Raw genomic sequence first — 72089 nt, forward strand, 5'->3', positions numbered from 1 at the left:
CCTAAGATTAGAAAAAAGGCAAGGATGGCCACTCTTGACACTTGGATTGAATATCATAATAAAAGTTTAATCCTGTGCAATAAAACATGAATAATAAATACAAGGCATACAGATTGTAAAGAAAGAAAGAAAACAGACCCCATTTGCAGATTGCATTGTGCATGCTTGGCTGAAGGAGAACAGAGTGATGGTACAACAGGAACTAAAGGGAACTGTAGGAAGATTTGAGTTTGGAAGAGTACATGGGAGCCTCATCATACAGTAACCTGTGAACCGCAGGGAAATCTTCACGTTTTACGGAGTGAGGTAAATAGTGGAAAATTTGCCATCAAGACTTGTGTTATTAGACTTACAGTTTTATAAACTCATTCTAAATAATTTGTGCAGAATAGACTATGGCGATGAGGAAATAGGCCAAGAGCCTATCACAATAATCAGGTGAGATATAAAAATGGCTTGGTTTGGGTTGGCAGCTATCTTTAAGATAGGTATATCTTTACCTTAAAAGTAAGTTGTAGGGTTTTGCTATGTTACCCAAGTTGGCCTTAAACTCCTGGCCTCAAAAGGTAGAGAATATCTGGACATAGTCTAAACTTATCTAGATGCATTGAATAGGTAATATGAAATGAAAATCAACTAGTAAGATGTATCTGATAATGATAATACTGAGGGAGAAACGTGTGAAGTAAAAGAGTAGGTTTTCAGCTTGAGTCATGTTAACTGTAAAGTGCCTATTAAATATCACTGTAGGGATGTCAGTGTTGGAAACAAATTCTTGTTCCTCGGTGCCAAAAGGAAGAACCAGCACTCAGACAAAGAACTTTTCTCATCAAAATGATTTTACTTTCTGCAAAAAGGATGCTTCTCAGAAGTCTGATTACTTCAAGAACATATTGAACAAAGAAAAGCAGAAGCTTTTATTCCTGATGTGTTGGGCCCTTACTGCTATGTTCTCCCTCCATTGGCTGGAGTTGGACCGCACAATCTAGACTGGTCCTGATTGGCTAAAAACTTAAAACTTTCCTAAACAGATAAACATGCATGGAAAACAAAGAAAGAAAGGGGTTGTTTACAGGAAATTAGGAGAGTAATCACATTTCCAAATGAGGAAGAGGCATAGGCTGTAAGCCAGAAATGCCTGGGCCTGTTTGGATATGTCTGAGCAGGCTATAGGTCAGAACAAATAACTTGGTTAAAGTATAAGGACACAGAATGTACTTATTACCTCACTATATTTAACAGCTACGTAGGGCTTACCAAAGCGTTATTGGCAAAAAGCAAGGAAGCTTGAAGGAAGCTAGTTTTTAAAAGAAACTATTGTTTCTAACATTTATTTTTTATTCTTTAACAAAAAGGGAAACTTTAAAGAGGAACTTTTTACTTTTTACACCAGGAATCTAGTCAGATACTTTAGACTGGAAGTAAGGGAAGAAAGAGGCCAGGTCTAGGGAAATAAATGTGACCATTAGAAGCCCATAGGTGAGACCAGAAGACATTGCATAGGAAATAAGCACAGATAAGAGGTCCAAGGACTGGGGCACTCCCAACTTAGGGCATGGGAAAACGAAAAGGAACCATAAAAAACACCTGAGAAGAATCAATGAAAAAAAAAAAAGAAGAATCTAGGGGAGAAAGGGGCTTTTTTAAAATAAAGAATTTCAAGGAGGAAGTGATTAAGTATGTGAAGTTCTACTCATAGTTGAATATGGTGAAAACTAAGATGTGACTTTTTAAAAATAACTTACTCTACGAAACCAGGCAACAGAAATTTTTTCAAAGAAGTTTAATAAAATGAAGTGGAAAAGCTCGAAGCAGTTAACTACACAATAGGCTTGTTTGACCAGTGCTTTTAGATTCAGTAGCCAATGCAATTCTGAAGGTAGAAACAGAAAGCCAACCTTCTCTAGAACCCAGAATAAGTATAGGCCAGAAAATTACCCATTGTTTCTCTTAACAGTTCTGGCTTGAATGTGAAATTGGAAAAGTTCCCTTATCCCCTGGCAGAGTGTGTGATGGGGGTGTGGCCCATTTCTTAAGTGCCCCACTGTTCAAACCTCTAAGGAAGCATACAGACCCGCAGGCTGTGGGACTCCAATCCCACAGCACTATCTCAAGTGAATGTTTACAGCTGAAGCCCCAGTGGGCATGTGTTACAATGTACTCTTTTAGTTTAGCCATTTATAGGCAGCTTGTGTAAGTCTTCTCAATTAGACCATTGCCTTATCACAAGGACAGAGGGCTTTTTGTATCCTGAGGTTCTTGCCTTGGTATACCAGAAGAATTGGATCACATGTGGGCTTGGAGAATGAGTTCATGGTTTTATGTAGTGGAAATACCTCCCAGCAGATGGAAGAGCCAGAAGGGATATGGTTTTCCCCTGGAGTCAGACTGCTCAGAGGTCTAGTCTCTCCTCCAGCTGCCCCAGACAAACTCTGCATTGTTCTGTTGGTCAGTGGCCTACCAGCATGCCAGTATCTGTTTCTCTCAATGTCCAGCCTCCTATGCATTCCTTTGCCTATGTGTTCCTCCACTGATGATGTCCTTTTAATGTCCAGCTGCTGCTGTGTCTGCCTTGCTAGGGTCTCAGGTTTTTATAGGCACAGGACGGAGGTGTGGCAGGCAAGGGTGGTCTTGGGAAATGCAACATTTGGGCAGGAAATGCCTGTCCTCACCTAGGTCCATAGGGGTGGAGCCCTAGCCAGGGAACACACTCTCCTCTATCCAGCACTTCCTTTTGCCCCTTCCATATCATTTAAAGGGACCACGCTCTTCCCTTCTTAGCACTACCATATTATTTCCCCCCTCTGAAGAGGTACATCTAACTGCCATTAGAAAATGGACAATGACTGGTCTTAGCTGCTTTCTGCTGACAGGGGCATTGTTTTGGGGTAAACGGCAATCAGACTCTTCCCGAAGGTCTATCTAAGGGTTCCTAGAAAAGGGGATCCATTGTTTGAGGCTCTGGTTGCCTGAACATGTAGAGTCTGATGGCTTCTAGGCACCAGAGAACAACAAGTTTCATAAGGTTAAGAGTGCATGGGTTAAACATGTGCATTATAAGAAGAAAGAATTTAGTGCCAAAGATTAAAGTGATAAGAAGTGAAATACACTAACAACAACTTGTACCTTGAGCTGTTTCACCCTGTTGGAAGAAAGAAAATCGTGTTCAGAAGCAAATAAACTTTAGAAGAGAGATAATGGTTCTTGCCATATCTTCAGCAATTAACTGGTGTACCCTGGAAATCCTGGGGTTTGTCAGCTTGCATGGTGGCCATTAAAGCTTTTACTGTGATATTGTGCTGGTCTAGAGCCAGAAGTGGAGCAAAACTATTTTATAAAATGCAAAACTGTTTTTAGATAAGTTGAAATGGCTGCCCCATTCTCCTTACAATAACTACTGTCCTTGGTCTCTGTAAATAGAACTGCTAGTTTGTTCTTCAAAACTATGTAAAGCTGCTTACCTTTTCTTTTCTTATCAGTAACTGCCAGAATTGCTAGCCTTTGCTTACCAGCAATTGCCAGACTAAGCAGCCCAAGCTAGTTCCATCCTGGCTCCTGTGGCTTGTAATAAGTAACTAAGGTCTGTGTTCCACCTTAACCAGATAATGTGTAAAGAAATGTTTATCTTGACTTCTGTAAACCACTTAAGTATCAAACGGAATGACAAAAGTCCCCTGGCCCTTGGAACGTCCGGAGACCCCCACCCTCATCTCTGCGCAGGAGGTTATTTACAGAATCCACTAGCCCTCGGAATGTCTGAAGCCTTTTCATCCCCATCCCTGCCCCTCACCCCCACTCCCAAGGTGGTTTTTCGGGTATAAAAAATCGTGGCACCCTCCTGTTGCCACCACAGGTTGGAGAGACGTGAGTCCTCTGTGGTCGCCGGCATAATAAATGACCCTGCAATCTGGCATACTTTTGTCTTGTGATAACTTTCTACGCTCCGGTCAAATACAACATTACCACTCTTGTGTATTTCCTCTCCTCTTCCTGGGCCTCCCTGCCTCTATTATAAAAGACTGAGATAGCCACTTTCAGGAGGTCCTCTAATGTACTATCTGGTCCCAGGGCCCATTTCTGCAACTCCCTCCTGATATCAGGAGCTGCCTGAGTAATAAATTTATACCAGCCTTCCATTGTGCACACCTGAAAGTGTGTCCTCCTCCAGTCTCCCATCTCATCATTGGAATGCCATTTAGGGTCATTCACTGCTACTGCTTCTCTTGCACTGGGATAATATTCGTCCCCTTCCCCTATGCTGTATGAGATACAAAGCTCATTTCTAAATCTCCCTGCTGCTTGCAGAGTGGCCTGCTTCTCAGTGTCCATCAGAGTCTGGTTCAAAAGTAACATAACGTCTCTTCGGGGGAGCTCAAATATTTGGGTGAAATTCTAGAAAGCCTGTATGTATCTATAAGGGTCATCTGAAAACTTGCCAAGATCCCCCTTAATTTGCTTTAAGTTTTGTAGGGAGAAGGAGACATGGACCTTACTGAGCCCAAATTCACTGGGTGTCTGTTGGAAGGGCAGGAGTGAGGCTGGGGCTTGTTTAGGGTGAGGATTTCTAGGAGAGGGCAAGTGAGAGACTGAAGCTGGATAGGGAGGTTGGGATGGACCTGGAGGAGCAGGACTTGAGGTAACTGGCTCTGGGAGTCATATCTTTAATTCCCTGGGCTTGCTCCTTGCAGCCTTCCCTGAGATGGCAAACAGAAGGGCTGGATCTATCCTACATTGTTAGCAAAGGTCTGGATTGCCTTGAAAGGTATAGAAAGCCTGCATATATGTGGCCTAGCAGTCCCAATGGTTCAGAATACACTCCAGAGGCTATAAGCGGGAGGTGGTGAAGAGACCTGGTTGTTCATTCTGAAAGAGGGAATAAAGGTGTCCTTCATTCTCTTCCTTCTTTCAGTGAATACTCAGTGTGTGATGGAGAGAGAAAGTGAGTGTCCTCCTTCACTTTCCACCTCTTGTCCCCGAGCTCGAGGGACCTTGGCAGGTGCCAGATGTAAGTACCAATACAATCAATACCCATGAAGCAGGAAAACCTGGAAAATAGGAATTAACTGCCCTCACCTACTCTTCCTCTTCTCCCTGCTGTTTGCAAACTTTGAGTTCCCTGGGCTTGTTTATGTCACGAAGCATGGTCTCCTTCCCTGTGGTGGGGGCTTCAGTCAGCAGAAATTGGTTCTGCCCATTTACATTGTGCCTGTCGCCTGGCTTTGGATCCCTCAGACCTGGTTTTCCTCTTTAGGGCCTCAGCCTGAAGCTTGGAATTAAGTTTAGGACTGAAAAGGCATTTTAGAGGCTATGTGTGTCCATTTAGAGTATCTCAAATGTGCCCTGCCAAATTGGCAGCCAGCAGGGGTCATTCCACCTGTAACTTCTCTATCAGAAAGAGTTGGAAGGGGGAGCCCTCTGTCTTAAAAAGGGAAAAAGCGAAAAATAGTTTTAAGGGGCAAAAATGGGAGATGTTCTGAGGTAAGAACATCTGTCTTAGTGCAAGTGGGCCTGCCTAATCCTTGTAAGCTTCCCATTCTTACCCCAGTTCAGACCAGGTTGAATTCCTTGGCCGGGAGAGGAAATGTTCCATTGGCACAGCAGGTCAGAAGCACACTGGTTACTGCCTCAGCTTCCTACCACCCCCTTGGTGGCTGTTGAACTTGGCCTTTGCCTGCTGTGTGCACACCCAGGCACCCGAGCTGGAAGGGAAAAGGGTAACAGGAGGTGCCCTGAGCCATGTGGGCCTGTGGCTGTCGACGTGGAGGCATACATGGCACCTCTAGGAAAAATTGATCTGACTTGAACCTTTATTGGCTGAGCCAAAAGCTCATTTTACTTAATAACATGGCTGCAGCCTGTGGCAAAACTCCTAACAATATAAAGAGAGATAAGAGCCATTTCAAACCATGTGAGAGAGAAAAGAGACAAAGAGAAAACAGAAAAAGAAGTGGCAGGATTTTGGAAGAAAGGCAGACCCAACAGTCTTGCATTTGCTCGCACTCACCTTCTGAGATCCTGGAAAAACCCCTAGTTGAAACGGGAAAAGTTCCCATGTCCCCTTACGGGACATGTGATGGGGGTGTGGCATTTTATCTTCAGTACCCCACTGCTCAAACCTCTAGGGGAGCATGCACAGATAGGCAGGCTGTGGGGCTCCAACATCACAGCAGTGTCTAGGAGTGAATGCTTACAGCTGAAGCTGCAGTGGGCATGTGTTACACTGCATTCTTTTACTTTTGCTCTTTTTGTTTAGCCATCCGTAGGCAGCTTGTGTTAGCTCAATTAGACCCCTGCCTTATCACAAGTACAGAGGGCTTGGATCACGTGTGGGCTTGGAGAATGAGTGCAAGGTTTTATTAAGTGGAAGTAACTCAGCAGATTGGGGAGCGAGAAGGGCAATGGTTTTCCCTTGGAGTCAGGCTGCTCAGCGGCCGGGGCTCTCCTCCAGCTGCCACGGCAGCCCGCTGGTGTGCCTGGGCCTGTGGGTGTGTTCCTTTTGATGTCCAGCCACCTAGGTGTTCCTGCGCCTGTGTATTCCTCCACTAATGTGCTCCTCTCAATGTCCAATGACTTCTGTGTCTACCTTGCTGGGGTCTCAGGTCTTTATAGGCACAGAATGGGGGCATGGTAGGCCAGGGTCGTCTTGGGAAATGCAACATTTGCACAGAAAATGACTATCCTCACCTAGGTCCTTTGAGGTGGAGCCCTAGCCAGGGACCACACCCTAATCCACCTAGTCCTTTCTTTTCTCCCTTCCATATCATTTAAAGGGACCATATTCTTCCCTTCCCAGCACTCCCATATGAAATGTATGTGCATATGTTTAAGAAATCTTGTCTTTAAGACCAGGCATGATGGCTCATGCCTGTAATCCCAGCACTTTGGGAGGCCGAGGCGGGTAGATCATGAGGTCAGGCGATTGAGACCATCCTGGCTAACACAGTGAAACCCTGTCTCTATTAAAAATACAAAAATTTAGCTGGGTATTGTGGCATGTGCCTGTAGTCCCAGCAACTTAGGAGGCTGAGGCAGGAGAATCGCTTGAACCCGGGAGGCAGAGGTTACAGTAAGCTGAGATTGCACCACTGCACTTCAGCCTGAGTGATGGAGTGACACTCTGTCTCAAAAAAAAAAAAAAAATGTTGGCTTTAATTCTAATAAAATGATAAAATTACTATGTAATTTTAGATGCTAATACTTCCAATTTCATATAAGACTTTTATAATCCTTATCCTTCATAATTTTTAGGCTGGTGAGATTTACCAGAACTTTGAACTGGTATCTACGGCATACCTACATCAAAATTTTATTTCATCATTTTGCTAGAACTAAAGCTAAAATTTCTGATACTCCAAGTAATCCTTCAGTTTTTTCAAATGAGTATAAAATACACTTATGCAGATTAATTAGAAAAGCTAAAAGAAATGGATAAGTTTCTGGACAAATACACCTTCCCAAGAATAAATCAGGGAGGAAATGGAATCCCTGAAAGATCAATCATGAGTTATGAAACTGAGGCAGTAATAAATAGCCTCCCAGTACCCCTACCCCCCACCAAAAAAAAAAAGAAAGAAGCCCAGGAACAGATGGATTCACAGTGAATTCAACCAGAGGTACAAAGAGGAGCTGATACCATTCCTACTGAAACTATTCCAAAAACTTGAAAAGGAGTGACTTTTTCCTAACTCATTATATGAGCCAGTATCAACCTGACACCAAAACCTGGCAGAGATACAAAAGACAAGCAGAAAACTTCAGGCCAATATCCTTGATGAGCATACGCAAAAGTGCACAACAAAATTTTGACAAACGGAATCCAGGAACACATCAGCTTACTACAGTCAAGTTGGCTTTATCTTTGGGATGCAAGATTTGGTTCAATGTACACCAATCAATAAATGTGATTCATCACATAAACAAAACTTAAGACAAATACCACATGATTATCTCAGTAAATGAGGAAAAGTCTTTTAATAAAACTCAACATCCCTTCATGTTAAAAACTCTCAATACACTAGGTATTTAAGGAGCATACATCAAAATAATAAGACCTATATATGACAAACTTACAGTCAATATCATATTAAAGGGCAAAAGCGTAAAGCATTCTCCTTGAAGACTGACACAAAACAAGGATACCCTCTCTCACTACTCCTTTTCAACATAGCATTAGAATTTTTGGCCAGGGCAATCAGGCAAGAGAAAGAAATAAAGCATATTCAAATAAGAAGAGAGAAAGTCAAATTGTCTTTGTTTGCAGATGATATAATTTTATATTTAGAAAATCACATTATCTCAGCCCGAAAACTTCTTAAGCTGAGAAGCAACTTCAGCAAAGTCTCAGGTTACAAAATCAATGTGTAATAATCACTAGCATTCCTATACACCAGCAACAGGCAAGCTGAGAGCCAAATGACAATTGCTACAAAGAGAATAAAATACCTAGGAATACAGCTAACAAGAAAAGTGAAGGGCCTCTTCAAGGAGAACAACAAACCACTGCTCAAGGAAATCAGAGAGGACAAAACAAATGGAAAAGCATTCCATACTCATGGGTAAAAAGAATTAAGATTGTGAAATTGCCATACTGCCCAACATAACTTACAGATTCAATGCTAGTCCCATTAAACTACCATTGACATTCTTCACAAAATTAGAAAACCTGTTTTAAAATTTATATGAAATAATAAAAAAGCCTGAATAACCCAGATAATACTAAGCAAAAACAGCAAAGCCAGAGGTATCACACTACCCAATTTCAAACTATACTACAAGCCTACAGTAACAAAAACAGCATGGTACTGGTACAAAAACAGACACATAGACTGATGGAACAGAATAGAGAACTCAGAAATAAGATCACACACCTACAACTATCTGATCTTTAACAAACCTGACAAAAATGAGCAATGGAGAAAGGATTCCCCCACAAATAGTGGTGAAAGAACTGTCTAGCCGTATGGAGAAAATTGAAACTGGACCCCTTCCTTATATCATATACAAAAATCAACTCAAGATGGATTAAATACTTAAATGTAAAACCCAGAACTACAAAAACCCTAGAAGAAAACCTAGGCAATACCATTCAGGACATAGGCATAGGCAAAGATTTCATAACAAAGATGCCAAAAGCAATTGCAACCAAAGTAAAGACTGACAAATGGGATCTAATTAAACCGAAGAGATATGCACACCGAAAGAAACTATCATCAGAGTGATAGTAAAATCTTTGTAATTCATGCATCTGACAACGATCTAATATCTAGCACCTATAAGGAACTTAAACAAATTTATAAGAAAAAAAAAGAAAATCTCATTAAAAAGTGAGCAAAGCATGTGAAAAGACACTTCTCAAAAGAAGACATACATGTTGCCAACAATTACACACAAAAAAGCTCAATATCATTGATTATTAGATAAATGCAAATTAAAACAACAATAAGATACCATCCCACATCAGTCAGATGGCTATTATTAAAATAATAATATGTTGGCAAGGTTGTGTTGAAAATGGAATGCTTTTACATTGTTAGTGGGAGTGTATTTAGGTCAACCTTTGTGGAATACAATATAGCAATTCCTCAGAGATCTAGAGACAGCATTACTATTCGACCCAGCAGTTCCTTTACTGGATATATACCCGAAGAAATATAAATTGTTCTATAATAAAGACACATGCACACATATGTTCATTGCAGCACTATTCACAATAGCAAAGACACAATCAACCTAAATGCCCATCAATGATAGACTGGATAAGGAAAATGTGGCACATATATACCATGAAATACTATGCAGCCATAAAAAGGAACAAGATTATGTCCTTTGCAGGGGCATGGATGAAACTGAAGGCCATTTACCTTAGCAAACTATTGCAGGAATGAAAAACCAAATACCACGTGTTCTTACTTATAATTGATAGCTAAATGATGAGAACACATGGATACATAGAGGGGAATAACAAACACTGGGACCTATTGAATAGCAGAAGGTGAAAGGAGTGAGAAAATAAAAAAATAATAATGAATAGTAGGCTTAATACCTGGGTAATAAAATAATCTGTAAAAAAAATCTCCATGGTATGTGTTTACCTATGTAACAAACCTGCAAATTCTGCCCATATACCTCTGAACTTAAAATAAAAGTTTAAAAACAAAAACATAAATTAATCCCTACTCCTCTCTCTATAAAAATTTTTGAAATAACTGGCAATACAGCAACATTTTCACCAGAAACTGCTTAAGGCCTTGGCACATAGAATGTGTAATATTTGTGAAGAAAGTATCATAATTATATACAGAAAATATTTATTGGAAATTCTCTTTGTGCAATTCAAATTCCAAAGATGTAAAAATCAAGTATTTCATGTTAATAAAACACTAAAGTACAATAAACTTAACATTAATATGACTCTTATTTGGTAATACATAAAGAAAATGTAAGATACATCTTGTAAACTAAATGATTCATCATTGAAAATAAATGTTAACACATTGTTTAACATCACTAGCTTTTTAGCTCCTTCTTTCAGCCTAAAATAGGCTTTAACATAACTTATAAATGTCTCCAATTAAAGAGTAAAGAGGAAGTCAAGTTGTCTTTGTTTGCAGATGACATAATTAAAGCCTATTTTATGCAACATAGTCTATGTGTTGTGTTTCAGTAGCTAGGTGAACATATGGATATTTTTTACATTAGGGTAAAAAATACATATCATACATATGTTCACCTAGCTACTGAAACACAACACATAGACTATGTTGAGGTCTCCACTGTGGAATATGCAAGTCAATAAATCAGCAAATAGAATTCACAAAAGGTGATTATTTCTCATTGAAAAAAGGGAGTCATTTACACTTTGTCTTAAAGATTTAAAGCAGGATATTCCAGTTTTAAGAAAAAGAAATGGCAACAAAAATTAAACAAATATACTGGTGAGTGCACTTTTGACGTTAAAAGACCTAGGACAGGCTGACCTTGTTGGCTCACAACTGTAATCCAATCACTTTGACATATCAAGCCAGGTAGATTGTTTGACCCCAAAATTTCAAGACCAGCCTTGGCAGCATGGCAAGCTCTGTCTCTACAAAAAATACAAAAATTAGTCAGCCATAGTGGCACATGCCTATGGTCCCAGCTACTTGGGAGGCTGGTGTGAGAGGATCACTGGAGTTTGGGAAGCTGAGGCTGCAGTGAGCCATGATCATGCCATTGCACTCCAGCCTGAGCAACAGAGTGAGACCTTGTCTCAATAAATAAATAAATAACCTAGCATGAATTCTTTTAAGAATGTGTATGTGTATATATATAAACATTTTTTACAAATATATTCCAGTAATATGAAGTTAGCACAATGGAGGCACAGCATTTACAGCTGTCCTGTGCCTTAAGAGACATAAGTCTTGATTGTCTATTCATAGATATTATATTCATAGGAACAATAACTTTATTCTATTCAATTTAGTAGCAATTTCTCCAGAATGGGTTGCAGTCAGAAAACTGTCAGATCTCTTTTGGGAACTTTGGAATGTTAAAGAAGTCTATTTCTTAAAAATGAATGATGGTCAGGCAGTTGGATACGGCAATTAGGATTTCTGTTTATCATAAGTTTTCTGGGTTGTCTACTAGTTTAGTTATAGAATAGGTCTTGTCTTCCTCTTTGCTGAGTGGAACCTTGGCAGATATACCTTCACTGAGTTTACTGAAAGACTTTTCCACTAAAGTAAGAGTAAAAAGAGAAGAAACAGAATAGAAAAATTTCAATCTTCAGATTTAGTGCTACCAACTCATTAGAAGATCCAGTTTTCAGAATTACTGGAGGAGTAGAGATGTCTACAGATTCCTGACTAATGTCATCATTAGTTTTCTTTTATGATTACTCTGTGTAGGAAAGTTATTTTATATAAGAGAGAAAGGATTAGTTATTTTATATAAGAGAGAAACAGCCAGATGTCAGAGAGAAGCAGTTTGACCTTAGAAGGATGGCTTGATGGTGGGACCTCAGAAAAGAGTTTGGCTGGGGACAGCCAAACTCCAAGGGGAAGACCACCTTCCCACTCCACCCCTCTTCCAGCTCTCCATCCCACTGACAGCCATTTCCACCCCTCAATAAAATCCTCCACATTCACCGCCTTCAATTTGTTCACATGACCTGATTCTTCCTGGACACTAAACAAGAACTTGGGTACAAAGAGGGCAGGTCCAAAAGGCTGTCACCCTGACCTTCCGCTGAGCTATTAAACACTTAAGCCATCTGTGGATGAAAAACTAAAAGAGCTCACTGTAACAACCTCTGGGGCTTTGGGGGTCATGGGAGTACCCCAGATGCTGCCATGGGCCAGCACAGAGTTCTACTCCTGCTGGCACCCAGAAGCCCCTGTCCTGACTCCTACACCCACTCACCTTTGAGCTTCACCTCCTATAAGGGATTGAGAGCTGTGAGCTGAATAAACAAGCCAACCCCATTGTGACTCCTGCAAAGGGATAAGGAAACTATCCCCTTTCATTGCCACTTTTGGCAGGCGCCAATGTCCTTTTGTCTTTTCTGCTTTTGCAAGGAAAAAATGAAATTGATTTTTATGTAGATTTGAAAGCTTCAATCTAAGTTTTAACTCCAAAGTATTTTTCATGTCTCCAAATTTAACACAAATGGAGTTGTACCAGTCTCTCTCATTCATTCAGGAGTAGGTTTCAGAAGTTTAGTCAATGCACTTTCAGCCATCCTCAGTGCACTGTGTGCCTGATGCTTCCTTCCCAGGTGAGAGTTTGGTCCAGTTCTCAGTACTTACTTTCTTTTAATTTTATTTGAAAGTTTATGATTGAATTTGTAGTCATCTATAAAATGGATGATTCTTTATACAAGAAGTAGCTGCAATTTTATCAATCCCTTCTAAAGGAGTAAAAAGAGCATCATTATACTGTGACTTTTGCCTTTTTTTTTCTTTTCTAAGTTTGAGATGATTTAATTTGTGATTCAAAATTGATGAAACAATTAGAGTAATTTCCTTGGAACATCTTACTGATCAGTTTTACATGCCAGACACTTTGATCATCTGCCAGCTTCCATGACAACATCATTACATAGATCTCTGCTCTCCTCATCCCATTGTTCATATTATTTACTGTGTTAATTGGATAGATACTTATTAAATTTCATAAGTCTCTTTGTTTGGACCCAACAGCTTTGAGATTCTCGGAGTTTTGTGAAGAATCTCTGGTACCATTGCCAAGGACTGAGTCAGGATCTTTTTTTGGAGTGGGGGAGCATATTTATCCTTATCTTTTGGCTTTGCACCCAGTTCATTTTATCTACATCTCTTCGATGCTAGATTAAGTGTCTATTCCAAATTGCAGTGATGTTATAACTTCATTAGACATTTTTGGTCAATCGGAGATAGAGGTTTCACTTGCCAGCACGAGCCAGAGCACTGTTCATGATTTCAGCAACACTTTTGGAATTCGCTACGTAAGAAGCTGCTCCCCCTCAGATGTAGGCAAGTTCTTGTTGGGCGCTCTGGGACTAGAGGTTCAGAGGCAATGGATCTTTTGTCTTCTTAGATGAATCTGATGGCAAGAGTTTGAAATATGCAGCTTGAGCATTACACTGAACCTCATAAAAGTCAGATAAGGCTTTCTTGTTAGAAATGTTGCAGTAGCACTTGTGGTTTGCTCCTGCTTTTTCTTATTTGGAAAAAAGAAACCCTGAAAAACCCTTTATTTTCTTTCTCTTTCATAATGTCCAGGTTTTGTGATATTCATTCATCAGAACCCTTTGCTGACATCTATTGTCTGCCTTTTTTTTGGTTGTGGGTTGCTAACGAACTGTCAAGTAGAGGGCCTCCTGAGCTTGATAATCTATTAACCATAAGGTTTGTAACAGACACAATTCACATTTGGTACATATAACAGGAGCAGTTTCTGGAAGAGAACAGAATTAACAGATAGACTAACTCACTGTTGTCTCCTGAGTTTTCTTCTTTTTCATTTTCTTGGGTTTTTTGTTTGCAAGTAACTATATTGTTATGAAAAAATTTCTGAATTCGGAAACACGGGAGGACAGACAGTAAAAATCAGATACTTAAAAATATTTTATTCCAGTTTCCAAAAGAATCTACTAGATTGTTGATAGTTACAGATAGCCTAAGCGGAAAAAGAAAGAGCTTCATTATACATCCAGAAAATCAAACTCTAAAACATCATCAACAGTATTGCAAACAGTCATAATAAAATTTCTCTCATGAGTTCAACGGGTCCTTAGTAATTGATTCTTGTTCCACTGGGTTGTGGGTTAGCAGTCTCAGGAATTTTGTTTCTCAGCTAAAAAGAGTTCTGGAAATCCTGATTATGTCCACTAAAATGGTCTGAACATCACTTAAGCACAGTCACCAGAAGCCTGTCCCTACGAGTCTATAGAGCGTAGATGATTAGAGGCGCCCAGTGCACTCCTTTTCTATGTGGTCGCTGAGATGGTCCTTCTTCAATGAATTCACAAACTCTGACCTCTCTCTGACAAATGTCAAAGCAAAACAAAACTATGCATGTATGACAGCTACATTTTCGGCCCATTTTACAGAAAATAAAACTGAGGTACAAAAAAGTGGATTTGCTGGCCCAGGGTCCTAGAGAGAATAAGAGCCAATGGTTACCACCAGGTGACCAGTAATCCCATAATCCCTTGGCCTGTGTACTGGCTGCTCTTAGAAAAGTCACTTCCCTTCTGAGCAGTCAGAGGAGCCCTTCCAGTCCTAAGAGGCCAAGATTTCATAATTAACCACTTTTCTAACCCCACCTTACATTTTGTAAGCTCAGGGGGCCTGAGGATTTCTTCCCAGATATGGAGAGAATTTAACACTGAGATTATTCCCTATGAAGTGAACTCCAAAGGGCTGGAACAAGACCCCTACTAGCTCTGTGTGTGTGTGTGTGTGTGTGTGTGTGTGTGTGTGTGTGTGTGTTTGCTTTTTATATTTATTTATTTTTTAATCCAGAATAAATTGCAAAAAATAATCATCAAGGATATAGGTTCCACACACAATTGCAGGGCGAAGGTAGCTAGGAAGATATGCCTTAGGAAAGTTAAGGCCCCTAGCCTCATTACTACTTTAACAGCTGTATCTGACATAAATAGTTTTATTTTACCATTGTTTCAGATTCCTGTGCCCCATCTACACACATGGCATGGCTGGCTTGCCTTGCAAGGCCTCAGTTGAAGGAACCCATGTACACACAGGCCAGTACAGCAGTACTAGGCTAACTAAAAGGATCTCATCCCTGTGTATGGTCTCATTCCAAGTCTCTGGCAGACTCCTTCATTGTGTGTGTGGTGTCCTTCACATAGTATGAGGAAGCACCCCTCCAAGTGGTGGGGTACTTTTTATAATCATTTTACAACATTTCAAGTGGCCTTTTGGCTTAGGGTCAACTGTGCAGCTTGATGGATTTAATGATATTGTGCATACAGGAATAACATGAAGTCCATCCCAGGGTTTCTGCCATGAACATATTTGATAATATATTCAGTAGAACCACAGGAAGTTCAATTTCTTTATCATGTTTTACTTCCCATGATGAAAGTAGAGTAACGGAAAAAACAATGTTTTTTTTAAAATTTTAAATGGAGGAAGTGGTGCACTAGCTGTGGCTTTTGTATGTGTGTGTGTGTATGTGTGTTTTCTGCAGGGCAGAGGTGGGGTTGGAGGTGAGGGAGACATTCTGGGCTGGGGTGACTCAATAGTTCCCTGTCCTGTCTGTCTCTGCACACTCTCCCATGGCTTCTCCTCCTATACCTCCCTTGTGATCTCTGTGCTCCTGATTGTCAGCTCTCAGGCCAGGGCTTAAACAGGGAAGTAGCAGCTTCTCAGTGACTCAGCCCAGTGCCTCCCTGAGGCCAGCTGACCGGGTATTTTCCTGCCTGAAGCCCAGACCTTGTGACCACCCCCAACCCCCATACCATCCCAGAAGTGGCAGCCAAGCTGACTGCTTTCAGCGGGAAGCAACCAACCAGAGATGGGGCTAGGGGCGGGAGCCACCCCTCCCCTTGATTTCAATTAAGTGGAGGTCATAGTGACCTTGGAAGGAGCAATTTTGGTGAAGTGGTAAAAAGAGAAAAACAGACTTATCCCAGTGGGTTCAAGAGAGAATGGGAGGAGAATTAAGTGAGAGGGAGATTATAAAGAACTCTTTTGAAGAGGTGTGATGGAAAAGGAGCACAAAACCAGCTAATAATTGTGATCACTAACATGCAATCATGATGGAAGCCATGTCTCTTTTATCCAAACTATTCTAGACACTGCTTTGCATTGTTTAGAAAGGCCATTTAACTTTTTCCTGGCTTAATTTATTTATGAGTTAAATAAGTCAACTAGAAACCTTTCATTGGTTTATTCCTGCCAGGGGGCCAAGATTGTAGGGAACAGAACACAAGTGAGTTTGAGTGAAATGACTAATGACGAAGAGAAATCTGATATACGAGACATTGTGAAAAAGGCTGGGCCTGGTAGAGGACAACTAAGGCAAGTCTTGATTGAAACGTCCATTGCAAAATTAACACTAAAAAATTATTACAGTGAAAGTAATCTGACCTAACCAACTTCATCTTGCTTCTAACTTCCAAACTGTCTTTCTTCATTCCTGGGTGTAGGCTGAACTAACTTGGGAGAACCTTAGTTTGTAGTTTAACTTTGAAACTATATTAAATTATCCTTAAAAACTCCCATTCCTGAATTCTCAGAGACTGATTTAAGAAATCATAAAACTCTGATCTTCCACATAGCTGGCTCTGCATGAATTACTCTTTCTCTATTGCGATTCCACTGTCTTGATAAATCAGCTCTGTCTAGCCAGTGGGCAAGGTGAACCCAATGGGTGGTTACAATTCTACTGTCCTTCTGCACCTGTCTTCCCATGTCCTCCCCACTTCCTAGTGTCCACTTGGAAACCCTGGTGCTCCTGTAATTGCCTCCCCAAGTATTCAGGGATCAGAGTTTTTAGGATAAGTTAATGGCTAAGGGCCAGTGAGTCAGCAGTGCTGATTGGGTCAGAGATGAAATCCTAGGGAGTTGAAGTTTTCCTCTTATGCTGAGTCAGGTCCTAGGTGGGAGCCACAAGATCAGAGAAGCCAGTTTATGATCTAGGTGCTTTCAGTTTATCATGTGCAAGATCTGGAAAATGTCTCAAGCACTATCTTAAGTTTTAAAATACTGTGTTATTACCAAAAAGAAATAATAATTTGTATCCAAAAAGAAAGAGAGGAGGCTGGGCACTGTGGCTCACACCTGTAATCCCAACACTTTGGGAAGCCAAGTGGGTGGATCACGAGGTCAAGAGATCGAGACCATCCTGGCCAACATGGTGAAACCCTGTCTCTACTAAAAGTACAAAAAATTAGCCGGGAGTGGTGGCACGCACCTATAGTCCCAGCTACTCGGGAGGTTGAGGCAGGAGAATTGCTTGAAACCGGAAAACAGAAGTTGCAGTGAGCCGGGATCACGTCAGTACATTCCAGCCTGGCAATAGAGCAAGACTCTGTATCAAAAAAAAAAAAAAAAAAAAAAAAGGAAGTCAAACTGTCTTTGTTTTAAGTCTCAAGTTACAAAATCAATGTGCAAAAATCACTAGCATTCCTATACACCAACAACAGGCAAGCTGAGAGCCAAATCACAATTGCTACAAATAAAATAAAATACCTAGGAATACAGCTAACAAGAAAAGTGAAGGGCCTCCTCAAGGAGAACAAGAAATCACTGCTCAAGGAAATCAGAGAAGACACAAACAAATGGAAAAGCATTCCATACTCATGGATAGAAAGACTCAAGATCATGAAAATGGCCATATTGCCCAACACAACTTAGAGATTCAATGCTATTCCCATTAAACTACCATTGTCGTTCTTCACAAAATTAGAAAAACTATTTTAATATTTATGTGAAATCAAAAAAGAGCCTGAATAACCCAGGTAATAATAAGCAAAAACAGCAAAGCCAGAGGTATCACACTACCTAATTTCAAACTATACTACAAGCCTACAGTAACAAAAACAGCATGGTACTTGTACAAAAACAGACACAAAGACAAATGAAACAGAATAGAGAACTCAGAAATAAGACCACACACCTACAACTGTCTGAACTTTGATGAACCTGACAAAAATGAGCAATGGAGAAAGATTTCCCTTATAAATAGTGGCAGGAGAACTGTCTAGCCATACGCAGAAAATTGAAACTGGGCCCCTTCCATATATCATATACAAAAATCAACTCAAGATGGATTAAATACTTAAATGTAAAACCCAAAACTATAAAATTCCTAGAAGAAAACCTAGGCAATACCATTCAGGACATAGGCATAGGCAAAGATTTTATGAAGAAGATGCCAAAAGCAATTGCAACAAAAGCAAGGATTGACAAACGGAATCTAATTAAACTAAAGAGCTTTTGCACACCGAAAGAAACTATCATCAGAGTGATAGTAACTTACAACCTACAGAATGGGAGAACATTTTTGCAATCTTTTCATCTGACAAAGGTCTAATATCTAGCACTGCAAATAACTTAAACCAATTTACATTAAAAAAAACACTAAAAAGTGGGCAAAGGACATGAACAGTCACTTCTCAAAAGAAGACATACATGTAGCATGAGATGACCTCCCACCCGGCCGCAGCCGTCCTGGAGCTGCCCCTCGGGCCTCTGAGACCCTCCTGCGGCACCGTCCTCCTCCGCCGCCTGCCGCCATGGACGTGAATCCCCCGCACTCGGTCCCCTGGCGGCTCCAGCCGCGGGTCACTCTCCGTCAGCTGCAGTCGACTTCGGCAGGTTCAGAACATCCTGACCCAGAGCAGCAAGTCTCGGCCAGATGGAATTCTCTGCATCCTAGGAATCGATAACAGGTACAGTGAAGGCTGCAGAGATCTGGCAAATTATCTCCTATTTGGTTTGTACAATCCGAATACCAGTGATTTTGAGAAAACGGGATTTTTTGAAGTGCTAGATGATGTAATTATATTAATTAAATCAGATAGTGTCCATCTGTGCTGTAATCCTGTAAACGTTCGCAATCTCTTACCTTATGTGGCACATTGGAGAAATCTGCATTTCCACTGCATGACCGAAAATGAGTATGAAGATGAGGAAGCTGCAGGAGAATTTAAAATTGCCAGCTTTGTGGACATGGTTCGAGACTGTAGCAGAATTGGCATTCCTTACAGCTCCCAAGATCACTTGCAGATATTTGATATGTTTGTGGTGGAGAAACGGCCATTTGCACAGGCCTTTGAGGGCATTGGAGGGGATGGATATTTTACCATGAAATATGAGTTGCAGGATGAGAGTTTGAATCTATGGAAGGTCTACAACAAGATGGATCCTATGTCTCTGGAAAGTTTGCTTTCAGAAGATTTGGTGGCTTTTGAACATCAGTGGACTAGCTTCTTCGCTAATTTTGACACAGAAATTCCTTTCCTGCTGGAGCTTTCAGAATCTCAGGCAGGTGAGCCATTCAGAAGTTATTTCCGTCATGGCATGATCTCTAGCCGTATAACTGAAAACAGCCCTAATCGGCAGCCATTTGCTCTCTTTGGTAATCACTCCACACGAGAAAACCTAAATGCTGGCAACTTTAACGTCCCTTCTGAAGGACACCTGGTACGAAGCACTGGTCCTGGCGGGAGCTTTGCCAAGCACATGGTAGCCCAGTGCGTCTCACCAAAGGGGCCTCTTGCTTGCTCAAGAACATACTTTTTTGGAGCTACTCATGTTCCTTACTTGGATGGTGATAGCCAGCTGCCCAAGCAAACTGAACAAATGACTTTTCTAAGAATAAACCATCTTGAAATCCATCGGGAGAATCATGTGAAACCCCAGCTGGTCTGAAGAGTGTTTTTCTCTGGATTTGACATTTAAGCCTGTGGAACAGAGTCAAAGGGTGGGAACACCAGCTGTGCAACCTCAGAAAGGTCCTGCCTAGTGTTGACTTCTCTTCTTTCACATACAGCAAGAAGCCAAAGACAGAAAATAAACTCATTTGTGCTGAAACTAAAAAATAAAAAATTAAAAAAAAAATTCAGCCAGTATTCCAAAGGTTATAAGATATGCAACTTCCACAATTACTCCTGCAAATAACATCGCTATTGTATACCTGAGATGGCCTTTTGAGATTCCTTTTCATGTTTTTTGCGTGTCTGATACCATGGCTCCACCTGGACCTGCCAAGTACACTCCTGTGGCCCCACCTGGAAGTGATTCAGCCCACAGCAGGACAGCCCTGACTCCCTGTGATTTCACCTCTGCCCCAAGCAAGTGGCAGTAAGCACCTATTACCTCGTCACCCCCGCCCCTTCCCACAAACTGCCTTTGAAAAACCCCTAACCTACAAGCTTCGGACAAGATGATTTGCGTACAAACTCTATTTCCCCTGTGGCTTTGCTGGACTTGTGTCTATTACACTCCTTCCCTACTACAATGCCATGGTCTTGCTTTATGCAGCAGGCAGGAAGAACACCTCCAAAGGTTACATCATGAATTATTTCTGGAATATTCCATTTATTATTTTTGGACTACCCATTACTATATTTGACCATACGTAACAAATCCACAGATACAGCAAAACCACAGATAAAAATAAACTACCGTAATTAGAAAAGAAAGTTTCTTTGCAATTATATTTTTATGTTATTCCCTTTTGTGGCAATAGCAAAAAATAATAATGCATTGTAATAAGAGTACTTTGAATCATTCAGTGAGCATTTAAGTGCTTGGTACTGCTTTTCCTCCTGGGAAACAAAACAGACAGGTGTCTCCATTCAATGTGCTTAGCGTGGTGGCGCAGTATGAGTGGACCTGAGGGAGTAAAGCGTGAGATAAATTTGAAATGAGTGGGCATTCACTACAAAACAGAACTTGGGAGGGGCTTGAGGGTATAGAGAAAGTAGAGAAGGGACTTTCTGAAGCGTGGGAGCCGCTTCCATCTCGTCACTCACAGGCCGGGTCTGAGTTGCTTTTGAAAAGCTGTGGAAGAGTTTGGAAGTGGCTTTTCGGGGAGAAGGAAGTCAAGGAACTTCCAAATAATCTCCTTTTCCAAAAAACCTTATCCCAATTTCCTCTGATACAAAACTGCCTCCTTCGCTAAAACTATCTTGTTTCCTTTCTTTTGCTGGGAAATCCAATATAGCTCCAGTCTTTAACTCCATAGATTTATTAGATAGGGGCATACTAAAATCTTGTATTCTAAGTATTGCAGGGGGTCTGTGAAAGGAAAATGAATCTTGGGATCCCAAAATCATTAAGCCAATGTAAAACTCAAGGCAGGAACTACATCAGGCAAGCCTGCCTCCCATTTTAATTCTCAAATGAGATAGCTAAAAACAAAAGAGCTACATAAACTCCCTCACAATTTGCTCACAAGGAAATTTCTTATGGGCCTCAAGGTCTTTACCCCGAAACAGTTCTGTTGAGTTTCACCCTGGCAATGTAAATTCATAGCTTATCTTCCTGGTGTGGGACTGGAAGTTATCCCTCTGCTCACTCGAGACAAATACATATCTAATTGCTTCCTCTGCCCTATTGTGTATATAAAAATACAGATTCATTGAGCCAGACTAAATTGTGTAATCAGTGAAAGGCTGCTGAAGGATTCAAAACAATGAAATCTTTTGTGTCTTATCTACCTATATGACCTGGCAGCCTCCATTTCCAGCTGTCCCACTTTACCAGACTGAAGCAATGTATATCTTACACATATTGATTGATGGCTCATGTCTTCCTAAAATGTGTAAAAGCAAGCTGTACTCTGACCACCTTGGTCATATGTCATCAGGACCTCCTAGGTTGTGTAGCAGGCACATCCTTAACCTTGGCAAAATACACTTTCTAAATTGATGGAAACCTGACTCAGATATTTTTGGTTCAAAGGTCAAATAGCAGAGATATTAAACTGTTATGCTTTCAAAAAACTCAGGAAATTGCTCAAGTGTGTTATCAGAAACGCTGAGAATTTTACTTCTGTTTTTCTCAATTTAATGAACTTTTTGTTTCCATTTACAAAATGGGAAAATTCCCTTATCTCACTTACAAGGCATGGAAAACAAATATGTGGCTCATTTCTTCAGCTCCTCACTGCTCAAACCCCTACTGGAAGTATGCAGCCAGGCTGCTTGAGGGGCTCCAACCCCATGGCAGCATCTAAGGCTGACTGTTTACAGCTCCTGAAGCCCCACTGGGCATGTGTTACAGAATGCTCTTTAGACCCTCTGCCTTATCACAAGGACCAGACAAATCACATCACACTTGGGCTTGAAGGATGGGTGCAAGAGTTTTATTGAGTAAAGGTAGTTCTCAGTGAGGTGATGTGGGTTGGAGTGGGAAGGTGGTCTTACCCTGGAGTCAGGCTTCCCAGCCTCCAGGCTCTCTTCCAACCAAAATCCCCTTGGTGTCTGTGTTGTTCCACTGTTAATGGCCTGCGAGTGTCTGTTAGTGTGTTCTTCTGCTAGTGTGTTTCCCTCAGCCTCCAGCCTCTTGTGTCTGTGCCAGCCAGAATCTTGGGTTTTTCTGGGCACAAGATGAGGGGCATGATGGGCCAGAGTGGTCTTGGAAAATGCAACATTTGGGTGTGAAAACAGGAGTACCTGCCTTTACCTTGGTCTGTGGGCAGAGGCCTGAGGGTGGAGTCCTCACCAGGGACCCAGCCCTTCTCTACCCAGCACTTCCCTGCCCCCTCAGTGTGTCATTTATTAAAACAGGAAATAACTTGTTTTTCACACAGGGCTTTTATCTTTATCTCCTTGGTGTTATGATAAAATGTTGACTGCAACTTGGATCTTAGCTGCCTCTGCAAGCAGTTTTTACTTCCACCCTTATGATAGCCTTAAAGCAGAACTCAGCACCATTCCCAGTCACCCTAAATATCCAATCACTCCAAAGCGTGAACATCACATATGTGTGTCACAGGAGACGTATGGAGAAACTCAAAAGGCGAGGTTCACCGTGTACCGAATACAGCACTTCTGTCAAAATACCCACCCTATCGCATTTCTTATTTTGTATAGCAGAGCAGCTGTTTTCTTTCTCTGTCTTCTGCCCTCAGGATTTCAGCCTCTGAGATTCCTCTTTTCTCATTTCTGGATCTTCACCAGATTTTTCTAACCTCTTCCTGTTCTCATGAAGACAAAATTAGTTTTCTCAAAGGCTTTGTCTCAATCTTACCCAAAAAGGTACTGATGCCTTTAGATAATATTATACAGATATTCTTTACTTCGCTTGAGGTCAATGGATATTTGTGGATAAGGAAAACAATTGTTCTTGGTCAAGCAAGCTATTCATTTTTTTCTTTGAATTCTGATCATTTTTAGTTCAACAATTTAAAGACGTCATTTAGATTACAAGTCATGTATTTACTCAAGTGAGTTCATTAGCATTTTTCCTTTCACTGGAATTCTTTCTTTTGGTTATTTTTAGAGATTCAAACATATTAAATTCACGGAAGCATATGTTTGGATTGGACTTTCCACTTAATCAGTGAGGAAGGCCTGAAACTGGGAGAACAATGGCTCACATCCTTTACAGTTGCCAATATATTTTTTTAAGGTTTTAAGATCTTTAATAGGGGCACGTAGGATCTGTCAGCTATTTATGCATGCATTTATCAAACTTCTTAAAATTAACAATATATTACTTATGAAAGCAAGAATTGTCTTTTTCATTGCTGTGCTGCAGTGCTTAACACGTAATATGTGTTCCATAAGACATTTTTTGAGCGACTGAACTTCTTCTCTCTGAAACCCATTCTGCCAGCTAACTAGTGTCAGCATAGGTGGGGCCACTGGACAGTTGTATACTGATGATAACCGTGACTTCCTTTAGAGGAAACATGATTCACCACCATGTGGAATTGTCACCCAGAAGAGTTTTTTTTAATTGAGATCAAATCATTATAACATAAAATTATCTAGTTTGAAATGAAAATACAGTGGCATTTACTACATTCACAACATTGTGCAACTCTTCCTCTACCTAATTCCAAAACGTTTTCATCCCCCCTGGAGGAAACCCCATACTCATTAAGCAGTTACTCCTCATTCCCCACCTCCACCCCCAGCCCCTGTGAACCACCAACCTACATTTCTGTCTATGAATTAATTTATTCTGGGTATTTCATATACATGGATTCATGCAAATGTGACCTTTGGTTTGGCTTCTTTAACTTAGCATGATATTTTCAGAGGTTAACCAACAGGTATCAGTACTGCATGTTTTTAATGGCTGAATGATATTGCAACTCCAGAATAGTTTTTGCTTTTGTTTCTACTTGTTGCCACAGAGTCGTTGACCAATTTTTATGTTAATTTTATGCCTTGCTCAAGGTATAGCAAGAACAAAAAGAGAAGAAAAAAAAAGGTAGTTGGCGGAGAAATTTACATCAAATAGAAAGACCTCAAAACCATTTACAAGGAAAGTAAAACAATTAAGTAAATTAGGGACTTTTTCTAAAAATAAGAAAAAAAAAAAAAAAAACCAGAAGAATCAGAACCAGGAAGAGAAGTCCCTTCCTTCCACAATGTCCCTCACCTGTCCTCTGCTCACAAGCTTAACATCAACTCACTACAAAGGGAAAAGCTTAAATATTCTAGCCTATTAATCCAGAGCAGGTAATGAAAACATGGCTTAAAGCTGAGAAAAACTACACTGATACCTGGCTCAGGGTAAGATTGACTGCCCTACATCAGAAGGAAGACTTCTCTGAAGAGAAAACATTTTAATTATGAGCTGAACAATTAAGGACATCCAGTCTTTCATATTACCAGAGCACAGTGGTGACACAGATGCCCATACCATTTTATGCGATATTGAAAATCTAGCTTTAACATTTTTTTCATCATTTGGGTATACCTGTTGTACACAAATGGTAATGAGGCGTAATTTTCAGGTTGTCAGTGATTGCTCAAAAACTTTGTTATCTTGTCATTCAATCTTTTTCTGCCATTACAGTCAATCACAAAAACAAAACAAAATTGTAGACACTGAGAGAATCATAGGAGTTCTATCTTTTCTTGGCCACCACATTCCATAGGATGAAGATGAAGATTTTGCATTCTTCAATTTCTACATTAAAACCCTTACTGTCAACAGAAGCTATTATTTCATCATTTTTCCATTGGCATATAAAAGTAGCCTTCATAGCACCAACTAGGGCCAACATTAGATACATATTTTTTTAAATTTCTCCCTTATTTTTGCTTTTACCAAATAATCTCCTGAAGATCATAGTAAATATAATAATATATTCTCCATGTTTTTAGAGTGATGTCCTTGACACTCACCAAAGTAATCCATAGCTCAGGTTCAGTGGTTGTGTTATACCCACTTTGTAAGTTCTTCAGATAGTTACTTTTCTCTTTCTTTTTTTTTTCCTTATAATCTTCTAGCCCTCCTAGTAGATAAAATGTCTGTTCAGGCTGTTATTAAAAAAATTACCATAAACCAGGTGGCTTATAAACAACAAACATTTATTTCTCACAGTGCTGGGCATTGGGAAGTCCAAGATCAAGGTGCTGACAGATTCAGTGTTTGGCAAGGGCCCACTCCTCATAGATAGTGGCTAATCACTGTTCTCACATGGTGAAAGGGACAAGGCTGCTTTCTGTAGCCTTTTTTATAAGGGCACTAATCCCAATCATGATGGCTCAGCTCTTAGACCTAATCACCTTCTAAAGGCCTCACCTCTTAATATTGTGAATCAAAAATATCTGAGACGTGTTAATCCATTTAGAAAGTTTATTTTGCCCAAGTTAAGGATGTGTCCACAACACAACCTCAGGAGGTCCTAGTAACATGTGCCCAAGTTGGTTGAGGTAGTTTACTTTTATACATTTTAGAGAGACATAAGGAATTAGCTAATGTGTGTAAGATATACATTGGTTCAGTCCAGAAAGTCAGGATGACTCAAAGGGGAGCAGGGAATAACGGGATTCCAAATCAGGTGTAGATAAGAGACAAACGGTCGCATTCTTTTGAGTCTTTGATCATCCTTTTACTGATATACAACTTACACATGAGAGATAAGTAGAAGAATAGTCACTTATGGTTCAGTTTGGCTCAGTAAATCTGCAATTTTACATTAAAAATAGGGCAGAGGAAGCAACCAAATATGCATTTGTCACAGGTGAGCAGAGAGATGTCTTAGAGTTCTGTCCGTTGTCCCACACCTGTGAAGATAAGCTATAAATTTACATTGCCAGTGTGAAATTCAACAGAACTGATTTAGGATAAAAATATTGAGACCCACAAGGAATTTCCTAGTGGGTAAATTGTGAGGAAGGAATATAGATTTTTTAAATCTTTGTAGCTATCTTATTTAGAAATAAAATCAGAGACAAGTTTCCCTGATGCAATTCCCAACTTGACTTTTTCCTTTTGGTTCAGTGATTTGAAAGTCCTGAGCTTTATTTTCTGTTCATGATACTATTACAATGAGTATTAGATTTCAACATAGGAAATTTTGTGAGGACACAAACTCACTGTGTCCTCATTTTGTGAGGACACATCTCATTCAGATGAGAGAACAAATATTCGAGTTTTTCCATTAGTTATCCATAGCTCAATCTCTTTATATTTGTTAACTCTTTATCTCTCCATTTTACATTTTGAGTGGTATCTTAACCTACCCTGCTACTTCATTCTTCTATTTGTCAGTTGTGTGCACATTCAACAATAATTTTTGTTTTTGAGATTACAATCAGATTCTTTTTTATACTGTTTTTTGCCTGTGTAATACAATAGTCATTTTGTGGGAATTCGCTCAGGGTGGTGGCAAAAATATTAAGGAAAAAATCGTAGAGAAAGTTATAAAATATAGTCTCAAACCCTTTTGGAAGGCCTATGGTTTTTTTCATAGTTTCAGTGAAAGTTTCAGCTGAAGGCAGCCTAAATCCCCTTTACATATAGTTAATTAAAAATAAAAAAGACAATAGCTAGGTTATGCTGGGAAATTTTATCGAAATAACTTGTTTACTCATGTGTTCTTAAAACTAACCTTTAAGCCAGATGGCCTTCTCAGGAGGAGGCCAACCAGGGATATTACCCACTAATGGTGTTTGTTTTGGGCATCAAAACCTATGCTTTAATCTTTTAAACTCTAGTGATGTTAAATCAAGCCTTTGTCAATTACACTTTACTAAATAAATGTGAGTTTCACTGGCTAGTGAGAGCTGGCAGCTGCTATTTGTTTATAGTAGGCCTGAGTTTGTTCCCACTCTGAATGTCAGGGTCTTTATTAAGCTGCTCTGCTGAGAACAGGAATATGTAAGTCTAGGGAACCAAAGGCCATGGACCTCATAATAGGAACCAGCTGAGGTTTCAGATCACCAGTTGCTATGTCATCTGGAGTTACTTAATCCCAAGTCTTGACCTAGACATCTTAATATGGAAACACTGGATTGCAAACAATTACATTAGAAAAAGATTTAAAAGAGAAACTGAATGAACAGATTCTTGCATTTGAAAAGATAACATGAAACTTAATTTATATTCATTTTTTCCCTCAGAACAGAATGGGTGAGACTGCAAACATTCTAAAAGGTGTGAGGTGCTATCTAATTGTGGTTTAAATTTGCATTTCCCTAAATGATAAGTGATAGTGAGCATTTTTTCTTTTTCTATATCATTGGCCCATTTGTATTTCCTCTTTTGAGAAAGGTCTATTCAGGTGCTTTGCCTGTTTTTTAATCAGGTTATTTGTTTTCTTGCTTTTGAGTTGTTTGAGTTTCTTATATAGTTTGAATATTAACCCCTTGTTGAATGTGTAGTTGGGGTCCAAAGTAAAACTTCTTTCCCCCTCTGAAGTTTTGCTAAAAATCAACTGACAGAAGGCAGATTTATAGGACAAATGACATATAAATCTGTTACCGTGCATGGAGAGAATCACAGAGTGATCACCCCACCATGCAATCGATATAGACGGTTGTATACACTTGATCTTAAGGGAAAGGGAGATGGGAAAGTGTGGATAATTTTGGGGTGATAGTAAATAATTTGAGGAGAACTTAATGGGGTGAAGATCATACAAATGGCCTGGTATTGGGCTTGCAGAGGAGACAATGTTTTGTGACAAAAATCTATCCATGTGTGTTAAGAGACTTCAGTCTTTTTTCCTGCAATATGACTTTAGTTAATGAAAACACATGGAAGCACCAGAAGTAACTGTTTTCTTATTTGGTGAGTCTGAAATTAAGGCAGGTAAAGGAACTTCAGAAACCAACTTCCTTCTGTGCTTTGGGAAGGACAGAGGATTGAGAAACAGGGGTTGAGGAGGAGGTTAGAGAGACCTTGAGGCTTCATCAGCTCTGCCTGTCAAATCACTATATTTTAGGGTATCCATTTCTGAACCTGAAAAATAGTTAGGAAAATCTTCTCCCAAACTGCAGGTTTTCTCTTTACTCTGTTGTTTCCTTTGCTGTGAAGAAAATTTTTTTGTTTTTTGCAGTTTTATTTGTAAATTTTCACTGTTGTTGCATCTGCTTTAGAGGTCAAATCCAAGAAATTATTGCCCAGACCAAGTGTGGACCTTTTTCCCTGTGTTTTTTTTTAGGAGTTTTACAGTTTAAGTTTTTAATCAATTTTCAGTTGGTTTTTACATATGGTGTGAAATAAGTGTCCAATTTTATTCTTCTGCATATGGATATACAATTTTCCTAACACCATTCATTGAAAAGACTTTTCTCCCCATTGGGTATTCAACCACCAGGGACTAGGGGTGGGAAATATGGAGATTTTCCCCATATGTCACAGGGTAGCAGGATTCAGTTAGGAGGAATAAACTTCTGAGATCTATTGCACAGCATAGTGACTGTAGTTAAAAATAGCATATGATATCTTTCAAAATTGCCAAGAGAATAAATTTCAAATGTTCTTACCACAGAAAATGATAAATATGTGAGATGATTAAATGTTAATTAGCTCGATTTAATCATTCCATAGTGTACACATATATCAGAACATCACATTGTATTCCATTATTATATACAGTTATTTGTCAGTTAAAATCAAAAAATAAATTAAAAATGTCTTTTAAAAATGCAAATAGCAATTGTAGATAGCAATTTATCATGTATCTCCCAGTGTGCTTCTTTTTAATTGTACATATTTAATGTGCATAATGCGATGTTTTTATGTATGTATGTGTAGTGAAGTAATTACTACACTTAATCTAATTAACATAAGCTTCATCTCGCATACTTACCTTTCTTTCTGTTTGTGTGTGTGTGTGTGGTAAGAGCATCTAAAATTTACTGTCATCAAGTTTTCAGTACACAATGCAAGATGATATAGTCCTTATGCTGTACATTAGATATTTAGACATAGCCATCCTTTGCAATTGCAACTGTGTGTCTTTTGACCTGTGTCTCTCCATTTTTCTTATCTCTGGTAACCACCATTCCACTCTATTTCTATGTATTTGGGTTTTTTTTAAGTTTCACATATAAGTGAGATTATGGAACTTTTTTTTTCTGTGTCTGGCTTATTTCACTTAATATAATTCCCTATAGTTTTATTCATGTTGTTTCAAATAACAGGATTTCTTTTTACAAGGCCGAATAACATTCTATAATATATATAATATGTGTGTATCTTTATCCATTTATCTGTTGTCCCTTCAGTTAGTTCTATATCTTGGCTATTATGAATAACAGTGGGTTATAATAAACAGGAGTACAGATATCATTATGAGGTAGAGATTTCATTTCCTTTGGGTATATATCTGGAAAAGGGATTGCTGGTTGATATGGTAGTTCTCTTTTTAATTTCTTTAGGAACCTCCGTGTTGTTTTCTCTAATGGCTGCACCAAACTGTTCCCACCAACTGTGTACAAGCATTCCCCTTTCTTCACACTCTCGCCAATGCTTGTTATTTCTTGTCTTTTGATATAGCCATCTGATATGGGTTTCGTTGAGTCCCCACCAAAATTTCACCTTGAATTGCAGTAATTCCCACATGCCAAAGGCAGGGCCAGGAGGAGATAATTGCATCATGGGGGCTGTTTTCTCCATCTGTTCTTGTCTCGTGATATCTGATGGTTTCATAAATGGGAGTTCCTGTGCACAAGTCCTCCTGCCTGCCACCATATAAGACATAGCTTTGCTTTTCATTTGCCTTCTGCCATGATTGTAAGACCTCTTCAGCCATGTGAAACTGTGAGTCAAGTAAGCCTCTTTTCTTTATAAATTACCCAGTCTTGGGTATGTCATTAGCAGTGTGAGAACAGATAATATTAGCAGTGTGAAAACAGATAATATTTTCTTATGGTTTTGATTTGAATTTTCCTGGTTATTACTGACATCAAGCACATTTTCATATACCTGTTGGTATATAAAATACATTCTTTGCTCATTTTTAAATAGGGTTACCAGTCCCAATGTGCTTCTAAAGATTAGTTGGGGCTTTGCTATATCATCTGGACATATGTGTCTGGTTTGGAACAAATCCACTTCCTCTCTGTGTAGTACCTGGCACTACTGGCACCTTTGTCATTCAAATAGGCACACTCTCCTCCTCCCATGATAGGAAACCTGCAACAGAAGCAGAATCAGTTGGCCACTAAACATTTCTTCAAAAGCAGAGAGAACGAAGATAAGGGAATGAGAAAACTAACATTAATTCAGTCTCTAAAAGTAATATGCATTATACATATTATCTCTTTAATGTTCATAATTACCATTTAATAATTATCTTCTGTTATAGTCAAGGAAACTGAATTCCTCAAAGATGTATAGCAAGTAAAACCAAGATTTATACCAGGCTCATGAGACTGCTATGCCTAGTTCCATTTTCTTCCTTTTGGAAAGGGAGCAAGTAAAGAAAGGCTGCACTATTATAGACAATTTTGTTGTAATGGTGGTGGTGTGTTTAAGTCCTGATTTTTTCCTTGTGTATTGGTGATTAATTAGCTAATGGGCTTTGCTTAGCAGAAGATGTTATAAATCAACTATAGGAACAGTGCAAAGTCATGAATCAAACTTATATCATGTCTGTAAGCATATTATTTCCACTATATCCAAAGCTTCAGCTTCTTATGGGAGAAGGCTGACACTTTTTTTCTTTACAGTTTCCCAGTATTTTGCTTCCTTAAATAACTGAAGACTCAGCAGCTGTTTCTAAAAACCATGCTTGATTTTATTTCTCCTACTTCCCTGGTGGTTTTAGTACTAAAACTGCAGTGCTATTCAGCTGAATTAAGATGGCCTGGCACAGATATTTTAGATCAGAGTTTGCATTATAAATTTTTCCTCTTTGCTCATTGGAATCACTATGGTCTATGATATGATTTGCTAATTGTTAAAACATGCTAAACCTTAATCATATAATATTTTACATTTTTTTAAGTAACGATCAGTTTCCAACAACTGGTTAACAATATATTTGATCCTTAAAATATTTTGAGAGCCTGGGCATGGTGGCTCACATTTGTAATTCCAACATCTGGAAGGTCAAGGCGGGAGGATTACTTGAGCTCAGGAGTTTAAGATGAGCCAAGGCAATATAGTGAGATCCCATCTCTGCTAAATAAATAGCCAAGCATAGTGTCACATGCCTGTAATTCCAGTTACTCAGGAGGCTGAGCTGGAAGGAACACTTGAGCCCGGGAAGTCAAGGCTGCAGTGAGCCATGATGGTATCACTGCATTCCAGCCTGGGTAACAGAGTGAGACTCTATCTCTCAAAAACACAACAAACAAAAACACATTTCTAGAAATAGGTAGAGAAAATTTACTACTTCAGTATTGTAAAACAAGAAATAAAAGTTAATTCCAAATATTTATGAAGCAGTCACCCTGTGCTAGGCAGTGTAGATAAAACAGTGTATAAATGTACATGTTCTCTGATTTCTAAAACTTATCTTCCTATCCAAGGTCAAAAGTTAATGAGAAAAAACTCATTTCAAACCTGCCAATTTCCAGTCTGGGGCCTTTTTTTATTAAATACTCAGTTATATTTCCAATACTGATGAATGCATTATAATAAAGCAGCTTTTCAAAACTCATCTCTCAGACAAACATTGAGTCAAATTTTGGGAATCCAATTTTCACAGCATTATCTCAAATCTCTTTATTAATCTAAAGATTCTATGAATATACAATTGAGATTAAATTTTCTAGTGCCAAACTTTACCCATTTAAAAATTTTTAAACTATTGTCTTATTTTAAATAATAGATATAATCACTGCCACTCATAATCTTTCTCTGATACATCAAAATCTCTGTTCCTCACATCAACACTGTGAGATCAGGAGGACAAGTACAGATAAATTTTGTTGTGGAGGTAAGGAACAGACTTAAAGATATTGTATTGTGTGCTTTGAAATGAAAGTCTTCAAAAATGACATAGCTAAACCTGGAGCCAGGCTCACAGTCAGTCCACCTCACCACAACAGCTTCTGGGCTAATTTGAGGAACTTGTGAAACCTTTGCAACATACAAGTTGGCACCACCTTCTTTTATAGCTAATATTAAAATTAGAATTTTTAAAGCATGTAACTAGAGAACACTTTAGGTTTCATGCAAAGTAAATTCAAATACAAAAATCACTGCCATATTTTTCAGAACTTACAATCTTGTCCATTCAGTACCGTTTGTCCATTTCCATGGTTGGTCTTGTTCTCTGCTCAAACCAATCCAATGGTCAGATGGGCCCTTATATCTCAACAGAAAATTCTTTCAGAAAACACAGAGATGATATTCATTAATCTAACATAACCCATCCTCTCCTAGAAATGTTGCTGCTATGCTATATTCTTAACTACTCATAATTTTCTTCTTTTTTATTTTGTTTTGTTTAGTAATACATAAAGAATAGGTATGCTATATTATCATACATACCAAAAGAAGATAATTTAAAACTGAGAAAAATTGTTGATAATTTTGTTACTTTTGTTTCTGTATAGCACTCCTTTGTCTGACTGACCCCCAATTCATGTATTATACTATGGGTTGACACCAGGGTTTTACTGAGTTTGGAATGTATTCTACTATGACATTCTTGGCACCTGTCCTAGAATATAAATTTTAGGCTGCACGATATGTTTTTTGTCAATTTTAAGAAATGACACCTGGCCAGGCACAGTAGTTCACACCTGTAATCCCAGCATTTTGAGAGGCCAAGGCGGGCAGATCACCTGAGGCCAGGAGTTTGAGACCAGCCTTGACCAACATGGTAAAATCCCCTCTCTACTAAAAACATAACAAAAATTATCTGAGCATGATGGCACACACCTGTAATCCCAACTATTTGGAAGACTGAGGCACTAGAATCATTTGAACCTGGGAGACAGAAGTTGTAGTGAGCCAAGATCATGCCACTGCACTCCAGCCTGGGCAATAAAGTGAGATTCTATCAAAAAAATAGAAAGAAGGAGAGAGAGAGAGAGAGAGAGGGAGAAATGACACCAAACTAATGTAAGAAATGAAAGAAGGAAAAAAGAAATGACACCAAACTACCAAATTATCATCACACCAGCCTTGTGGGTGGGCTTTCTTTGCTACGTTTGCTTGTCAACACACACTATCCAGAAATTTCAAATGCACATTGGGAGTCATGAGCACTTCAACAGCTGGAACCAAGGCTACATCATTCACCATTACGCTGGGAAAGTATGGCCGATATCCATTTTAATGTCATCTGTTTTAAGCCTTTGGGTCTGTGATCTGTTTTCTCAAGAAGCAAATGATATGCCTTTCTGTACTAGTCATTCAACAAATAGGACTTATCAACTATCGAGAAAGGCAAAACAAAAGACTGTATATACTAATGCATTTTTTTTTAATGTACATGCTTTTTACATTGTAGAGGAGGGTACTACTTTTTTTTACTGCATATAAATGAACATAGGTATAAGCCAGCAAGAATGAACTAACATACATCTAATGAAAAGAAGCAGAATTTCTAAAACGCATTAAATACCTACATCCTACTTCTGGGAACCAAATGCCAACTACATATATATATAACAAGCCAAATGCTGTTACATCAGAGTACCAAAAACACTTTCTTTAGGAATTGTAAATAAGTATCACCCAGCACCTGGATGCTAAATAAAAGTGCTGGAGGACTAAATAAACAGGAAAGTCACTCGACCCACTTTCCTGTTTCCATCTTTTAAGAATTAAAGTTTTTTTCAAAATTTTGATATAAATATCCTGTATCTATGATCTCTTCAACAATATTGGAATGGTAGTTTTACGCTTATTTTTTTTTTTCCTTTTTGTGGAGAAGAGCATCTTGCTATATTGCCCAGGCAGGTCTTGCACTCCTGGGCTCAAGCTATCCTCCTACTTCTGCCTCCCTAAGAGCTGGGATTACAGGCATGAGCCACCATGCCCGGCCAGAATGGTAGTTTTAGACAACTTTAAAGCTTAAGCTCCTTCTGAATTTCCCAAAGTGTTTTTGCGCTCTTGTTCAGATGGGCCTCCTCTTCAGGGGTTAGCTTTATCTTTATAAGGTTGGTAATACCATTCTCTCCCAGGATACAAGGAATACTGAGGAACACTTCTTCATCTGTTCCACAGAGGCCTTTAATTATGGTGGCAACTGGATGTGTTTTCCTAAGATTCTTCAAAATACTTCCTGTTAAATCAGCTACAGATAGGCCAATAGCCCAAGAAGTATAACCTTTCATTTTAATAATCTCATAGGCACTAGCAATCACTTCTTTGTGGACGTTTTTCCATTGCTCGGGATCTTTATCAATTCCTATATCAGAGTTCAGATCCTTCAAAGGGACACCAGCTATGTTCACTCCACTCCACACAGGAACACTTGAGTCTCCGTGCTCTCCGAGGAGCCATCCGTGGCAGCTTTCAGAGCGGATCAAGCTTTTGTCCAATCAAGAAACGAAAAAGAGCAGTCTCCAGATTACAGCCGCTTCCAATAACACGATTTTTGGGAAATGCAGTCAATTTCCAGGCTACATAAGTTAAGATATCCACTGGATTGGAAACAATAATCAGTTTGCAGAGGGGGCTGTACTGGACAATACTAGAAATCATTAACTTGAAGATGCCCACATTTCGCTGGACTAAATTAAGGCGCATCTCTCCCTTTTCTTGGCGTGCACCTGCTGTGATAATCACTAGGTTGGAGTTTGCTGTGACACGGTAACCTTTGCTACAAACAATATTTGGCATTTTCATGAAAGGGCTGCCATGTTGAAGATCCATTGTCTCACCCTTCAGTTTCCCTTCATTAAGATCCACAAGGGCAAGTTCATCAGTCACGCCTTTTAGTAAGACGCTGATAGCGCAGGCCATGCCCACCGACCCAGTTCCTCTGATGGAGACCTCACTGTGATGAACCGGCTTCTCGGAAGTGAAGCTCTGCATAAGCTCACTCTTCGCAGTCGCCGTCTTGCTCTCGGGGTGAAGAGCCAGGTGCCCTTGAGCGGCAGGCGCGCGGCCTGACGGGGACACAGGGCCATCCCCAGGCGCAGGAAATTCACCCCGCCGAGCTCACTCTCTGGGTGGCCCGCACAGCAGGCACGGTTCAACTCATGGCTGCTCACTCAAGAAGTGGAGGGAGAGAATGGGAAAAAAGCTGTTGACCAAAACGTCGAGACGCCAAAAGAGCCATTGGCAGCACCGTCAGCCCGCATGATTCTGAATTTTAATGCAATTAAATATATAAACATTTTTCTTTATGACTAGTAAATTTAGAGGCTTCTTAGGTGAATCTTTTATTCTTTCAAATCATAAAGATGACTTGTTTTTGCTTTACTTTTTTAGTTCGTTACAGTGTACAGTTAGCCTATGGATATGAGATCTTTCTTCTTTTTTAGTTATGCGTTCACAGCTATAAATTTCCCTCTTAGAACTATTTTCAGTGCATACCATAAACATGCTTTTTGTATTTTTTTGTTCAATTGTCTCAAGGTATTTTCTAATTTCCCTTGTGATTTCTTCTTTGACCTCTGGCTGTTTAAGAGTGAGTTTTTAAAATTTCTACGTATGTGTGAATTTTCCAGTTTTTCTTGTTATCGATTTCTAGCTTCATTCCATTGTAATTACAAAAGATACTTTTTATGACTTCAAACTTTTCAAATTTATTAACACTTGTTTTGTGGCCTAACATATGGTCTATTTTGGGGAATGTTCCATGTGCCCTTGAGAAGAATCAATATTCTGCTCTTGTTTGGTAGATTATTCTGTAGATGCCTGTTAGAAATTCGTTTATAGTGTTGTTCAAATTTTCTATTTCCTTATTGATCTTCTGTCTAGTTGTTTAATCTCCTATTGGAAGTGGACTATTTCATTTTCCAACTTTTCATAGAACTCTTGGCATCTCCCTTGAATTATAGCAATTATTGCTTCATATATTTTCAAGCTATATTAAGTACCTATATTTTATAACTAATAACTGCTTTGCTATATCAAACTTTTTTTTAATGCATAATGCCTTTCTTTGCCTCTTGTAAAATTTTTTACTTGAGTTTATTTTGTCTGACAAAACTCAGCACGATTTTGGTTACATTTGTATGGAATACCTTTTTCAGTCCTTTTACTTTCAATTTTCTTGTATCAAAGGTGAATCTCTTGTAGACAGCATATAGATGAGTCCTGTTTTCCTTTTTAATTTGGTTTGTTTTTTAGCCAACTTGTCAATCTCTGTCCTTTAATAGGATAAATTCATCCTTTTTTATTTAATGTAATTACTAAAACAAAATTTACTTTTGCCATTGGACTATTTGTTTTATCTTTTACATCTTTGTTTCTCAAGTTGTCTGTTACTGCCATCTTTTTAATTTAGTTGATTTCTTATAATGTATTTTTTTCTTTTCTGTATATTTTTAGTAATTTTATTAGTGGTTACCTTGAGGATTATAATTAACATTTTAAACTTGTAATGATATAATTTTATAATTTCAACATAGCTTCAATAACTATGCAAACATTTTGATCCCATATGTCTTCATCCCTCCTGCTTTATAAGATTGTCACAGATTTCATCTTTATACATTATGTGACCACCATCATAGATTTATAATTTTTATGCAATTGTCTATGAAATTATAGAAATATAAATATAAATATAGATAGTTATAAATAAGAGAAGTTATAAACTATTCAACACATATAGTAATTCTGGGTTTTATATTTACCTCTATTGTTACTTTTATAAATATTCTTTATTTGTTGAGCTCTGAATTGCTGTCTAGTGTCCTTTACTTTCAACCTAAAATGTTCCCTTTAGCAAGTTTTGTAGCATAGGTCTACTGATAATATCCCTTAATTATTAGTTATCTGAAAATGTATTACTTTTTCCTTTATTCTTGAAGGACAACTTTGCTATATATAGAATTTGTGGTTGGCAGTTTTATTTATTTTTTCTTTCAGACACTTAAATATGCCATTTCATTGCCTTCTGATCTCCATGGCTTCTCAGAGAAAATCAGCTATTAACCTTCATCTTATGAAAATGTTGAGTTGCTTCACTCTTGCTGCTTTCAAAATTATCTCTTTCGATTTTGTTAACTTGACTATAATTTGTCTCAACGTAGTTCTCTTTAAGTTTACCCTTTTGGAGTTCATTGAGCCTCTTGTATGAATATATTTATGTATTTCCTCAGATTTGGAAAGTTTTGTTTATTATTTTTTTAAATGTATTTTTCTGCTTCTCTTTCTCTTCTCTTTCTTGGATTTCTACATTGCATTATGTTGATATATTTGATGATGTCCTACAGATTTCTTAGAATCTGTTTATTTATCTTCATTTTTTCTCTTTGTTTTTCTTAGCTTTGATTGTTTCAATTGTCTTATTTTCAAGTTTTCTGATCTCTTTCTTCTCAAATCTGCTGTTGAACTTCTCCAGTGAGTTTTTCTTTATTCTTTTTATATTTCACTCATTGTATTTTTCAGCTCTGTAATTTTTGCTTGGTTCTTTTTTTTTATTTTATTTTTATTTTTTATTTTATTTTATTTTATTTTTTTACAATTTCAGCCTTTATATTGATATTCTAATTTTGTTCATTTATTATGTTTTGGGTTTCCTTTAGCTTTTTACTTGTTTTCTTTAGCTCATTGGATATACTTAAGACAGCTGATTTAACATTTTTTACCCATAGTTTTAATATCTGGGCCTCTCCAGGGATAGTTTCTGTCAGATTATTTTTTCTGTGAGTGAACCATACTTTTCTTTGCATGTTTTGTAATTTATTTTTTTGAGAACTTGACATTATGAGTACGATGTTGTGCTAACTCTGGTAACTTAATCCTTTTGCTTTTCAGGGATTTCGAATCTTGGTTGTTGTAGTTCAGAGTCATTTGTTCATGATTTTCCCAAACTATTTTTTACAAAGTGTGTATTCTCTGTTGTTTATTGTCATTGAAATCTCTGTTCTGTTATCTCTGCAGTCATCCAGTTATCTAACAACAATAGTCTTAAATGGCTGCTTCCCAAATGGAGAAAAAACACAAACTATTTCTTTACTTCAGCTGATGAGGATTGAAGCAATGATAGCCCACTTCTGCGTCTGCCCCTCAGCATCCAAAGGCAGAAATCAGCAATAACCCTGATATTTGGAGAAAAAGTTCTTATTTTCCACACTGGCTGTAGGAATTCGTTCCAGGGCCATGGGCAGCAGTTCCCATGGCTCCCTGCAATAACAGGATGTGGGAAATGGTTATTACTGACATTAACCAAAATTTATCATCTTCATCATTAAACTCTTCCCTTGATGCTGCCAGTGTTTAACTAGATTCAGGAAGAACACATTCTTGTAGCTTTTTACTCCACCATCCTCTCTGACATCATTCTTGCTAGGTAATTTTATTTTACTTTATTTTGAGACAGAGTCTCACTCTGCCCCCCAGGCTGGAGTGCAGTGGCATGATCTCAGCTCACTGTAGTCTCCATCTCCTAGGTTCAAGCAATTCTCCTGCCTCAGCCTCCCAAGTAGCTGGGATTACAGGTGTTTACCACCATGCCCAGCTAATTTTTATAATTTTTATTTAAGATGGGGTTTCACCATGTTGGCCAGGCTGGTCTTGAACTCCTGATCTCAAATGATACACCCTCCTTGGCCTCCCAAAGTGCTGGGATTATAGGCAGGTGCCACTGTGCCCAGCCTTGCTTGATTTATTTTAAAACAATGTTACTAACATCATACAAACTTAAAATTGTGTTTTTACCAATACTTTTCCAATCTTTATTAGCACAGTTCTGGCTCACAAGTCAAATAAGGCTCTGGCTTGCTTGCCCTCTGGGCCTGTTACTGCCATGAATGTTAAGGTAATTTTAGACAGCTCACAGTAATATGTAATACATGCTGGGTTACTCTTTTCTTATGCTAAAAAAAAATCAATGTATAAGAAGCTGTCTAAACCTACCTCTTAGATAATTTAATAGGAAAACATATTCTTGTAGGACTGAATATTTGATTGTTGCCAGAACTATTTTCTTACCAGTTCCTGGAAGTTTTCAACCAGAGCAAGGTTAGCATCTTGGGAGTCACAAAACCTCTGACTTGATGTCCAGTTCTTGGTGTCATCAGAAAAGTAGAAACATTTTCTTTGAAAACCAATCCAGCTTTCTGGGCATGCAGCTTGAAGACATACTGGTGGCTCTTGATGGCAGTTAGTTCTAATTGCTGAAAATAAAAATTTCTTACTTTTATATTACATAGTATAAATTACCACGTGCTAATATACTTTCTGACACTCCTGTTAAGTATTAAATGTATTATTTTCATTTTTTAAATGAGAAATATGATGCTGAAAATAATTGCATACATTACACAGTAAATGGCAAAACTGAGATTCAAACTTATGCCTTTAGTAGGGGGTGAGCTCAAAAAGGAGTTATTAGTGCCTTAAGCTTGCTCTGGGCCATGTATCTATTTGGCTCTCAACAGTGTTACCCTTTCTTAAAATATTAGTTACATTAATGATAGCATTTGATTAGCTTTGGAAAACAGATAGTTCTCCAAGTGCTCTAGATCAAGGGTCCCCAACCTCCAGGCCATGGATCAGTATAGGTCCATGACAAGTGAGGAACTAGGCTGCACAGCAGGAGATAAACGGTGAGTGAATGAGTAAAGCTTCCTCTGTATTTACAGCCACTCCCCATCACTCATGTTACCTCCTGAGCTCCACCTCCTGTCAGATCAGCAGTGGCATTTGATTCTCATAGGATTGCAAACCCTACTGGGAACTGCTCATGTGAGCTTTGTGTGTTTCTTATGAGAACCTGATAATCTGTCACTGTCTCCCATCACTCACAGATGAGACCATCTAATTTTAGGAAAACAAGCTCAGGGTGCTCACTGATTCTACATTATGGCAAATAGTATAATTATTTCATTATATATTATTGCATGATGTAACAATAATGTAAATAAAGTGCACAATAAAGGTAATCCACTTAAATCATTTCAAAACCATTCCTTAACCCCAGTCCAAGAAAACACGGTCTTTCACAAAACTAGTCCCTTGTGCCAAAAAGGTTGCAGACTGCTGCTCTAGATGACTTGGTAAAACGAGGGGCAGGATATAGATACCTTATTTGAAAAAGGTTTCTTGAGGTGAAAAGGCCTGGTATATGTCTAAATAGTCTCATAAATATGAAATAAGTTGTACAGCGAGCATCCATCCACCAAGGAGATTTAGTGAGGTTTTCTACACTTTGAAGGCAGCAATACTTCACTACACAGGATTTTCTGACCTACATCTCATATAATCAGGAGAAATGTTCTCTTCACGTGGAATCCAGAGCAATGACTGTCTCTCCAGATAGTTGTCACTGAGCCCCTAGTGGCTTACCATCTTCTGTTCTATGACCACTTTCTCCCTTCAACTTAATAGTTCTGAAAGTGTCTATGACCAGAATGCTGGGTACTCATAGAATCATTACTATCAATTGGCACCACTATTCTTGGCTTTGGCTCTTATGAGATGAGAAATCACTCCTGGTTATGAATAATAACTGGTGTAATCTGAATGTCAAATCATAACACCAGGAAAATGTGTATTGTACCTGGTTTCGTACCACCAACCAGGTACCAAATTATAATTATTATAACATAATTTCTTGAACTAGACTTGAAGGCAGGATGACTTTCTCCAAATCTGTGCATATTTGTTGTGCTGTCACTGCTCCTATAACAACCAGTTTAAAGAAAATGACCAGACCAAAGAGAGCAAGACAGCTGAATATGAACAGCCTCAGTCTGAAGCTCCCAGTGAGACCAACACAGAAGGTGGGTGATTTCTACATTTCCAACTGAAGCACCCAGATCATCTCATTGGGACTGGTTACACAGTGGGCGCAGCACATGAAGGGTGAGCAGAAGCAGAGTAGTGCATCGTCTGAGCCAGGGAGTGCAAGGGGTCAAGGCACCCCCTCACCTAGCCAAGGGAAACTATGAGGGAATGTGCTGTGAGGGATAAGGCACTCTGGCCCAGATACTACACCTTTCCCATGGTGTTTGCAACCCACAGGCCAGGAGATTCCCTAGGGTGCCTGCAACACCAGGGCCCTGAGTTGCAATCACAAAACTGGGTGACCATTTGGGCAGTCACTGAGCTAACTGCAGGAGTTTTTGTTTTGTTTTGTACCTTGGTGGTGCCTAGAACCCCAGCAAGACAGAACCATTCACTCCCCTGAAAAGGGGGCAGAGGCCAGGGAGCCAAGTAGTCTTGCTCAGTGGGTCCGACCACCACAGACCCTTACAGAGCCCAGGAAGCTAAGATCTACCAGCTGGAAATTCTTATTTCCAGCACAGCAGTCTGAAGTCAACCCGGGACACTTGAGCTTGGTGGGGAGTGGGGCATCTGCCATTACTGAGGCTTGAGTAGGCAATATCCTCCTCACAGTGTAAACAAAGCCACTTGGACTTTTGGACTGGGCAGAGCCCACCGCAGAGCAGCAAACCCGCTACAGATAGACTGCCTCTCTGGATTTCTCCTCTCTGGGAAAGGCATCTCTAAAAGAAAGGCAACGGCCTCAGTCAGGGGCTTATAGATAAAACTCTGATCTTCCTAGGACAGAGCACCTGGGGAAAAGGGTGGCTGTGGGCACAACTTCAGCAGACTTAAACATTCCTGCCTGTCAGCTCTGAAGAGAGCAGTGGATCTCTCAGCACAGCACTCGAGCTCTATTAAGGGACAAACTGCCTCCTCAGGTGGGTCCCTGACCCCCATGGCTCCTGACTAGGAGACACCTTCCAGCAGTGTTCTACAGACACCTCATACAGGAGAGCTCTGGCTAGCATCTGGTGGGTGCCTCTCTGGGATGGAGCCTCCAGAGGAAGAAGCAGGCAGCAATCTTTGCTTTTCTGTAGCCTCTCCTGGGGATACCCAGGCAAACAGGATCTAGACTGACCCTCCGGCAAACTCCAGCAGACCTCCAGAAGAGGGATCTGACTGTTAAAAGGAAAACTAACAAACAGAAAACAATAACATCACCATCAACAAAAAGAACATCCACACAGAAACCCCATCCAAAGGTCATCACCATCAAAGACCAAAGGTAGATAAATCCAAGAAGATGAGGAAAAAACAGCATAAAAATGCTAAAAATTTCAAAAACCAGAACTCCTTGCCAGCAAGATAACAAAACTGGACAGAGAATAAGTTTGATGAATTGACAGAAGTAGGTTTCAAACTCGTCCAAGCTAAAGGAACATATTCTAACCCAAAGCAAGGAAGCTAAGAACCTTGATAAATGGTTATAGGAACTGCTAACTAGAATAATTCGTTTAGAGAAAATCATAAATAACCTGATGGAGCTGAAAAACACAGCATGAGAACTTTGTAAAGCATACACAAGTATCAATAGCTGAATCAATCAAGCAGCAAAAAGGATATCAGAGATTGAAGTTCGACTTAATGAAGTAAAGTGTGAGGACAAGATTAGAGAAAAAAGAATGAAAAGGAACAAACAAATCCTCCAAGAAATATGAGACTATGTGAAAAGACAAAACCTATGATTGATGGTGTGCCTAAAAGTGAGAAGAGTGGAATCAATTTGGAAAACACACTTCAGGATATTATCCAGAAGAACTTCCCCAACATTAAAATTCAGCAAGACAGAAGGGCATTACATAGCAAGACAGGCCAACATTAAAATTCAGGAAATACAGAGAACACAACTAAGATATTCCTCAAGAAGAGCAAACTCAAGACACATAATCATCAGATTTACCAAGGTTGAAATGAAGGAAAAAATGTTAAGGGCGGCCAGAAAGAAAGATCATTGTCCACAAAGGGAAGCCCATCAGACTAATAGCAGATCTCTCTGCAGAAACCCTACAAGCCAGAAGAGAGTGGGGGACAATATTCAACATTCTTAAAGGAAAGAATTTTCAACCCAGAATTTCATATCCAGCCAAACAAAGCTTCATAAGCTAAAGAGAAATAAAATCCTTTACTGACAAGCAAATGTGAAAGGATTTTGTCACCACCAGGACTGCCTTACAAGAGCTCCTGAAAACAACAAATATAAGAAGGAAAAACCGGTACCAGCCACTGCAAAAACATAATAAAATGTAAAGACTGACAACATTGTGAGAAAACTGCATCAACTGGTGTACAAAATAACAAGCTGGCTGGCATCATGATGACAAGATTGAACTCACACATAGAAATATTAACCTTAGATGTAAGTGGGCTAAATGCCCCAATTAAAAGACGCAGACTGGCATATTGGATAAAGAGTCAGGACACATCAGTGTGCTGCATTCAGGAGACTCACCTCATGTGCAAAGACACACATAGGCTCAAAACAAAGGGATGGAGGAAGATTTACCAAACAAATGGAAAGCAAAAAAAAAAAGCAGGAGTTGCAATCCTAGTATCTGATAAAACAGACTTTAAACCAACAAAGAAAGATCAAAAAAAAGGCAAAGAAAGGCATTACATAATGATAAAGGGATCAATGCAACAAGAAGAGTTAACTATTCTAAATATATATGCACCCAATACAGGATCACCCAGATTGATAAAGCAAGTTCTTAGAGACCTACAAAGAGACTTAGACTCCCACACAATAATAGTTGGAGACTTTAACACCCCACTGTCAATATTATAGACAGATCAATAAGACAGAAAATTAACAAGGATATTCAGGACCTAAACTCAGCTCTGAACCAAGCAGACCTAATAGACATCTATAGAACTCTCTACCCCACATCAGTGGAATATACATTCTTTTCAGCACCACATAGCACCTATTCTAAAATTGGCCACATAATTGGAAGTGAAACCCTACTCAGCAGCAAATGTAAAAAAAAAAAAAAAAAGAAAAGAAAAGGAATTATAACAAACAGTCTCTCACACCACAGGGCAATCAAGTTAGAACTCAGGATTAAGAAACTCACTCAAAACTGCACAGCTACATGGAAACTGAACAACCTGCCCCTGAATGATTATTGGGTAAATAACAAAATTAAAGCAGAAATAAAGACATTCTTTGAAATCAATGAGAACAAAGACACAGCATAACAAAATTTCTGGAAGGGACACAACTAAAGCAATGTTTAGAGGGAAATTGCCTAAGCTCAGGAAGTCAAGGCTGCAGTGAACTATGTTTACACCACAAACTTCAGCCTGGATGACACAGCAAGATTCTTTCTCTTAATGTAAAGTAAAATAATGAAATACCTCTACACAGTTATTAGAATGATCAAAGCTCAAAACACTGACAAATCAAAACCACAATGAGATACTATCTCACGCCAGTTAGAATGGTGATCGTTGAAGTGTCAGGAAACAACAGTGCTGGAGGGGATGTTGAGAAATAGAAACGCTTTTACACAGTTGGTGGGAGTGTCGAAGAGGAATACTTTAGATACAACATCAAAAACACAGTCAAGAAAGAAAAATAAATAAATTGAATTGCATAAAATTATAGCTTTTATGCATCAAGTAATACTACCAACAGAGTGAAAAGACAACCCACAGAATGGGACAAAATAGGATTCCCTATTTAATAAACAATGTTGGGGAAACTGGCTAGCCATATGCAGAAAACTGAAACTGGTCTTTTGTGGGTCTGTATAGGTTTAGGGTTTTTTTTTTAAATTCTGTGAAGAATGTTATCAGCATTTGAATAAGGAGTGCATTGAATCTGTACATTGTTTTGGGTACTATGGACCTTTTAAGAATATTGATCTTCCAATCCATGAATATGGAATATTTACATATTTTTGTGTGTATGTCCTGCTTAATTTATCAATGTTTTATTGTTTTCATAGTAGAGAACTTTCACTCTTTGGTAAAGTTTATTTTCAGGTATTTTATTTGCAGTGATTGCAAATGTGATTACTTTCTTCGATTACTTTTCAGATTGTTTGCAATTGGCACATTTTAATTTTGTATCCTGCAACTGTACTAAATTTATCAGTTCTAAAATTTTTTTGGTGAAGCCTTTAGGTTATCGTTACTATAAAATTATACCATTGGCAAACAAGAATAATTTGACTTCTTTCTTTCCTATTTGAATGCCTCTTCTTTCTCTTGTCTAATTACTCTGGGTAAAACTTCTGGTATTATGTTGAATAAAAGTGGTGAAAGTAGGCACTTTTGTCTTGCTTTTAATTTTAGAAGAAAGGCTTTCAGTTTTTCTTTATTTTATTTTATTGCATTTTAGGTTTTGGGATACATGTGAAGAACATGCAAGATTGTTGCATAGGTACACACGTGGCAGTGTGATTTGCTGCCTTCTTCCCCATCACCTATATCTGGCATCTCTCCCCATGCTATCTCTCCCCAACTCCCTGCCCCCCACTGTCCCTCCCCTATTTCCCCCCAACAGACCCCAGTGTGTAGTGCTCTCCTCCCTGTGTCCATGTGTTCTAACTGTTCAACACCCGCCTATGAGTGAGAACATGCGGTGTCTGATTTTCTGCTCTTGTGTCAGTTTGCTGAGAATGATGATTTCCTGGTTCATCCATGTCCCTACAAAGGACATGAACTCATTGCTTTTGATGGCTGCATAGTATTCCGTGGTGTATATGTGCCACATTTTCCCTATCCAGTCTATCATCGATGGGCATTTGGGTTGGTTCCAGGTCTTTGCTATTGTAAACAGTGCTGCAATGAACATTCGTGTGCACATGTCCTTATAGTAGAACCATTTATAATCCTTTGGATATATACCCAGTAATGGGATTGCTGGGTCAAATGGAATTTCTATTTCTAGGTCCTTGAGGAATCGCCACACTGTCTTCCACAATGGTTGAACTAATTTACACTCCCATCAACAGTGTAAAATTGTCCCTGTTTCTCCACATCCTCTCCAGCATCTGTTGTCTCCGGATTTTTTAATGATCGCCATTCTAACTGGCGTGAGATGGTATCTCAGTGTAGTTTTGGTTTGCATTCCTCTGATGACCCGTGATGATGAGCATTTTTTCATATATTTGTTGGCCTCATGTATGTCTTCTTTTGTAAAGTATCTGTTCATATCCTTTGCCCACTTTTGAATGGGTTTGTTTGTTTTTTTCTTGTAAACCTGTTTTAGTTCTTTGTAAATTCTGGATATCAGCCCTTTGTCAGATGGGTAAACTGCAAAAATTTTTTCCCATTCTGTTGGTTGCTGATTCACTCTAATGACTGTTTCTTTTGCTGTGCAGAAGCTGTGAAGTTTGATTAGGTCCCATTTGTCTATTTTGGCTTTTGTTGCCAATGCTTTTGGTGTTTTGGTCATGAAGTCCTTGCCTACGCCTATGTCCTGAATGGTTTTGCCTAGATTTCCTTCTAGGGTTTTTATGGTGTTAGGTCTTATGTTTAAGTCTTTAATCCATCTGGAGTTAATTTTAGTGTAAGGTGTCAGGAAGGGGTCCAGTTTCTGCTTTCTGCACATGGCAAGCCAGCTTTCCCAACACCATTTATTAAACAGGGAATCCTTTCCCCATTGCTTGTTTTTGTCAGGTGTGTCAAAGATCAGATGGTTGTAGATATGTTGTGTTGCCTGCGAGGCCTCTGTTCTGTTCCATTGGTCTATATCTCTGTTTTGGTACCAGTACCATGCTGTTTTGATTACTGTAGCCTTGTAGTATAGTTTGAAGTCCGTAGTGTGATGCTTTTTTCTTTTTGCTTAGAATTGACTTGGCTATGCGGGCTCTCTTTTGGTTCCATATGAAGTTTAAGGTGTTTTTTTCCAGTTCTGTGAAGAAAGTCTCAGTTTTTCTTTATTCAGTATGATACAAGCTTTGGGTTTGAAATATATGGCTGTTATCATTTTGATCTCCTTCTTCCATATTCAGTTAGTTCAGAGTTTCTAACATGAAGAAATGTTGAATTTTTTTGATAATCATATGGCTTTTGTTCTTCATTCTGTTAATATAATGTATCACATGTATTGATTTGTATATGTTGAACAATTATTGCATCTCTTTGATGAATTTTACTTTATCATGATAAAAATATCTTTCAAAGTGTTGTCAAATTCAATTTACTAGTTTTTTTTTTTAAAGACTTTTATTATCTAGTTCATTAGAAATATTGGCCTGCAGTATTCTTTGGTTGTGTGTTTATCTGGTTTTGGTATCAAGGTAATACTGGCCTCAGAATGAGTTTGAAAGTATTCCCTCCTCCTCAATTTTTTGGGGAAAATTTGAGTAAGATTAGTATTAATTATTCTTTCAATGTTTCATTAAATTAAGCAGAAAAGCAAGTGGGTCTTGGGCTTTTTTTTTTTTTTTTGAGACTGTCAAAAAAAAATGGATGTTGGGCACAACCTGGCACCAGAGCCTCAGCCCAGCTCAGCATGTTCTAATTTATTTTTTTTTTTAATGAGAGACTTTTCATTACTGCTTCTACCTTCTTACTTGTTATTGGTCTATTCAGGTTTTAGATTTCTTCATAATTTAATCTTTTTAAATTATATGTGTCTCAGAACTTATCCATTACCTCTAGATTTTCCAATATATTGACATATAGTTGCTCATAAATCTCTAATTATCCTTTGAATTTCTGTGGTAGCAGCTGTCATGTCTCCTTTTGGATCTCTAATTTTTATTTTTGGGTCTTTTAATTTTTTTATAGTCCGGCTAAATGTTTGTCAGTTTTGTTTATCATTTCAAAAGGCCAACTTTCAGTATTATTGATATTTTATTTTACAAGTTTCTATTTTATTTCTGCTCTAACTTTTTTTTTCTTTTACTATTTTTGGGTTTGGTTTGATCTTGCTTTTTTAATTCTTCAAGGTGCATCACTCAGTAATTTATTTAAAGTTTTTGTACTTTTTTGATGTAGGAGGCATTTATTGCTATAAGTTTCTCTCTAAGTGTTGCTTTAACTGTATTCCATACCAGGTTTTTGTATGATTTATTTTCATTTTTATTCGTTTAAAAATATTCTATATTTTATTATTTTTTTTTCATTGACCCAATGGTTGTTCAGGAACATGTGGTTTACTATCCATGTATTTATATGGTTTTCAAAGTTCCTCTTGCTATTGATTTCTAGTTTTCTTCCATTGTGGTCAGATAAGATGCTGGATATGCCTTCAGTCTTTAAAAAATTTTGCAGACTTGTTTTTTTTTTTTTTTTTTTTTTTTTTTTTTTTTTTTTTTTTTTTTTTTTTTTTTTTTTTTTTTTTTTTGAGACGGAGTTTCGCTCTTGTTGCCCAGGCTGGAGTGCAATGGCGCGATCTCGGCTCACCGCAACATCCGCCTCCAGCATGCGCCACCATGCCCAGCTGATTTTTTGTATTTTTAGTAGAGACGGGGTTTCACTATGTTGACCAGGATGGTCTCGATCTCTTGACCTCGTGATCCACCCGCCTCGGCCTCCCAAAGTGCTGGGATTACAGGCGTGAGCCACCGCGCCGGGCCGCAGACTTGTTGTAAATCCTAACAAGTGATCAATTCTGGATAATGCTCCATTTGTTGATTAGAAGAACTGTATTTTTCAGCTGTTGGATGAAACATCCTGTAAATGTCTATTAGGTCCATTTGTCCTGTAGTGCAGATTAAGATCAATGATTTGATCCTCTATTCATTGATCTTCTCAGCCTATATCCTAAGAATATATTGTTTCAACAACACATAATGAATCATTGGCTAATACACTAGGCTCCCCTATTTGTGGTTTGGCTTTCTGATGTTTCAGTTACATATGGTCAACTGAGATCAAATCTGCTGAATGGGAAATTTCAAAAATAAATAATTCATAAACTTTAAATGGCGCACCATTCTAAGTAGGGTGATAAAATGTCAGCACATGAAGCATCACTTTGTCCAGCATATTCATGCTGTAGATACTCTCCACCTATTAGTCACTTAGTAGCCATCTTGGTAATCAAATTGACTCTCACAGTATATCATGATTCCTGTGTTCAAGTAATCCATATTTTACTTAATAAAAGCCCAAGGCACAAAGGTAATAATGCTTGCAGTTTAAGTACGCCAAAAGGAAGCCATGTAGTGCTTCCTTAAAATAAAAAGATAAAAATTCTCAGATTAATTAGAAAAAAAATAGTATGTTGACATTGCTAAGATCTAAGGTAAAAATAGTATGTTGACATTGCTAAGATCTTCTGTCTGTGAAATTGTGAAGAAAGAAGAAGAAATTCATGATAGTTTTACTATTGCACATCAAACTAAAAGTTATAAGTGCTCAGTTAAGATAAAAATGGCATTAAATTTCTGAGTGGAAGACCCGAATAGAAACATATTCCAATTGATGGCAATTGGAATTAGAACTATCTGCATCTTCAGGTGTCTACATATACCCCACAACCAAGGGGTGTTTTACTCCTTTCAAGCATAAACACACTTGTATGAATTACATAGACTTCTACAACTCTATTTTGGTATGACCTTTGTCAGAAGGAATGCCTTTGAAATCACTTAATTGGAAATGGAATTCTTGAGTGAAAAGATAGTCAGTAAAACTACACAATAAAAGACCTAGCAATAATGTAAATTTAAGCATAATATAACTGGCAATTTGGTTGTATCTTCTGAAGACTCTGATCACTTCAGTAAACTTGTAATAATGGAACCCTATTTACATAATTAAAATTTTTGATGCCACTTAAAAAGTTATTGGAGTTTAACTCAATTAGTGAGACAATATATTAAAATCTGTAAAGAATAACAAAATTATTAAGATGCCATATCTTCTTTTTACAAGTACAATTATCTCTAGAGAAATAAAGATTACAATTCACTTACCTCTTAAAGTAATAGTCATTCCACACAGTATGATTGTCAGAAACACGATTAAGAAAAATAAGCACCAATTTAAGGTAGCTTTACTGCAGTGCTCTTTTGAATGTAGATAATCTGGGAAAAGATTATTGAAAAACATTTTTAAAGTTAAATACAGACACAATACTGCCAGAAACATTAACTATCAAAATGTTATTTGTATTTAATTCCTTCCCTTTTCCCTAGAGGATGCAACTGACCTGTGATCTTATGAACTTTCTATTTTGTCTCCAGAGCTTAATCATTTTCCAAAGTTAAAACAATTGATTTTAACTTTCCAGCTACCATATTCAAGTTACCCTTTTAATTGGAGGGTATCATATCAACTAAACCACAGGGATGAAATAAACAAAATCCAAATTGTTAGAAATTCAACATAGCAAATTATCCTGATTCCTGCCTAAAAATGTAAAAAAACATTTCTTAAAGATATTAAGAGGTGATCTATTGATTAAAATAGACTTAAAAGGCATTGTTTTGGAGAAAAAAGGCAAAACTGAAGTGATAAAGTGATTATTGTAGAGGTCAAATGTGTTATTCTTGGGAGATAGGAGGATGCACACTTAAGAATTCATGGAGGGCTTCTGAGCCACATAACAAGGATCTTTCTCAGACAATGTTAGTAGTTGTATTAGTCCATTCTCACTGCTGTGAAGAACTGCCCAAAACTGGATAATTTAAAAAGGAAATATATTTAATTGACTCACAGTTCTGCATGCCTGGGGAGGCCTCAGGAAACTTACAATCATGGTGGGGGGGAAGCAAACATGTCCTTCTTCACATGGCAGCAGGAGAGGGAAGTGCCTGACAAAGGGGTAAAAGCCCCTTATAAAACCATCAGATCTCATGAAAACTCACTATCACGAGAACAGCATGGGGGTAACCATCTCCATGATTCAGTTATCTCCCATTGGGTCCCTCCCATGACAAGTAGGGATTATGGAAACTATAATTCAAGATGAGATTTGGGTGGAGAGACAGCCAGGCCATATCAGTAGTCAACAAATGTGTTTATATTATAATAATGAATCAAGCAATATATTTTTATTGTATAATTTCCTGTTTTTGTGTTATATCTCAAAATGTCTTAGGTTATATAAAACCTCTTAAAAAGTTAATTGTTGGAAACCCACTCTGACACAATCTCTTGCATACAGTTCACACCTCTAGTTCATTTATCTAGGTTTGTCCTTAGTTAAATAGGCATATTTTCCTCTAACATTCCCCTCAACACTAGAGACATTAGCAAGCTTTACACTGATGTTTCCCAAGATATTTTTCTTAATCAATATATTTTAGTTTTTATCAGTTTCAGTTGACAGAGATACTGAATGAAAAATTCAGAGTTTACATATATTCCTGTGCCCCCTTTATCGAAGATTTAAGAAATCATAAAAGAATCCAGAGGAAAATAAATTCTACGTGTAAAGAAACAATGACATTTACATTCTCCTCCAAAACCATGAAAGCAAGAAGAGAGTGGAAAAAAATAAAGTGTTAAGAGCAAAAAACCTTATCAACTTAGAATTCTTTAGCTGAAAAAAGTATTCAAAGTGAATGAGAAACAAACACATTTTTAGATAAACATTGAGACAACTTGTTGCCAGTAGACCTGTCTTATACCAAAAAACAAGAAAGTTAAATGCATTTTTTAAAAAAGAAAGAAAATTATACAGATTAGAAACTTGAATTCTATTATAAAGAATGTAAAAAATAAGTGAAGGTAAAATAAAACTATTTTTCTTATTCTTAATTGATCTAACAGATGACAATTTGTTCAAAATAATAGTAGTAATATATTTAATTATGTTTGCTTATATATCTTTTATATATATTTATATACTTATGTATGTAAATGAAATGAATAACAGAAATTATACATGGGATAAAGGCAGAGAATTAGGATTTTTTTTTTAAGGTACTCACAGTGCCTGTGAAATGGTATGGTATTATTTGAAAGCAAACTTACATTAGTTGTGAGTGTATATTGCAAACACTAGGGTAACTATTAAAAACAAATGTTTAAAATATAATCGGTATACTAAGAATGGGAAAAAAATGAAACTTTATAAATGCTAAGTTAAAAACTACAAATGCAGAAAAAGAATGAAAGACAAGGCTGGGTGTGGTGGCTTACACTTATAACCCTTTGGGACACTGAGGCAGAAGGATCATTTGAGGCCAGAAGTTCAAGACCAGCCTGGGCAACATAGCAGGACTCTGTCTCTGCAAAAATTCAATAAAAATCAGCCAGGCTTAGTGGAACTTGCTTGCAATACCAGCTACTCAGGACTCAGATGGGAGAATCACTTGGGCCTAGGAGTTCAAGGGTACAGGGAACTATAATTACACCACTACTCCAGCTTAATGAATAGAGCGAGACCCTGTCTCAAAAGAAAAGANAAAATCAGCCAGGCTTAGTGGAACTTGCTTGCAATACCAGCTACTCAGGACTCAGATGGGAGAATCACTTGGGCCTAGGAGTTCAAGGGTACAGGAAACTATATATACACCACTACTCCAGCATAATGAATAGAATGAGACCCTGTATCAAAAGAAAAAAAGGAAAAAAAAAAAAAAAAAGAACAAAGGCAACAAATAGAAAACAGAAGGAAATATAGTAGATATTTAATCCACCTATGTTAAAAATCATTTTAATGTCAGTGAATATTTATAGAATTATTCACCCCAGGTCCACAGAACATACATTTTTCTCAGTATCATATTACACCTATTTTGAAAGTGACCACATAAATGGAAGTAAATCACTCTTCAGCATTTGCATAGCATTTCACAGATTTAAATGAAATACTGGTTGGCTGTTTGTTTGTTATTTTCTTCCCTTATTCCTTCCTGTCTCTGCTGTTAAGTACAATTATCGGCATAAAAGAGGTTTTTAATACTTATTTTTAGATTGCATTCCAGCCTGGGCAATAGAGCAAGATTCCTGTTCTCTCTCCCACTTTCTCTTTCTCTTTCTTTCTTTCTTTAACAAAAAAGAAAAAAGAAAAAAAATAGAACATCAAGAGAGAAAGGTTATCACAACCAAAAACTAGGTTTTGAAAGATTAAAAAAAAATATATGGATAAGGCTTTGGCCAGACTAATTAAGGAGAAAAGGGGAAGGACAAAAATTATTCATACCAGAAATAAATAAGGGGCAATTACTACAGATCCCATGGATGTTAAAATTGACAGTTCTATGTCCACACAGAGGATCGATCACTTGAGAGACATAATTTGTCTAAACTCATACATGGAGAAATAGATGATCTAAATATGTTTATATTTATTACAGAAGTTGAATCAGTGTTTAATAATCTTCCAAAACAGAAATTACCATGTCAAGATAAGCTCATGGTGAATTCAACCAAACATTTAAGGAAAAAAATCATACTAATTCTCTATAATTTGTTTTGGAAGTTAGAACAGAGAGAATACTTCTTAACTCATTCTATGAGGCCAGGTTTATTCTAATAGGAAAATCAGATTAAGACATTACAATAAAAGAAAACTATGGGGGAATATATCCCATGAACATAGATGCAAAACTTCAATGAAAAATTAGCAAACCAAATCCAATGATGTATAAAAAGAATTATATAGTGTGATCAAGTGAAATTTATTTCAGCTATTCAAGACAGGTTTGACACTTAAAAATCAATTAATGTTATCCATAACATTAACAAGCTAAAAAAATCACTTGATCATATCAATAAATACACAAAATTTAACAAAATTTAACACCCATTTGTGATTAAAACTCTCAGTAAATAAAATTCAACACAGATTTGTGACAAAACTCTCAGTAAATTAGAAATAGGGAAAAACTTCTTCACTTTAATAAAGAGTATCTATGAAAACCTACAGCTAACATCCTCAAATATGGTGAGAAACTTGACACTTTTCCACTAAGATCAAGAGCAAAGCAAAGATGTCCCTCTCATCAGTACTTTACAACATTGTTCTAGAAGTACTAGATAATGCAATAAGACAAGAAAAGAAAATAAAAGTATACAGATGAGAAAATAAGAAATAAAACTGTATTTCTTTGCAGATGACATAATCATCTATCTAGAAAATCAAAAAGAATGAAAAATTCTGGGAACTGATATGCAAGGTTACTGATATGCAAGGTTGCAGAATGCATGACTAACATACAAAAGTCAGTAACTTTTCCATATGCCAGAAATAAGCAAATGGACTTTTAATTGAGAATACAGCACCATATACATTATCATTCAAAACATAAAATGCAAAGCTATAAATCTAATAAAATATGTTCCAAATCTATATGTGGAAAACTACAAAATGATGAGTGAAATCAAAGAAGAACTAAACAGAGAAGTATTTTATGTTCATGGGAAGAGTTAATATTGCCAAGATATCAATCTTCCCAACTTTATCTACAGATTAAATGCAATGATAATAATAATCTCAGAAAGTTATTTTGTAAATATCAACAAACTGATTCTAAAGTTTGTATAGATAGGCAAAAGACCCAGAAAAGCAAACACATCACTGAAGGAGATGAGCAAAGTTAAGAAACTGACACTACCTGACTCTATGATTTACTCTAAAACTACAATAATCAAGACAATGTGGTATTGGTTAAAGAATAGACAAATAAATTAATGAACAAGGATAGAAAGCAGAGTAGTAGACTAAAGAGAAAGAGACCCAGGTAAATATAGTCAATAAATCTTTGGTAAAGGAACAAAAGCAATACAATTAAGAAAAGATAATGTTTTCAACAAATGATGCTGAACAACTAGACACCCACATACAAATAAATGCCTCCTGACTGGGTGGGAGACTTCCCAACAAGGGTCACCAGACACCTCATACAAGAGAGTTCCAGTTGGCATCAGGCCAGTGCCCCTGTGGGACAAAACTTCGGGAGGAAGAAGCAGACAGCAATCTGTGCTGTTCTGCAGCCTCCATTCATGATACCCAGGTGAACGGGGTCTAAAGTGAACCCCAGCAAACTGCAACAGACCTGCAGCAGAGGAGCTCACTTAGAAAATAAACAAAGAAAAGGTAACAACAACAATATCAACAAAAAGACCCCATAAAAACCCCATTCAAAGGTCATCAACCTCAAAGATCAAAGATGGATAAATCCACAAAGATGAAGAAAACCCAAGGCAAAAACGCTGAAAATTCCAAAAGCCAGAATGCCTCTTCTCCTCTAAATGATCACCACATTTCTCCAGCCAGGGCATAGAATGAGGCTGAAGCTGAGATGAATGAACTGGCAGAAGAAGGCTTCAGAAAGTAGGTAATAACAAATTTCACTGAACTAGAGGATTATATTCTAACCCAATGCAAAGAAGTTAAGAAGCATAATCAAAGATTATAGGTGCTATTAACCAGAATAACTAGTTTAGAGAGGAATAAAAATGGCCTAATGGAGCTGAAAAACACAGCATGAGAACATCATGATGCAAACACAAGTATCAATAGCCAGATTGACCAAGCAGAAGAGAAAATATCAGAGCTTGAAGACTATCTTGCTGAAATAAGGCAGGCAGACAAGATTAGAGAAAAAAGAATGAAAAGAAATGAACACAACCTCCGATAACTATGGGACTGTATAAAAAGATTGAACCTATGACTGATTGGAGTACCTGAAAGAGACGGGGAGAATGGAACCAAGTTGGAAAACACACTTCAAGATATATACAGGAGAACTTCTTCAACCTAGCAAGACAGGCCAACATTCAAATTCAGGACATCCAGAAAACCCCAATAAGATACTCCGTAAGAAGATCAACCACAAGACACAAATCATCAGATACTCCAAGGTCAAAATGAAAGAAAAAATATTAAGGGCAGGCAGGGAGAAAGGTCAAGTCACTTACAAAGGTAAGCCCATCAGACTATCAATTTTCTATGATTACAATATGCCAGTGTAGATTTATTAATTGTAATAAATGCACTGCTGGTGAAGAATGTTGATGTTAGAGACTGTTATGATTTGAATGTTTCTCCCAAAGTTCATGTGTTAGACAATTCCCAATGCAATAGTGTTGAGAGTGGGCCATTTAAGAAGTAATTAGGTCATAATGTTTCTATAATGGGAGTAGGTTTACTATCACGAAATTGGATTTGTTAAAAAGCAAGTTGGGTGCCTCTTGCTCTCTCTTTTTCTTATACATGTGCTCTTTTGCCCTTCCAAATTTTGCCATGGGATGATGAACAAAATGACCCTCATCAGGTGTGTCTCTCAATCTTGGACTTTCCAGCCTCCAGAACCATGAGCCAATACATTTGTTTATTATAAATTACCTGGTCTCAGATATTCTGTAATAGCAGCACAAAACAGACAAAGACAAAGTTTATGTATGTGTGGCAACCAGGAGAAAATGAAGAATATGACCTTTCTCTCAGTTTTGCTGCGATCCCAAAATGGCTCTAAAAACATGGTCTTTAAACAGAAAAAGAGCAAAAGAAAAAAAGGATATACTAGCAGCAGATCTTACAAGACTATGTAGATTTAAATAGCCATCAAATCAGTGGTGAATTTAAATTTCCCACCTCTAATATTAGTTTCCTGAACTTAATACAGCCAGAAACATAGAATTGAGCATCTGTCAGCAAAAAAATAGAGAGGGCTCCAGGAGAAGCACTATAGGTATGGCCTGAGGGACAGAAGAGCAAACCCCTACCTCAAATAGAGTATGAAAATGTCACATTATTTTTTCTTTCTCTCTTGTCTGCATTCTCGTGTACCTCAAACCTCAGGCAATCTGATGATGGTAGTGGAAACTATAGCAACAAACAATAGCTAAAACCATGAGAAAGGTCAATCTTCTCCATTTAGTAGAGCTGTGGTTCCATGAGGGTGGGGACAAATCTCTTCCTTTTTTTTTTTTTTTTCATCTTCCTCACTGTCCTTCTGCCTCATGAGCTTAAAGATGCAGCTATGATAGCAGAAGTGTATGGTACATCAGAATAAAAGGAGCCCCACATTTCTAGCTGGAGGTTGGAAAGGAGAAGCCACTGGGATCCTGAAAGCACTGGTCAAATGGTGAAGAGGAAAGATCTTTAGAAAGAGACCTATGAACATTATTTATAAACTCCTGGGTTCACCTGCCCCTCAACCTATGCATGCCTAGATATGGTTCTAATTGGCATACTAAAGATGTTAAGACCTGAACTAATGAATAAAGCATTGCATAGTTCCCAAATTCACCCCTGGTTGGTGCACAGGAAAGACATCTCTGAATAGCACTACACAGGTTTTCAAAATGGAACTGATATTGGAACCAGATCCCACAGATTGTCTTTATCCCATCAGAGTGATTGCTTGCTAAAACAACAGTGTCAATATACTCGAAAATGTAAATAAGATCCAGTCTAACTAAATATTTATTCAAAATGTTCCAATTACAATCTGAAATTACACAGCATATGAAGAACCATGAAAATGTCAGCTTGCATGGGGCAAGACAGCACAAGCCAAGGAGGATACGACAGAGACGTTGGAACTGACAAATGCTTCAAAGCAGTTGGTATAAAATGCTCAAAATACCCAATGAGTGAAGAAATAATTGATGTCATTTAACAACATTTAGAGTTCATCTGTTTCCCCCCAAGTTACTTTTTCTCTAAATTGATTACCTTTTAAGTAGAGAAGAAAAGAACTCCAATCTTTTAAGTCCTAAGTTATAAAAACTTTATCTTCTCTGGCTATGACAATAGTCATTTTTTTCCTCTTACTAAATCATCATATAAATCTTCAAGTAAATCTTTTTATTAAAAAAAAATAAGCTTCATATATACATACTTATATAATGTGTATATGTATTTTTTCCAGTGCATCCAATGGAAGATAATTCCATTGGAATGCCCTACTGAGCTTTTACTTCAACCTTTGTTTACTTTTTTGATTTGTAAATGTCCTTTACATATTATTTTCTACCTTTTTTCTCTTATGAGCTTCCATGATAGGTTTTCTACCTATAGAAAAATGACAGTATCTTGTATCTGAGTAACACTGTAGAGTTTGTGTAGTTTTTTTCGTGAAATTATTTTTATTTTCAGTCATAAACTTAACCTCATCTCATTGTCTTACATCTTTCTCTCCTTACGTGTTAGGACTTGGAATATAAATATATGCATATTTTTACACAAATTATAAACCAATTTATGGACTCCCACATTCCATCTCTTATCCTGGAAAACTTTTTATTAGTTCAGCCCCTTTCCTGTGTGAGCCCATCATACCACTAGCCTCCCATCCAGTCCCCACACTCACTCTGTAGAGCCCAGCTTCTTACCTGGGTTTGCCAGCAATTTAGATGGTGCAATGTCTTTCTCAACATTATTACTGTCATTCATTTTGCCTCCAGTTTCCAAGTGTGATCTCAACCACAGCCTTTACCTTCTCAACTCCAAGAATGATTCAAATAGAAAAAGCCCCAATGACTAAAATGTGTCAGTGTGTAACTGCCCCAGTAACTCAAAATGTCAAGCCTTTAAATTAAATAACTAGAGGAAAAAAATGAAGCACAAGTTCTGTCAAAACAAATTAGCTCATCACACTCAAAAAAACGAGTGTTTGTAAGAATTTAAAAGAAAAAATATTAAAGCTACTTCTCTAATAGTATTTTGGTTTCAAGAGAAAATAATCCTTGATAACTTTAAATTATTTTATTATTAAAAACTATCATTTTATTATATGGGGCACAAAGTGATGTTATGATAGAAAATAAGAATTTATTGAAAGGAAAAGTTGGCTCTCAGAGGAAATGAATGTTAGGTAAGTAAAGACAACAGCAATTTTAATATCAAATTAAAATTCATTCCCAAGTGTTTACATTCATTTGAAAAATATCTTGCTTTCAAAAGAGCTACACACCTTGTCTTCCTCTAGTATCTGTAAGACTCAGGGTGCTTGAGAGTCTTTTTTATCATTGAAATCACATACATATAGAAAAGTGTTATAAAAACATAGGAAATGGGAAATTAACTGAGCCCGGGAGTTAAGAAAATGCCCCTGTAGTAGAGTGATGATTAAGCTAAGATTGTGGTGCACAGATCCAACTCCCTCCCATAGTTGCCTTGTTTTCCCTCCCCACCCTCCTCACTCAGTAGTGGCTCCTTTCTCCAAAGATGATTCAAAGAAAAAGCTTGGTCCTCAGCACTGAAAATTAGAGATTTGTGGCAGTCCAATCACTAATATAGCCATAATCCCAATTAAGCAGAAATCTGCAAGATATTTTGGGAAGTGGCTGCTATGGCTGCTAAACAGTTTCTAAAATGGGCCTGAAGGGTATGCAGCTTCTGTGCTCCCTCTGGAATAATCCAGGAGTACAGAGGCTCTTTAGCAGCAGCAGCTTCTTGTCAGATGTGTTAATTTCTTGTATATAAATGCCTGTAAGGGCACTTTTTACTAAAATATAATTTATAGTACCTTGCACAAATCATAAGCTTTTATTAAAAATGTAATGTAGAATCCCAGCACTCTGGGAGGCTGAGGTGGGTGGATCATGAGGTCAGGAATTTGAGACCAGTCTGGCCAATACGGTGAAACCTTGTCTCTATTAAAAACACAAAAACTAGCCAGGCGTGGTGGCAAGCACCTGTAATCCCAGCTACATGGGAGGCTGGGACAGGAGAATCTGTTGAACTGGGGAGGTGAAGGTTGCAGTGAGCTAAGATGATGCCATTGCACTCCAGCCTGGGTGACAAGAGCAAAACTCCATGTCAAATAAATAAATAAATAAAATACACACACACACACACACACACACACACACACACACACACACACAGCATGTAACAAGTGCCTAGATGAAGATATAAATAAAGCCATGTAAAACAATACAGTCTATGTGCCCGGCTCATGTCCTGTAATGCTCATTACCCCAAATATAATCTCTATCTTAACTCTGACACCATACATTTCTTTTCCCTGTTTTTGAACTCTATACAACTGTCCCTGCTTACCCATGAGAAATAAGTTCCAGATTGGACAACTATTGCCTTAATCGAATAGAGACAAAGTTGAGTTAGGCCTGAATTTCAGTTTCCATAAGATTCCATATATCTCTTTCTTTACTATTTCATTTCTAGTTTGTCCTAGCATGTATGATAAAGCCTTCTAGTAATTCCATCTGAGAACCTGATTTTTGTTTTTTTGTTTTTAATTTATACAGATGAGGTTTCTCCATGTTGGTCAGGCTGGTCTTGAACTCCCGACCTCAGGTGATCCACCTGCCTTGGCCTCCCAAAGTGCTGGGATTACAGGCGTGAGCCACTGCACCCAGCCGAGAATCTGTTTTTTATTAAAGCTGCTTCTCTGTGTTGGAACCCGAATTTGCTTTTGTCTCCTGAACAATGTGTGATTGCTAAAAGTTGAAGTCTGTTTTTCACATATTTCTTCCTAACCTCTTTTCCTGTGAAATTTAATAATTTGGAACATAGTTTGAGAGAAAAATTCTTCTGATTTCTTTGGCCCTATCTCCTCTTTGGGATTTTGGCCCTTTAAGTGCTTAGGAAAAGATCTTTCTCTCTTCCCCCCAAAAAAATACCTGGTAACTAAAGCCCTCTGCCCAGAATCTCAGCGTCTGACCCACTGCCAAGGTGCCCCTAAAAGAAGGGTGGCTCCTGGAATGCTGACTCACTTCTCTGTGGCTCCTTCCCAGAATCTTTGTTCCCCTTCCAGTTGCCTTGAGTACCTTTAAGGTACTCTCCAGTGCCTTAAAGAAGTCCCTTTTATTTAAGTCTAGCTCTTCTAGTTGTTCTCAGCATGAGTTTAATGTCTCTCCAGTTATATTATCATACACAGAAGTGGATATGAACTGTCAGGCTTATTGTTTTCACATCCTTTTATGATTTTATTTTTAGCTTAAAGGGGACAAAAAATAAACCTTGATAAATTTCACATTATCTTGGAATTTCCACACTGATCTTGGACTTTCCGGTAAAACTAAAGATATTACTTTTACTATTACTATCTGGCATAACTACATAGAACTGCAGCTTATTACTGCTTACTATGCTCCAGACACATTAATATGAGATTTAAATATGTGTTCTTATTTAATTGGCATAAGTAACTAATGAGGCTGACATTATTTTTATTTTTCAGAGGAGCTTTTTGGGTGAGGGACTAACTGACATTACTAAGTTCACAGTAAGGGATAGAACTCATGACTGAAAGATCTGATATAAAAACTACTTTAAATATAAAGGTCAAATATCAAATGACATGGTATTTCTGTGTTAGTCACATCATTTATTTATATCAATCTCTTGGTTTTTACATTGCTGTAAGTTTCTCCTTCTGTGGAAACTAAACTGAAAGTAAGATCGTGGAGTCCTAAAGATGCACATAATCATTTACCCTTTGACAAATATCTTCGAATTCAGTAACTTTCAGCTAGCATGCCAGGTGGACTCTCAGTGTTCAGTAATGTCCCTTCCTTTAAGGAACTTAATATAAAACTGAAAAATAAGTAGGTATGCATGACATTGTAACAAGCTGTGAAGGGCAGTAGAAAAATTTATTAGGAGAGCAGCTAATGAGGGTGCTTAACCCAGAAGAAGTTTTCCCAAGAAAGTACCTACCAATCAAATTTACCACCTGAAAAATCAGCTAGAGTTAGCTAAATAAATGAGGCATTTAGGCCAGGCATGTCAGCTCACACCTGTAATCCCAGCACTTTGGGAGGCCAAGGTGGATGGACCACCTTAGGTCAGGAGTTCAAGATCTGCCTGACCAACATGGTGAAAACCCATCTCTACTAAAAATACAAAAATTAGCTGAGCATGATGGCACGCACCTGCAGTTTCAGCTACTCACGAGGCTGAGGCAGGAGAATTGCTTGAACCTTAGAGGCAAAGGTTGCAGTGAGCCAAGATCATACACTTTGGGCAGCAGAGCGAGACTGTCTTGAAAAATATAATAAAATTTTTTTTTAAATGGAGGCATTTGAAGTGAAGGAAGAAGTCTTCCAGTTGAAGGAAGTCTTCCAGTTTCTTCAGTTAGGCCCAGAGAGAAGAGAATATATAGCAGAGTTGGGAAAACACATAAAATTTGAGATGGCTGGAGCACAAATTATGAAAGGAGAAATGTGACAAAATATCTCTCCAGTTATCACAAAAGCTTTATATTAAACTATGTGAATCTCATTACTTCTAAGCCATATCATTGTGCTTACTTTCTTATGCAACCCTGTGTTAAACAGCTGATACCATACATAAGATACAGTGATGTGTATTTACATGATCCCTAGAGAGTTGCAGTGTGAGGAAAGAAGTACACATATAGAGTAATCTTAATTTCATTTGGAAAATAAATTTGTTTCTTTTTTTCAAAATATAATTTTTTAGTTGAGTCTATATTAGGAGGCAGAAACTGATGACTAATTGACTGGATATAATAGGAAAGAAAAAAGCCCCTTCAAGTTACCTATTACTCCTCAACAGATGTGAATGTCTCAACTGAGTAGTATAAAACAATATATTATCAGATTTTCTTTGTTGGAACAGCTACTGATGAAAAGTTACAAGAAAGAACAAAAGTTTATAAAATTATTTATTCTCAGTGACCTGTATCCCACTTTTCTTGAGTTTTTCAGCATGATGGATGGTAACGATATTGAATAAGTGAGGGATATAAAAGGCAATGTATTATGATGTAAAAGAACACAGCCTTTGGGGCAACACAAGCCCAATTCAAATATGACTTTTGTAGCCTGATAGTTGTTTAACTTTAAATGTATGTGGAAAGCAGAATAATGACCCCCTAAAGACATTAATAGCCCAATTCCCAAAACCTTCAGGTAAGGATGTTATTTTACATGTCAAAAGACATTTTACAGATATGGTTAAGGGTCTAAAGACAGAAGGATTGTCTTGGATAATCCATGTGGGCCTAATCTAATCACAGGGGTCTTTATTCAGGGAAGATGGGAATGGCACTGTCAGAGATTTGAAGTTGCCATGCTGCTGGCTTTAAAGATGTAGCAAGGGACCATAAGCTAAGGAATGGAGGTGGGCTCTAGAAGCTGAAAGAAAGCAAGGAAACAGCTTTTTCCCTACAGCCTCCAAAAGAAATATAGTCCTATCAGTGGCATCCTAACTAGCCATTTTGAACACCTCTCATCTCTAGACAGTAAGATAATTCATGTTTTTTTCTTCTGTCTATTTTTTTTATTATTATACTTTGGGCTTTGGGATACATATGCACATCCTGCATGCTGCAGGATTGTTGTGTAGGTACACACATGCCATGATGGTTTGCTGTCTCCATTCTCCTGCCCCCCTGCCCCATCTCCTACATCAGGCATTTCTCCAGGTGTTATCCCTCCCCATCGTTTCCTCCCCACTGCTGTCCATCCCCTCCCCTCCCCTCCAATCCCCCCAACCTAGCCCAGTGAGTGTTATTCCCTTCCCTGTGCCCAAGTGTTCTCATTGTTCATCACCCACCTATGAGTGAAAATATGCGGTGTTTGGTTTTGTGTTCTTGCATTAGTTTGCTGAGAATTATGGTTTCTAGATTCATCCATGTCTCTACAAAGGACATGAACTCATCATTTTTTATGGCTGCATAGTATTCCATGGTGTATATGTGCCACATTTTCTTTGTCCAGTCTGTCAATAAAGACCTTGGGTTGGTTCCAGGTCTTTGCTATCGTAAACAGCACTGCAATGAACATACGTGTGCATGTGTCTTTATAACAGAATGATTGATAATCCTTTGGGTATATACCCAGTAATGGGGTTGCTGGGTAAATGGAATTTCTATTTCTAGATCCTTAAGGAATCGCCACACTGTCTTCCACAATGGTTGAACTAATTCACTCCCATCAACAGTGTAAAAGTTTTCCTTTTTCTCCATGTCCTCGCCAGCATCTGTTGTCTCCAGCTTTTTTAATGATCGCCATTCTAACTGGAGCAAGATGGTATCTCAATGTGGTTTTGATTTCCATTTCTCTAATGACCAACAATGATGAGCATTTTTTCATATGTTTGTTGGCCACATATATGTCTTCTTTTGCAAAGTGTCTGTTCATATCCTTTGCCCACTTTTGAATGGGTTTGTTTTTTTCTTGTAAATCTGCTTTAGTTCTTTGTAGATTCTGGATATTAACCCTTTGTCTGATGGGTAGATTGCAATAATTTTTTCCCATTCTGTTGGTTGCCGGTTCACTCTAATGATTGTTTCTTCTGCTGTGCAGAAGTGCTTAAGTTTAATTAGATCCCATTTGTCTATTGTTGCCTTTGCTTTTGGAGTTTTAGTCATGAAGTCCTTGCCTATGCCTGTGTCCTGAATGGTGTTGCCAAGGTTTTCTTCTACACTTTTTATGGTGTTAGTTCTTATGTTTAAATATTTAATCCATCTAGAGTTTATTTTTGTATAAGGTGTAAGGAAGGGGTCCAGTTTCATCTTCCTACATATGGCTAGCCAGTTTTCCCAACACTTATTTATTAAACAGGGGATCCTTTCCCCATTGCTTGTTTTTGACTGGTTTGTCACAGACCAGATGGTTGTAGATGTGTGGCATTGCTTCCGAGGCCTCTGTTCCTCTGTTCTGATCCATTGGTCTATATCTCTGTTTTGGTACCAGTACCATGCTGCTTTAATTACTATAGCCTTTTAGTATAGTTTGAAGTCAGGTAGTGTGATGCCTCCAGCTTTGTTCTTTTTGCTTAGGATTGTCCTGGCTATACAGGCTTCTTTTGGTACCATATGAAGTATAAAGTGGTTTTTTCCAGTTCTGTGAAGAAGGTCAATGGTAGCTTGATGGGGATAGCATTGAATGCATAAATTACTTTGGGCAGTATGGTCATTTTCAGAATATTGATTCTTCCTAACCATGAGTATGGAATGTTTTTCCATCTGTTTGTGTCCTCTCTTATTTCCTTGATCTTTGTAGTTTCTCCTTGAAGAGATCTTTTACATCCTTTGTTAGTTGTATTCCTAGGTATTTTATTCTTTGTAGCAATTGTAAATGGGAGTTTGCTCATGATTTGGCTCTCTGATTGTCTGTTGTTGGCGTATAGGAATGCTTGTGATTTCTGCACATTGATTTTGTATCCTGAGACTTTGCCGAAGTTGCTTATCAGCTTAAGGAGATTTTGGGCTGAGACGATGGGGTCTTCTAAATTTACAGTCATGTTGTCTGTAAATCGGGACAATTTGACCTCTTATTTTCCTAATTGAATGTCCTTTTTCTTGCCTAATTGCTCTCGCTAGAACTTCCAATATTATATTGAATAGGAGTGGTGAGAGAGGGCATCCTCGTCTTGTGCCAGTTTTTAAAGGGAATGCTTCTAGTATTTGCCCATTCAGTATGATAGTGGCTGTGGGTTTGTCATAAATAGCTTTTATTGTTTTGAGATACGTTCCATCTATACCTAGTTTATTGAGTTTTTAGAATAAATCGCTGTTGAATTTTGTCAAAATCCTTCTCTGCATCTATTGAGATAATCATGTGCTTTTTGTCTTTTGTTCTGTTTAAGTGGTGGATTATGTTTATAGATTTGCAAATGTTGAGCTAGCTTTGCATCCCTGGAATGAAGCCTATTTGATCGTGGTTGATAAATTTTTTGATGTGCTGTTGGATTCAGTTTGGCAGTATTTTATTAATGATTTTTGCCTCAGTGTTCATCATGGATATTGGCCTGTAGTTTTCTTTTTCAGTTGTGTCTCTGCCAGGTTTTGGTATCAGGATGATGTTGGTCTCATAGAAAGAGTTAGGGAGGATTTCCACTTTTTGGATTGTTTGGAATAGTTTCAGAAGGAATGGTACCAACTCCTATTTGTACATCTGTTAGACTTTGGCTGTGAACCCCTCTGGACCTGGACTTTTTTTTTTTGGTTGGTAGGCTATTAATTGCTGGCTCGACTTCAGATCTTGTTATTGTTCTATTCAGGGTTTTGAGTTTTTCCTGGCTTAGTCTTGGGAGGAATTTATCCATTTATTCCAGATTTGCTGGTTTATGTGCCTAGAGCTGTTTGTAGTAATATCTGATGGTAGTTTGTATTTCTGAGGAATCAGTGGCGATCTCCTTTTTATCATTTTTTTTATTGCATCTATTTGATTCTTCACTCTTTTCTTTTCTATTAGTCTAGCTAGCAGTCTGTCTATTTTGTTGATCTTTTCAAAAAACCAGCTCCTGGGTTTATTGTTTTTTTAAGGGTTTTTTGTGTCTCTATCTTTCAGTTCTGCTCTCATCTTAGTTATTTCTTGTCTTCTTCTTGCTTTTGAGCTTTGATCTTGCTCCTCTAGCTCTTTCAATTTTATAGATAGAGTGTTGATTTTAGATCTTTTCTTGTTTCTCATGTGGGCATCTATTGCTGTAAGTTTCCCTCTAGACACTGCTTTGTGTCCCAAGGATTCTAGTATATTGTATCTTCATTCTCATTGGTTTCAAAGATCATTTTTATTTCTGCCTTCATTTCATTGTTTATCTCTTCATCATTCCCAAGCAGGTTGTTCAGTTTCCATGTGATTGTGCAGTTTTGTGTGCTTTTTCTAAACATGAACTCTAATTTGATTGTGCTGTGGTCTGAGAGACTGTTAGGATTTCTGTTCTTGTGCATTTGCTGGGGAGTTATTTCCAATTATGTGGTCAATTTTACAGTAAGTGTGATGTGGTGCTGAGAGGAATGTGTACTCTGTGGGTTTGGGGTGGAGAGTTCTGTAAATGTCTATTAGGTCCACTTGTTCCAGATCTGCATTCAAGTCCTGGATATCTTAGTTGACTTTCTATCTCATTGTCTGTTCAATACTGTCAGTGGAGCGTTAAAGTCTCCCACTGTTATTGTGTGGGAGTCTAAGTCTCTTTGTAGGTCTCTAAGAACTTGCTTTATGTATCTGGGTGCTCCTGAATTGGGTGCATGTATATTTAGGATAGTTAGCTCTTCTTGTTGCATTGATCCCTTTACCATTATGTAATGCCCTTCTTTGTCTCTTCTGATCTTTGTTGGTTTAAAATCTGTTTTATCAGAGGCTAGGATTGCTACCCCTGCTTTTTTTTGCTCTTCATTTGCTTGGTAAATCTTCTTCCATTCCTTTGTTTTAAGTCTATGTGAGTCTTTGCATGTGAGATGGGTCTCCCAAATACAGCTCACCAATGGGTCTTGATTTTATATCCAGTTTGTGAGTCTGTGTCTTTTGATTGGGGCATTTAGACCATTTACATTCAACGTTAATATGTTATGCTTGAATTTGATCCCACCATTTTGTTACTGGTTGGTTGTTTTGCATGTTAGTTGATGCAGTTTCTTCATTGCATCATTGTTTTTTACCATTTGGTTCTTTTTTTGCAGTGGGTGGTACTGGTTGTTCCTTTCCATGTTTAGTACTTCCTTCAGGAGCTCTTGTAATGCAGGTCTTGCAGCGATAAAATATCTCAGCAATTGCTCATCTGTATTTTATTTGTCCCTCACGTATGAAGCTTAGTTTGGCCGGATATGAAATTCTGCATTGAAAGTTCTTTTCTTTAAGGATGTTGAATATTGGCCCCGACTGCCTTGTAGCTTGTAGGGTTTCTGCCGAGAGATTTGCTGTTTGCCTGAGGGGCTTCCTTTTGTGGGTGACCCAACGTTTCTCTCTGGCTGCCCTTAGGATTTTTTCCTTCATTTCAACCCTGGTGAGTCTGACAATTATGTGCCTTGGGGTTGCTCTTCTAGAGGAATATCTTTGTGGTGTACTCTGTATTTCCTGGATTTGAATGTTGGCCTGCCTTGTTAAGTTGGAAAAGTTCTCTTGGATAAAATCTTGAAGAGTGTTTTCCAACTTGGATTCATTCTCCCCGACACATTCAGGTATGCTGATCAAGCGTAGATTAGGTCTTTTCACATAATCCCATAGCTCTTGGATGCTTTGTTCATTTTTTTCACTCTTTTTTTCTCTAATCTTGCCTTCTGATTTTATTTCATTGATTTGATCTTCTATTTATGATATCCTTTCTTCTGTTGATCGATTCGGCTGTTGAAACTTGTGTATGCCTCACGAAGTTCTCGTGCTATGTTTTTCAGCTCCATCAAGTCATTTATGTTCTTCTCTAAGCTGGCTATTCTAGTTAACATTTCATCTAGCCTTTTTTCAAGGTTCTTAGTTTCTTTGCATTGGGTTAGAACATGGTCTTTTAACTCAGAGTTTGTTATTACCCACCTTCTAAAGCCTGCTTCTGTCAATTCATCAAATTCATTCTATGTCTTGTTTTGTTCCCCTGATTGTGAGGAGTTGTGATCCCTGGGAGGAGAAGGGGTGTTCTGGTCTTTGACAGTTTCTTCTTTTTTGTGCTAGTTTCTTCCCATCTTCATGGATTTTTCTCCCTTTGATCTTTGAAGTTGATGATTTGGGGAGGAATCTCTGAGTAGATGTCCTTTCTGTTAAGTTTGGAGCTATATCTTTTTTGGCCTGTAGAAGCGATGCTGGGCTGCCTGAGATTCAGTCAGGCTGCTGGGTGGGTGGTCTTCCCCTGGCATTTGTTTGCAGGCAAGATTAGCCCCACCTTCCTACTGGCGTCTCTCCTTCCCCAGGCTCCATCTTCCCAATCAAACTGGCATATTTGCTGCCAAGCTGTCTAGTGCATGGGCTTCGGTTTGAGTTTTGTGGGGATGGGGCCTGCCAGGCCTTACGGCCCGTTTCCCTGCTTTCAACTCTGCCTCTCTCTGTGGGTCCATCCCACTGGCATTAGTCCAAACTTCCACCCAGGTCCGTGCCAACAACTTGCGGCACCAGGCGGAAGCTGTTGCTCACATTTGCACTGACAAACCATGGCGCCCCAGTCTGGCAGGGCTGTTGTGGACCAGGTTGCAGGAGGGATGAGGTAAGCACAGGATCCGAATCAGAGCACCAAGGGGGTGAAGTCCCCAACCCATCGAGCCGGCTGCATGTTCCAGGTGGGGACGCATCCTGCCCTGTCTTGGTTTGCCCTCTCTGGGCGCCTCTCATCCTGCTTCAGCGCCTTCCCTGGGCTATTATTTTCAGTGTCCTACCAGTCCCACTGAAAAAAACCTGGCACCTAGCTTGGAATTGTGAAGTCCTCTTGCCCTCTGCATCTCATTCACTGGGAGCTGCATTCCGGTGTTGTCTCCTCTCAGCCATCTTGGGGCCTCCCAATTTGTGTTGTTTTTAAACCACTTGTCTTAGTTCATTTGGATTGTAATAAAATACCATAAAATGGGTAACTTATAAACAACAGGAATGTATTTCTCAGTTCAGGAGGCTAGAAGTCCAAGATCAGAGTGCTGGCAGATTTGGTGCCTGGTGAGAGCCCACTTCTGATTCATTGATGGCACCTTCTAGATGTGTCCTCATATAGTAGAAGGAACAAGGGAGCTTTTGTGGGCCCCTTTTGTAAGGGCACTAATCCCATTCATCAGTGTTCTATCCTCATGACCTAATCACCTCCCAAAGGTTTCACCTAATGGCATCACCTTGGGAGTTAGGATTTCAACATAATGAATTTGGGAGTGGGAGGCACAAATATTCAGACTATAGCACCACTAGTTTATGGTAATTTATGATTACACAAATACAGTATGTTAATTAAGCTCTCTCAACCTCAAGATCTATATGAATAAAGGAATATAATAGCAATTTCCTTGACTGGTTTGTTCTGAGGAATGAAATCTGTGATTTAAATGAAGGTGACCCAAAAACCTCATCAGTTAATATACCTATTAAGTTACTAGTAATTCATGCCTGCTTTAGGAAATATTATGAACTTTAACATCTAAAATCTTCCTGGTGATGCTTTGATATGGAGGATATCTACAATCTTTTTATTCAGGGCTCAGATAATGCCATTTCCCTCATGTGTGGAACACTGGCCAGAGACTGTTCTGATTGTTCAGTTCTGGGGTTTAAATATTCTGAATATTGACATTTCCTCAAGACTAGGAGAAAGGGTGTGCTTCATCCTAGCGCATCACAAAAACGATCTGAGAATGATGAAGCCCATTAGGCAGAGCAACTACTGTTAAACAGCTTAGCAGAGAAAGAAGAGAAAATTACCTTCCTGAAGAAGCAAATTCACTGAGCCCAAAGAGTCCATGGTGAATTAATCATGGGCAAAAATCATTTCATTTGCAGGGCCAGCTACATGAACCTGCAATCTGTGTGGTAGCACGGTTCCTCAGGCTTAAAAGGCCCCACAGGTGGTTTAAAGCTTTATCATCAATGTCTCAAGATTATTAATAATTTTTGAACAAGATGTTCTACATTTGTATTCTGCACTAGGTCCTGCAAATTATGTTATACTCTCTGACGCTGTGTGCATGGAAGGGATGAATTATTTTTTGCTTCATCTAATATACCTTTTATTTTATAATTAAATTTTTTATTTCAAGCTAGTTGTAATTCACATGCAGTTGTAAGAAATAGTACAGAAAGATCCCACGTCTTCTTTACTCAGTTTCCCCCAAAGGTAACACCCAAAAAACTGCACTAGAATATCACAACTAAGATAATGACCACTGATACAATGAGGAAACAAAACCCATCCATCATCACAGAGATCCACACCACCTTTTCTCCATGCTACGCCTTCTTCTTCACTCACCTATCCATAACCCTCATTCTCTATCTGCACAATTTTGTCATTTCAAGAATGTTACGTAAATTTAATCATGTGAAATGCAATCTTTGGTAATTGGCTCTTCTAACTTAGCCTAAGTACTTTGAGATTCAAGAGAGTTTTGTATGCATCCATAGACCATTCCTTTATACTGCTGAGTAGTATTCCATTGTAAGCCTGTAACAGCGTTTACTTAATTATTCACTCATTGTGAGACATATGGTTTTTATAGATTCTGGCTAGTAAGAATAAAGCTGCTATGAACATTGTATATACAGGCTTTTGTGTAAATACATGTAGTCATTTATGTGAGAGAAATGTCTACAAATGTAGTAACTAGATTGTATGATAGTAGAGCATTAAAAGAAACTGTCAGAGTCACCAGATGGCAGAATAAAAAGGTCTAAACTCTCCTTCCTCACCATGGACACATCAGTTCAACAGCAACACACAGATAAATTTCCATCATTGGAAATCCAGAAACTAATGAGCCACTCCTGCACCCGAGGTGAGTGTGAAACTATCCACATCAGAACTGGCAGGAAACAACTTGCACACACTGTGATAATAATCCCCAGCCATCATATGATGCCACATGGCTGGGAAGGAACTCCCATCTCTCAGCCTATCCCTGAGGAGGGGATACCTAGAGAAGCTGTGAAGCCTATCTGGTACTTCTCTAGGTATTACCAGAGGGATTGGTTTCTTTTTTTTCTTATTAACCCTTGGTTGAAGAGAGGAACTGGTTTCTAACTTCCCTGTTTTGGTGAGCTGACAGGGCCCAGCATCTGTTAAACCTCTGGGGCTACACAAAACAAAACAATGGTTGTTTTTTAAATAGTAATTGTTACAGCCGTGTTACTTCAAATATTTTCAGGGCAGTTTTTAATAAGCATGTGGGTACTTCACTGCTCCCCACTTTGGCTCAGTGCAGAGTGATAAAGCCCAGCCTCCAGCTTCTCTCTGAAAAGCAAAGGGGACAGACCAAATAACTAGCCCCCCAGCTTTTCTGGCTGCTACCTGAGGCACTGGATTTTATCTCATGTGTCTGAGCACTGAAAGGATCTGGCATACTCTAGATGCCTGAGGACCATTAAGAACAAACATTGTGACTTCAACTACCATGACAGTTTAAGTGGCACACAGAACCTCTGTCTGGACTGGTTGGTAAAGGCGTTCTCCTGTATGAGACCTGTCTGTGAAGACTGGAAAGGAAGCTGTGTTATCTGGTGCACAGACACCAATGCTGAGAGTATTAAAGAAGATAAAGAAATATGTTGCAAATGTTACCCACACAACAGGCGGGTTAGTCACTTGTCAAGTGTCAACCCCATGACCACAGCCAGGGA

The 72089-nt window shown here is 38.2% G+C and overlaps 1 protein-coding gene and 1 pseudogene across 1 annotated transcript; both read right to left on the bottom strand.

Annotated features, from left to right (window-relative positions):
* Window positions 1–30180: 30180 nt before the first annotated feature.
* CLEC2D (C-type lectin domain family 2 member D) lies at window positions 30181–58705 on the bottom strand. The gene is made up of 5 exons (XM_017519014.2): window positions 58473–58705; window positions 50153–50263; window positions 39435–39619; window positions 32593–32696; window positions 30181–30554 (listed from the first exon to the last, which is right to left on the bottom strand). The coding sequence occupies exons 1-5, from the start codon at window positions 58531–58533 to the stop codon at window positions 30431–30433; spliced, it is 585 nt and encodes a 194-aa protein (XP_017374503.1). The 5' UTR covers window positions 58534–58705; the 3' UTR covers window positions 30181–30430.
* On the bottom strand, window positions 33499–36315 carry LOC108296532 (annotated as a pseudogene).
* Window positions 58706–72089: the final 13384 nt, after the last annotated feature.

The sequence above is a fragment of the Cebus imitator genome, unplaced genomic scaffold, assembly GCF_001604975.1.
Source record: "Cebus imitator isolate Cc_AM_T3 unplaced genomic scaffold, Cebus_imitator-1.0 Scaffold721, whole genome shotgun sequence".
NCBI classification, from domain to species: Eukaryota; Metazoa; Chordata; class Mammalia; order Primates; family Cebidae; genus Cebus; species Cebus imitator.

Coding starts and splice junctions, on each gene's coding strand:
- CLEC2D (XM_017519014.2), bottom strand. CDS start 58,533: ATGAATGACAGTAATAATGTTGAGAAAGACATTGCACCATCTAAATTG. Junction 39,620..50,152: donor AATGACTATTACTTTAAGAG/GTAAGTGAATTG, acceptor TTTTATTTTCAG/CAATTAGAACTAACTGCCAT. Junction 30,555..32,592: donor GGTACTGAATGGACAAGATT/GTAAGTTCTGAA, acceptor CTTCTGTTGCAG/GTTTCCTATCATGGGAGGAG.